Here is a 72,089-nt window from a genome sequence, read left to right on the forward strand (position 1 = left end):
CTCTAGTTACCTTCTTTAAAGAAATATTTCTAATATAAGAAGAAGACAAAAACATAAATCGGCTACACAAAAGAAAAACAAATAAAATATGTTTTTGAAAGGACTCTAGTTACCTTTTTGCAAAACCATAAAATGTCGACTTACTTGAAGTCATCATTCTCTTTACAAAGCATTAAATACCTCCTGTAACAAATCCTTGTTAATATCCTTCTCAAAGAATGTCGACCTTCTTTTGGTCCTCATTCTCTCTGGAGACTTTGAAAAACACAACATAAAGAAAACACTTGACATGACTATGTACAAATAAATATCTCAAAGCACTCATTGTACTTACACTCATTTAAAGCAAAGAAGTACTAATGTACCTCAAATCATTAATTAGAATAAAGACAAAACTACAACCCAACGTTCAATGTACTATTGTAAGAAATAGACTTTTTACATAAAATATGTATTACCTAAAATATTACAACGACTAGTGTACCCTCTATTTTACTTTTATGGAAAAAGGCATTCTCGAATTTCTCTAAAAGATATTTTTGAAATGACATAAAATTTCACATTTCAAAAAGTTACAATTCCAAAATGTAACGACTACTTTTTAAAAGCTATATAAACACACTCAAATAAACTATTCAAACAATGGAATGGAATAGACGTGTGAGCTTACAACGAGAAAAATTCCTATTCGACATTTGAAAAGAGAGCCTTGAAAAAGAAAGAGAAAAAGAAAAGAAAGAAAAGAGAAAAAGTCAAGTCCAGCTCTTTGACAAAAAGTATCCTCTGAGTGACAAACAGAACATTCTGAGAATCCTTCATTCGTGCATTCATATCATTCTGAAGGTTCTATAGGAAGTATTGTAACTCTGTTATTCATTGTATTCCTTCTTTGTTGAAAGAAGTAGACCTCTGTGAAAGAGGGTGTTGCCCTTCTCTGTTGAGAGAAGAAGACCTCCGTGAAAGAGGGTGTTGTCCTTCTCTGTTGAGAGAAGAAGACCTCTGTGGAAGAGGGTGTGCCCCTTCTCTGTTGAGAGAAGAAGACCTCTGAGGAAGAGGGTGTTGTACTATTTATCCGGTGCTCGGATGTTATAGTGGAAAGCTCAAGTGGTTTGCTTGGGGACTGGATGTAGGTCTGGATACTGACTGAACCAGTATAAATTCTGTGTTTTATGTGTTGTGCCTTATTGCCTGATTATTTTATTTTATCGATCTTTATCGAATTTCACTATTCACCCCCCCTCTAGTGGAATTTCACACTAGATACAGAGTATCCTTCAGACTTAATTGCTCGAGTCACTAGACCTTTTATTCTAATAGTTTACATATAGTCTTCCTCTCGTCATGTGCAATGTCTCTATCTCTTAGGCTTTCTATGCAGTCCATGTAACAAGCTTTCGAACCGGTGGCTCCCAAACCAGCTGGCTTTGGGGCACCAGGTGTAAAACACCCTTCAGATTCTACTTACTCGAACTACAAAGGCCACAGATATCAACTAGACAAGAAGATGATCTCCTTCGTTATCCTTTTCGTTAAGAGACTCAAACACTTCATCTCTTGTCTGAGTTCCACTACTAGGATTCACGAAGACATCAACAACTAAACGTAGCTCTATTCTGTTTAAACTCATGTTTCAAAAACATCTTTCCATTGCTTATTTTTTTCATAAAACACACTGTGCATACTTATACTAAAGTGATTCAAAATTTTCTAACAATCAAATACTATCTTTTCTTTGAATTTTCTCATAAATAACTACTCTATCTGACTCAGTTCAGAAAAAAAATATTTTATGGGGCTTAAAAATTTATAAACTGTTAGATTATGCCAAAACAATCATATATGCTACAACTTGTTCTCAAATGCCTACTTTAGTTACTAGTCATAAAAAAAAAATTTGAAATTTTTGTGTGCATGCATCTAAACCACCCCCCCATGCTTGAATGACACTGTCCCTAGTGGCATACAAAATAAGTAAAAATGTAATGCGAATGCACACTAAAAGACCCTAACAAAAATATGGGAGAAAGGATAGATACAACCTGATTTGCTCTGAGCTTCTGAAGTTGAATTTCATCTGATCTTTAAATTCTTTGAATTCTTTTATGTACCTGGTAATTGATACACTAAGTGTTAAATTCATCCTGCATACATCAAAACAAAAGTTAGCAAATATGAAATAAAATACTGAATAAAGAAAATACTGAAATGAAAAACAAACTAATGTACATATGATACATCCCTCTGGTCGAATCCTCATGCCTTCGTGAGATGCACTATCTCACACTCACCATCCTGCAAGGAATCTAAAATAAAGGGCTTCAATCTTTGCCCATTCACTTTGAATGTACCTTGGGTCATAGGATCGAATAATGTCACTGCTCCATGGGGAAATACTTCTTTCACAATGTACGGACCTGTCCATCTCGATCTCAACTTCCCTGGGAATAAATGCAAACGAGAATTGTATAGCCACACTTTATGATCTGGCTCAAACACTTTTATGACAATATGCTTATCATGAAATGCTTTCGTGCGAGCTTTGTATAATTTGGCATTCTCATACGCATCATTCCTGAGTTCCTCTAATTCTGAGAGCTGCAATGCTCCCTCTTTGCCAGCCTGGGTAAGGTCAAAATTCAATTTCTTGATAGCTCAATACGCTCTATGCTCTAGCTCGACAAGAAGATGGCATGCTTTCCCGAATACAAGGCAATACGGGGACATGCCAATGGGAGTCTTAAATGCAGTTCTATATGCCCAAAGTGCATCATCTAAGTGTTGGGACCAATCTTTGCGGTCCGGGCGAACTGTCTTTTCTAAAATTCGCTTAATCTCCCTATTGGACACTTCAACCTGTCCACTAGTCTGCGGATGATATGGAGTGGTGAATCTATGATTGACAGAATATCTTCTCAGAAGAGAAGCTATTTGTACATTCCTAAAATGCTTGCCACCATCGCTAATCATCGCACGTGGCACACCAAAACGACTGAAAATGTTGTGCTTAATGAACTTAAGCACTACTCTATGATCATTGGTCTTGGTTGCCACAGCCTCGACCCATTTGGACACATAATCAACCGCCACCAGAATGTATAAATTTTCGAATGAAGGCGGAAATGGTCCCATGAAATCAATGCCCCAAACATCAAAAATCTCGACTATCAAAATCGGAAGCAAGGGCATCATTCCCTCTTGGACATGTTCCCAATCTGCTGACATCGAAGACATCGCCTACAGAACTCATGAGCATCCCTGTGGAGTGTGGGCCAATAAAATTCTGACTGCAAAACCTTTGCAACCGTCTTCCTACTACTAAAATGCCCTCCACAGGCTAATGAATGGGAAAAATTCAAAATGGACTGGTACTCCTCCTCCGAAACAATCTCCTAATGATCTGATCTGCACAGTATTTGAACAACTCTGGTTCATCCCAATAATAGTGCCTCACCTGAGATAGGAATCTCTCACGCTCATTCTTGTTCCAATGCTCAGGTATCTGCCTCGAAACCAGATAGTTCACAATATCTGCAAACCAGGGTAACTGCGATGTCCTAACTGTCATGATCTGCTCGTCGGGGAAAGAATCACTGATCGGCCTCTGATCCTGCGTGGTCTCTACGATCAGTCTGGAAAGATGGTCTGCTACTACATTCTCGCTTTCCTTCTTATCTCGAATCTCGAGATCAAACTCTTGTAGTAGAAGAACCCAACGAATCAATCTCGGTTTGGTGTCTTTCTTATTCAACAGATATTTCAATGCAGCATGGTCAGAATAGACAACCACCTTTGAACCGAGTAAATAGGACCTAAATTTGTCCAATGCGAAAACTACCGCAAGTAGCTCCTTCTCTATCGTAGTATAATTCATTTGAGCATCAGACAGAGTTCTACTCTCATAGTAGATCACATAGGGCTTCCTATCAACGCGTTGTCCTAAAATAGCCCCCATAGCATAATCGGATGCATCACACATAATCTCAAATGGGAGAGTCCAATCTGGAGGTCTTAAAATGGGTGTAGTAATCAAGGCCTCTTTGAGAATCTCAAAGGCCTTCAAACAATCCTCGCTAAAAACAAAGGGCTGATCTTTCTCCAATAAAGTGCAAAGCGGTCGAGAGATTTTGCTGAAATCTTTTATGAACCGCCTTTAAAATCCCGCATGCCCTAAAAATGATCGAATCTGCCTCATAGAGGTGGGTGGAGTCAAACGGGAAATGGATTCCACCTTCGCTCTGTCAACCTCAATACCACGCTTGGACACAATGTGTCCAAGCACAATCCCCTCTTGGACCATAAAATGGCTCTTTTCCCAACTCAGGACAAGATTTGTCTCCGCACACCTACTCAGTACTCGAGTAAGTTTTTTGAGGCAATCTTCAAAAGAAGAGCCATAAACTGAAAAATTGTCCATGAAAACTTCCATCACATCATCAATCATGTTCGAGAAGATAGCAAGCATGCACCTCTGAAAAGTGGTCGGGGCATTGCAGAGCCCAAACGGCATACGTCTAAACGCGAAGGTGCCATAAGGACATGTAAACGTAGTCTTCTCCTGGTCGTCAAGATGGACAGCTACCTGATTGTATCCTGAGTATCCATCTAAAAAGCAGTAGTAACTCTGTCTTGCGAGTCTCTCTAAGATCTGATCAATGAATGGCAATGGGAAATGATCTTTCCTAGTTGTCACATTTAGCTTCCGATAATCGATACAGACTCGCCATCCTGTATTGGTCCTCATCAGAATTCTCTCACCCTTCTCGTTGTCAACCACAGTGAGTCCTGACTTCTTCGGCACAACCTGAATCGGCCTGACCCACTGGCTATCAGAAATAGGGTAAATGATTCCGGCATCCAACCACTTCACCACCTCGTTCTTCACTACTTCCTTCATGTTGGGATTTAGCTTTCTCTGCATATCTCTCACTGGCTTAACTTCCTCATCGCAATGAATTCTATGCATGCAGAATGAAGGATCAATCCCCTTCAGATCAGCAACTCCCCAGCCAATCGCGGCCTTGTGCTCTCGAAGAATAGTCAGCAATCTCTGCTCCTGCTCCTCAGTGAGCAGGGACGAGATGATCACAGGCAGAGTCTCATCATCTCCGAGGTATGCATACTTGAGTGAATCCGGTAAAGGTTTCAACTCAAGTTTCGGAGGTGACTCGATCGAAGATTTGGCGGGGGTCTCCGCAAGTGGGGGAAGAGTCTCAGTGATAGCTCCCCAAGGTGGTCTCTCTGACGACACTCTAGATACATCTACACTATCTACACCACTATTCTTCTCTATATGGTACAAATCTAAAGAATCCTCAGTAATATACAAATCGGGCTGCTCCTCCAATAACTCCTGCGCAATATCTACATGAAAGCAGTCCATGTCTCCTGCTGATCCCATTGCGGCATTGAAAATATTCAACTTGACCTTTCTATTGCCGAATGAGAGATCCATGGCTCCAGTCCTACAGTTGATGCACGCATTGGCAGTAGCCAAGAATGGTCTGCCTAAAATGATCGGAGTCTGGTGTTGGCTATCCACTCCTTCCATATCCAAAATAATGAAATCGACGGGAAAATAAAAGTCATCCACCTTAACTAGCACGTCCTCCAAGACACCTCTCGGTACCTTGACAGAATGATCTGCCAGTTGAAGTGTAATAGGAGTCAATCTCATCTCTCCTAGCCCGAAAGAATCAAAGAAATACCCGGGCAAAATGTTCACACTTGCTCCAAGATCGAGCAATGTGCGTTCTATCCGAATGTTTCCTATGGTACACGCAATGATCGGGGCTCCAGGGTCCTTGAGCTTTGGTGGTGTCTGATGCTGAAGTACTGAACTCACCTGCTCAGTAAGATGGACCCTGTTAGGAACTCTCTCTCTAGATTTACGCTTCTGCGTACATAGTTCCTTCAGGAATTTGGCATATGCCGGCACCTGCTGAATCACATCAAGCAAAGGTAAGTTGATCTGCACATGCTTGAAGATGTCAAGCATGTCCTGGATCTTCTCACCTTGCTTTCCTCTATATCCAGGAGACTCTAATGCTTTGAGATAGGGTGGTGGGGGAATATACTCGGGTGGTTCCTTCTCTTTGTGAGAAGGCTCACTCCTATCGTTCTTCTGCACTGAGGATGAAGATGAAGATGATGATGAGGATGGGGATGATAATGATGGCTGAGCCGACGTAGGTGAAACAATGATCTCTGGCTCCTCTATCCTCTCTCTACTCTCTCTCTCTCTCTGTGCTCTCGACATGATACTCACGTCCACTCCTCAGGGCCATAACAGATTTGGCCTGCTGCTGTGTCTCAGTATGAAACAGTCCTCCAGTCATCTGGTCCTTGCCCTTCGGGTTCATGACAGCCTGACTCGGCAATGTACCCTCGGGTCTCCTACTAATAGCCTCAGCTAACTGTCCCATTTGCGACTCTAATTTCGCAATGGACTGCATATGTGAGCTCAATATCTGGCTACACTTCTCAAAGGCATTCTGATTAGAGGTTTTCACCTCTTGGAATGCCTGAAGAAGTCTCTCCTCGAAAGATGTCTGCGGGGCAGACTCCTGCTGAATCGGGGGAGTGACTGAAGAAGAAGACTGAGAATAGCTCAGCCTCTGGAATGATTGAGTAAAAGATGGCTGCCGAACTAGCTGAGAGGAAGTAGGCATCTGTATGGAAGACTGTGGATTCTTCCATGAAAAATTGGGATGGTTACGCCAACCCGGATTATATGTCGATGAAAATGGGTTATTCGGCGGTCTGACGTAACCCTGAGCTGCCTGAAATTGTTCTTGAACAAATTCAGGGTACTGAGCTGCCGAAGGGCACTTAGTGATATCGTGTGCCGGACTAGCACAAAGAGTACACACCTGATGTGTAGTGGCCGGTCCTGAGAGAAGCTGGTCCAGCTTCTGAGCAATCATGTCTACCTTGCACTGTAGTGCAGTAGATGGACCAATCTCAAGAACACCAGCTTTCTTCTGAATGCTGGGTGTGGCTCTATCCAAATGAGAACTCGAAGCATGGTGTAGGGAATTCTCGACCAATGTATCAAATAACCTCCATGCTTCGTCCTCGCTCTTCACCATGAATGTCCCTCCACATGAAGAGTCGATCATCTGACGATTCTTGTCAGACAATCCATCGTAGAAGCTCTGCACCAGTTGCCATTTCGGCACCTGATGATGGGGACATTTCCTGAGAAGATCCTTCATTCTCTCCCAGGTCTCATGGAAGTGCTCACCATCTAGTTCCGCAAAACTAGTGATGGCTCGACGATACTGATTCGTATGACCAATGGGAAAGTATTTTCGAAGAAACTCCTGTTGTAACTTCTCCCAAGACTCTATTTCTACAGAATCTAAGGACTTTAGCCAATACTTGGCTTTGTCCTTCAATGTAAAAGGGAATAGAGTCAACCTCAAAGCGTCATCATCGAAATTCTGTATCTTTACCGTAGAACAGATTTTGAGGAATTCATCTAAATGGTGGTAGGGATCCTCGTGACTAAGGCCATAAAAAGATGGGAGCATTTGAATAATGCTGGCCTTAATCTCATAATGAGGCGCTCCTACTTCGGGTCTCCGAATGCAGGATGCCTGGACATAATCTGTGGGAATGAAGTATTCCTGCGGAGGACGTGGATGAGCTGGGGGTGGAGGATCCATATAAGCCATTGTTGGCGAACTTCGATGAGAATGTAAAATTCTCTCTGGGTTGTCAACAAATGGATGCAATGGCGTTCCTAGACCTCGTCGCCCCTGCATACACTGGTATTAAGACCAGATGTAAGCAAACGACCTAAATCTAAATCTAAACTAACATAGGTACTGAAACGTAAATAAAACAAATAACATCAACTAAGAAACAACTATACTATCTATCTATGTCAGAATTCTATAACTGAATAAATAAATAACAAAGTAACTATTCTAAAATACTAAAACAAATAAATACAGGAAATCACAAACTAAGTTTTTCTAAAACCCACCTGTCTAATCGCTCCTTGCAGAATGAAAATTAAGTGAATCCTAGAAAGAACAGTACGTGAATCCTATATTTACTAACTATGTTAATTCTATATTCACTTACTAATCCTACTAACTAAAAAGAAAACAACTAATTAACTAACTAAAACAAATTAATAAATCAAACTTTAAGAAATAAGGTAATTAATTCGCCGTTCCCCGGCAACGGCACCAAAATTTGGTTGATATTTTGAAATGATATTTTTAAAACAATTATTTGTAATAAAACTTTGGAAAAATCGTCAACCAAAAGTATAAAAACCGACTTTCCACAAAGTGGTAAGTACGGGTCGAATCCTCAGGGAATAGGAATTAATCAAGATATTTCTGTAAAATTTAATTTACTAATTGCAAATATCAATCTACACTTACAAGGCTAGTACAACTACAATTAATCACTAAAATGAAAATGAAAAAGCAACTAAGTCTTCTGCTCCACGCCAAGGGTATTTCCGTCTTTTCACCAATTATTCACTCTTCGCATTTGGACAATAACCCTGGATAATGATTATGCTTTTTACCCTAAAATGCAGAAAAATACAAAGTTAGTATTCTATTCTAACAATGAAAACGATAAATAAAACTAAGTCTAATTTCACGAAATTAATAAAACAAATGCTAATTATCAGAGAATAATTAAATAAAATACTAACTAATGCTAAAATTAGCTAAATTAATTCTACTAATACTGTATTATGATTATGCAGCTCCTAAAATGCAGAAACTACTGAAAACAAGCCGAAAATGCTGAAACTAATTAAATTACAAAAATGCCCCTAACTAGTGTAAAATAGATTTCTGACAGGTTCTCGGAAAAACACTGTTTGACAAGGCAAACGAGGTCCGATTTTCCCGAAACGTGTTCTGTTCTGTAACTAACAGATTAAATAATCTGACAGTTTTTACAGAATGAAAAAACAATATCTGAAACTCCAAATATAAGCGTTTCAAAACTGGGAAAAATCAGGATATCGAAAGTCCTGTAATTTAAAAATCAGAAAAAGCGGTTTTCGCAAAATGCTTAAAAATCAGACCAAACCAACTCCGAAAGAGCTGAAATTTGGTCTGCAGTCAGATAACACGTCAATAAAGTGAATAAAACAAAAATTTGCTAAAAACTCAGAATTTTTGTCTATGAAATTATGACAGTGCGATTCAGCAAAAATCAGTCTTTTCTTTCAATGCACTATTCACTCTATGAATCTATTTTACACACTAAGAATGTAATCTAAATGTAATGCAGACTTAAATGATCCTATACGACTGATTATATGCTGATATTAACTACGATGAAGCTAAATGAAATCTAAATGAAGTAGGATATGCATTTTATGACTAATAGCTAAATGAAATAATAATGCAATTACAACTAAGGCACTAAATCATGCAATTAACTATATGACTAAGTACTGCACCAAATATAAACTAAATTCACTATACTAACTAAATTATTAACATACGACAAACCAACAAGCATGCATCAAATCAACAAATATAAAATTTGACTAAAACAATTAACTAAATAACTACACTAGCTATTCTAAGATCACTATGGATTAAATCTAAAAAGAATGAGACTAATAGGGAACAATAAGATACGGAGTTGAAATAGGACTAGGGTCGACTCGACTAGACTCGGTTGACTTAGGTGGACTCGGTTTTGACTTAGCTAAGGTGGGGTTAACTTGGCTAAGGTCGGTTTGGTTTAGGTGGGATCGGTTTGGGGTAAGTACACGACTCCTGTGCTTAGTCAAGGGAATTGACTATGTTAGGTTGGGTGAGGTAGACTCGAACTAAGGTTGACTCGAGCTAGGTTTGACTTAGATTAGGTTAGGCTAGGTTAGTTAGACTCGGTTGACCTAAGCTTAGGGTAGGTTTGACTTGACTAGGCTTAACCTAGGGTTTGACTTGGGCTAGGCTCGATTTTGACTAGACTCAAGTGGATTTAGACTAGGGTTTGACTTACTTAACTAGGTCGACTAAATTAGTAACTTAGTAATTATACTAAAATTAATTCAAAGCTAATGATTTTAATGGAGAAGGTTGGAAAAAAATAAGGTAATAATTATCAATGCTCAAAATTGGCAATCATTTGGATTCTCAAAAATCGTTCCACTTAATGAGGGAGTTACACTCCTTAATTGTCTTTAAAGCTCACTTTGGAAAAATGAAAAGTCCAATCTAGAAACCCACGATTTTTGCTTTTCAAGATGGAATTAAATTGCTTTTATTTCTTTATGGAAATCGTGGAGCCTAGATTGGAGGTTTAATTAAATTTCAAAAACACTTTCCAAAGCTAAATAGTAACTCCTTTTTTTAATGCACACTCCAAATTTAATGCTCCTTTGAATGCTCCACACGATTTTTAAAGAATCTACTATTTCCAAACACTTTTCAAATTCAATTACCTTAATTACCTTCCTTCTCAAAAATTGTCAACCCTAATGGTGCTACTTTCTAAACTAATGCAATTAAAACTACCTAGGAAATAAAAGGACTTAAATAGAAAATTGATTTTCTAGGATTAAATGCTACCCTAATTCCCAAAACTTACTTAAATGACCCCTAAAAACGGCTAAGGCAATAACCCTAATACATTGAATCTAGACAACCTAATTAAACCTACCTACTTTGCAATTAATGATTACCAAAAACAGCCGTGGAGCTCAAGGGGAGCTCTAATGGCTGCCGCCCCTCCTTGGGGAAGAAGAAGAAGATGAACTAACTAAAAAAAAAATTGGATTTAACCTAAATAACAAGCAAATTGCGAAATTTAAAGTATTACCTAATCAAAAATCCTAATGACATGAATGAAACATGAACAAACTATGCATCATGAATATAGCACTGAAGTAAACATCAAACAATGATCTAAGTTAAAATCATAAAACACCCAAAACTACAAATTAGCTAAACGACTATTCTAAGGACAAAACATAAAAAAGAAAATTCCAACTACTTAACCTCTTTCAACAATAAGCTCGAACTAACATCATATAACACACCAAAATAATCAAAATTTCTGACATAACAAACTATCTAAGACTCTACAGCCGGCTGGACAATGCTATAAAACAAAGACACTAAGAAAAATCGATTTTGATAATTTTTCCAATATGCTTAAAATACACAAACAATAAAACAATAAAACAATCCTTAGAAATATCCTAAACTACTGAATTTACCCCCACACAACTGTACAAGACTGTAAAACTATCAACCACACAAACAAATCACAAATTGAAATAAAAAATCACACGCACTTAACAAAAAGACACTTCTAAACCAAAGATGATTTAAAAAAAAAATTCAAACGACAATATAGACTCAAACCAAAATAGATCTGCATTAAACTCACTGGAATCTGATCTATGTAGGGTCAACTAACCCAACTTTGCTGCCAAAATCCGAACTAAGGCTAAAATTGAAAATAAACCAAAATCGGCTAGAATGGATCTAGCCGATTTATGGATTTTTAATCAAAAATGCCTTTGGATCTAGACCTAACGCCCAAAATAACTCAAACTAATCTTTGTATAGGCTTTTTCTATTGAAATAACACAGACACACACGTTGGATAAGACAACCCAAATCGGCTAGAAGAACCTCTAGCCGATTTACACATTTTTCTTGAAAAATAATGGAAATCAATACTCGACATGCAAACAATGAAACAAACCTAGATCTAACGTGCTGGTCTATGCACGAATACTATTCTAAGGTTGAAACAATAAAAAAATAAGAAACACACCGAAAATAAAAAATATAAAATCAAACACACAATTTCGGTTTTAGCTAGAAGAAAAGGAAGAAGAAGACCTACCTCTTGGAAGATCCGACGACCGGGGGGATGAAGAAGAGCGGACCGTGGCTTGACCTTGACGTCCCAAACGGTTCGAGAATGCTGGACTTCACCAAAGAACAAAACTTTTGCAGCTGCTACACGTTGGAGATCCACCGAAGATGGAGTATGCGCCGATTCTCGATCGGAGGGTGTAGAAAACCGGATGGAGGTAGGGCCGGCTCACCTTGTTGGTGTGTTTCGCACTCCCACACAAGGTTAGTAGTCTCCACCTCTGCTACACCTGCAAAAACACAGCAAAATGGTGAAAACACAGCAAGGAAGAAGGAAGAAATGGATAGAAATCACAAGAGAGGTTGAAATATGCTTGGAAACCAAGCATGAACCGATCTTCAATGGCCAAAACGTGGGAGAATGGAGGGGAAGGAGATGCTGGAGCTAGAGGCACTGCAGGGGGCGTTCAATCAAAGACAAAGACATCTAGGGCATCTCTAAAAATTATATTTATAATTTTTACATTTTTCAGAAAGAAGGTTAAAAAATAAAATTTTGCTAGGCGCCACTTTCTAGGGGGTTTTCTGCAAAACTTTTGGAATTGGATATGGATAGGCATGTGGGTTGGGTTTTGGGCTTTCTAAGGGTTTATCCAAAGTCCAAATAACCTAATTGGGTCGGATATGGATCCAATCCAACTTGAAATCCGTGCCCAAACACTGAAATCGCCATAACTCTCTCATTTTAACTCTGATTTTTCTGAAATTCGAACCATAACCCCTTACTATCAAAATACATCTAAACATGGGTTTAAAACCTTAAACTTGTTACAAAATGCATGAAAAACTTATTAACATGATGTGCATTTCATGCATCATCAATCTTCATCATAGTAACCGCAGTAGAAAATAACTGAACAGTAGTCAGCAACAACAAAGGAGCTGAAAATCCTCTACTTCTGAACACACAAAAATGTGATCCATGAAACTTGAAACAAAATTACCAGATCTAATGAACTTATCAAAACAAACCATGATGAACAAGGATATTTCTATCCAAAGAAAAAATATAAAATAACAAACTGCTAATTTCTTTAAGCACACCTACGATCTATGTAAAGTTGGCAAAAAGTCCTTTATGTCCAGTAAAAGAAATCACAGCACACATGGTTTACTTTCGTTGGTGAGCATTATGGTTTACCCATGTGCTTCATGGGATATGCTTACATGTTTCTCACCTGTCGCAATAGCGATGCTAAGACAAACTCTTGATCATGTAATCATCTAAAGATGACATTAACAAAGATATATGCTACTTCAACAAAGAAACTAATCGGTTCGTGATAGATTCTGAGTATCACGATTTCACATCAATGTGTTCATATCCAGTAGCAAAACATAATGGTAGATTAGCAAATTTGCAACTTGCAGTCATTTGCATGATAATGAACCTTAACACTAAGTCTGAGTTGCTGAAATTTAGATTGCAAACTGTCAGTCAAGGGTGCATCTCATTTAGAATGATAAATAACATTAACGCTAAGTCTGAGTTCAATAGAACTCAAGCTTCAACTGTTAATGAAGGTTTGCATCATATTTGTATTGAAACTTAGCGTTAATATGAAGTCTGAGTGCACTGAAACTCAGATTGTAAATTGTCCAGCTACATACATATATATATATATATATATATATATATATATATATATATATATATATATATATATATATATTCTATTTAAAAGTGTGTGTAATCGTTCCTTTCTCATATCACTCATTTGGGTGTTAAATGCCACAAAAATTTGACAAAACATTCAGCATTTAGACGGCCTATGCATCCAGAATTTTTTTTTTTTTTAAAAACCCACCATGACTAATACCTACGATTGAGTGTATATGCACGGGAAACAGGAACTACGGTGGGTGGCAGATTGTTTAGTGGAGGGTATAGGTCGATTGGTCTGACCTATGCCTTCTGAGGATAGCGAGCAACCCGCTTGCATGTAAATACCCTGGTTCTTACGGGTATGCATCAATGAAAATAATGACGACGCAACAAGGATATGCACGCTGCATAGATTGAAATCATTGGTACACTCATGGAAACAGGAACAAGAAAGGGAAATATTTTTATAATATAATATTGATAGGTATTCTAATATTCAATCTGATATAGGTACCCCATGGCGTCGTGCATATACATAAAGAGAATATGCTCTTACCTAGTTCAGAGGTTCGAGCCGGTGGAGATGGCATCACCTCTTCTCGGTTGGAGCTCCACGTAAGGCAAGGAGGAGGGCTCCCCCACGTCAACAATGGTGGCTTAGGGAATAGAGAGAGAGAATGGTGGTAAGGACTGGGATAGATAAAACATGGAGAGAGGAAGACGTTGAAAAGAGAAAGGGTCGGATGGAGTGGGAAGGACTTGCTCTTTACCCATTTTTTTTTTGTTCAAAGCCTTCATTGCCACCTTCCCAAATGGCTGCTCAACATTTATTATTTTTCTTGAAACTGACCTCCCCCTTGAAGACCTTGTAATTGCTCCTCCCAATTTGAAAATCGTGAGGCCTTTCACCTTCCCATCCTTGAAACCCCCCCCCTTCCCAAAAGAGGTGGTTGGATTCCCATTTTGGACCACCCGTTCAACTCTCCAAAACATTTAATGAAGGAAAATATATTAGTCTAGTTTCTATGTGTGGTAACTCACCTTGATTGCCTCTTTTTTTTTTCATTTACTTCCTTAAAAAAAAAACGTCTAGCCTCCTTAATTGAATTCCAAGAGCCCAATTCAATGCTCTTGGTTGGGCTTCCCATTTGGGAAAAACGCCCATCCCATCTTACCTTGAAAACGTTTTTTCCTATTAAAGTCACTTTAATGAGATGTTACTAAAAAAAACGTTGGTTAAAGTATTTCCAAAAAAAATATCCTTGGTACACCAAGGGATTTGAACTGGGATCCTCTTTTGCAAAGGGTAACGAGCCCCACCAGTACACCATACTCAATTTCGTTGCATATCTTTGCAACGAAATTTTACTTAACCTATATTAACGTTTTTGACATGTTTGGCCAAAATAATGTTTTTTTTGGCAAAACCATTTGGCGCACAGGGGGATTTGAACATGGGTTGCCTCATAACTGGACAAGACCTCTTGCCTTTACACCACATCACCTTTTGTTGCATGATAGGTCTTTATTAATTCATATGTATACGAATTTGGTTCATGATGAATCTCAAATACGAGTTGGATAGAAATTATATTTTAGATCTTCTGAACCTTCTAACTAGATTTTTGGATCTTGTTCGCAATTTAACCTTATTTGGATCCATTAAGATCCAATTGGATTCTAATTGGGTTTCGAATCCATCCAGGATCCAAATCCGTTCGTCGTACCTGAATCTAGATACTGGATCTAGTTGATCCAGTTTGGATTTCAAGATCCATTTGGATCAACTCTATATCATTTTATCGTATCCATTTCCAAGAATTATAACATTTATTTATTCTAATAATTATTAAAATTTTACGGGTTTTACACCAGTCAAGAAGCAGGACCAGACAAGTGAAGATGGCATTGATCCAGTCATGTACATGATGTTTCAAAGGATGATGACAAATATGTTATTGGAGCTACCAAAATCAAGCACCAGAAAAAGAGTCAACCGAAAAGATGACACCAGTCACATTCCCCGTGAACATCGAGGGCAACAACAATGGCAAAAGCAAAAGGGGTGGCAGAAAAAATCATAATGGCAGATCAGGAAACCCAAATCCAAGCAAAGAGGACCAAACAGGTCAAAAGGATAAAATGGACAAGCAGAATGACCGACCTCTCCAGTCCAGTCCCCAGCATAAAGAGAAAGGTCAGGAAAAACCAAAACACAAAGACTGGAGCACTGATCGAAAGTTCACCCCACTGGATCAGAAGCTTGAGAGTGTTCTAAAAAATTTGCTCACAAAAGGCATGGTTCATTTACCAAAAGTTGTCGATCCCCTGACAACCATGGGTAGATTCAAAGAACAATTTTGTAAGTTTCACCATGTAATAGGACACGATACAAAAAATTGTTTTGTCCTCAAGAATATCATCTAGGATCACATTGATAAGAATATTCTGGGGGAAAACAAAATAGCAGACTAGCCGGCTGTCCTAGCCAAACCTCTTCAATCTTGCTCCCAGCAGAAAACAAGCATTTAAAAGAAGCCAAAGCATGAAGGTTGGGAGCGTGACCGCAAGCTCACTCCTCTAGATAATCCCCTCGAAAAGGTCCCTAAATACATGCTGAGCAAAGGAATGGTTAAGCTTCCAAGAATTGCTAATCTTCTGATCGCCCTAGGAAAATGAAAAGATCGTTTATGCAAATTCCACCGAGCTACGGGGCATGATATTGAGCGATGCTTCGTCTTCAAAAATATTGTTCCAAACTGTGTTGACAAGAATCTTCCTGTTAAAGAAGAAGATCAGTCGGCTGGTCTGACCGAGCCTTTCTCTGATTATTCATGAAGATGACAAATGCCAATGCTTTCTCATTTCTATCATTTCTACTTTTGCTTCTTTGAATAAATATAGTCCCGAGTTGCTTTCTTTAAATTTGTCATCCTTCCTCCAAGACATCAATAACATCATCAATTTTCCTTATATTTGGATGTCATTTTCTGAACTCTCATGCAATATGCTCTTTGTGATGAATGCTTTTCCCTGAAAAATTCTTCTTGCCTTCCTTCTCAGATAATCTCCCAAGTTCACAGGGAAGCTCATTACCAATTATGCATTACTTTGTTATATTCCTTCAAAATGTCTTTTTCTTCGTAGTTAACGACCTCGCCTAGGTAACAAGGCATATCTTGGTTGTTTATTTCCTCTCATGGAATAACAACACAATTGTCACAATCCCAACAATAATCCAATCCTTGGTAAAGGGATATCCTTCAAATTGTCAACCTAATTTCAGATCTTCATCCATTATTTTCCTTCTATTCTCCAAGTCATTGCCTTCAAGAATTTTCCCTCATTCTAATCATCTCATTTGTCTTACAGAGAGTTTCAGCATCGTGGAATGGTTCAGACCAGATCCGGAAAGAAAACTACGTCGCATCAGTACCCTAATAATAGCAGCGAGCAAGAGATGGATTCTCCGCGATCTGCTAGGAACTAGAGTCAACACACCAATAATGATGTTGATCCCCAGATGTACGCTTTGTTTCAGAAAATGATGAAGAAAATGTTGAATGAGCAAGCAGGGGCCAGTTCAAAAAAGATTTCTACCAAGAAAAAGATAAAGGAACGCACAGTCAAGAAGCAGGTGAAGATATCCAAAAAGCGTATTCAACACAAGGATACATCTGATGAAACAAAGTTAGTAGATGACACCGATGAAGAGTGTGAGGCTCAGCAAGCTTTTCAGAAGATGACTCAGGGGCAGGGGTTAGCCAATAAGCTAAAAGATCAGTCTGCTAATGACTTTGACCAATCACAACTCAAAGACGTGGTCAAGATGGTTAGAGATCTACAAGTTCACGATAAAGGAAAGAAGGTCTTCACGAGTGAGGATTTCTACGATGGTTTAGAAGGGGATGATAGTCTGGAAGATCTTCCCCCATAAATTTGTCAAATTTGATGGGATTGGCGATCCTAAGGCCCACCTGGCTATGTTCTTTCTAGAATGCAATCGATTCAAGTGAGAGAATCGATCTCTCTTTCTTTGTTTCCCTCACAGTTTGGAGGGAACGACCATTAAGTGGTACTCTGAGCATATCAATCCAATCGAGCTAAAAGAGTTCAACAAGGTGGTCAATCTGTTCATTGAACGATTCCTTTTCAACACCGAAGCGCTGCCAACGTTGAACCATCTCTACAATACAAAGCAAAGAGATAATGAGAAAGCTAAAAACTTCATCCGCAGATGGAGAGGCACTTGCAATAAAATGAGAAATCCCTTTGAGAGGTTTTATCTCCACCTCACCTTCCAAATCTTTCATTGAGCTTACTGAACGGGCCGAATGGCTTGAGATGGGAATAGAGAATGGGGTCTATGATGGCACCACCCTCGTCAAGAATAATCAAGATTCAAAAAAGAAGGCAAATTTCACCTTCTCTGCCAATGTTGGCCGCAGTGACAGCAAAGACAGCAAGAGCAATCATACAGGTCAACAGAAAGAAAAGTCTTCAAAAAAGAATGAAAAATTGAGTCAGCAGAAAGAAAAAATAAAGCGGGATGGTTGGGGTGACGATCGCCAGTTTACTCTTCTTGAGCAGCCTCTCGATGAAATCCTTGAATATATGTTGATCAAAGAAATGGTAAAGCTCCCAAGAGCCACAGATCCTCCCACAATCATGGAAAGATTCATGGAACAGTTCTGCAAATTTTATCGGGCAGTAGGACACGATATTGACCATTGTTTCGTCTATAAGAACATCGTTCATGATTGCACTGATAAGAATCTCCTCGTTAAAGATGAAAAGAAGGACCAGTCATCTTGACTGAGCTTTTTTCTCAAAAAGCTGACAACACCAACATTTTCCCATTTCTCATCTTGCGTTATCATCTTAAAAAGATGATGTAATCACAACTGTCTTTCCTTAATTTGTCATCTTTCCTTCAATGCATCAATAAAATTATCATTTTTTCTCATAAGCTTGATGTCACCCTTTATTCTCCTTCTCTGCAAATATTCTTTCATGAGAAGTGATCCTCTTCAGAGTCCCTCATGAATCGATCAAAAGTCAGTTGCTTTGTCATCTTCGGAGAGCATTCTTCGAACGTCAATTATCTTCCTTTTATCCAAATTTGCTTCCCCTATTACACTAGGGCATTTTGATTTTGAAAATCGTCTTCAAAACATCCTGTATGCAGGCAGGATCAAACAAATCTCTCATTTTACACGCATGTGCATTCATTTACATCATTTTGCATACATTTGCATTCATTTGCATTTGCATGCATTCATTCACATTCATTTGCATTCATATGCATCAAATTCATTTCTCCTTCAGGTTAAAGGATAAACTTGAACTCCCAATTCAGGATAAGGGGTTAATCCTTAAAATTAGGCCACATACAATTAACTATGATGGTCTATTGAAATTCAAAACTTTCATCAAATTTCTATCAATCTTTATCCATTCTATCAATTCCTCTCAATTTTTATTCATTTCCCCTTCAGGTTAAGGGATAAGCCTGAGTTGCCCATTCAGGATAAGAGATAAATCTTGAGACCCCGATAGTTGTCCAAGTTATCGTGAGGGTGAAGATTGAAAATCTTCCATCAAAATCAATTGGTAATTCTCCAAAATCCAGTGTTCGTGTTGGTAATTTTTCAAAATCCAGTGTTCGTGCTGGTAATTTTTTAAAACCCAATGTTCATGCTGGTAATTTTCGAAAACCCAGTGTTTGTGATGGTAATTTTTCAAAACCTAGTGTTCGTGCTGGTAATTTTCCCAAATCCAGTGTTCATGCTGATAAATTTTCAAAGTCCAGTATTCGTGCTGGTAATTTTTCAAAATCAAGTGCTTGTGCTGGTAAATTTTCAAAATCCAGTGTTTATGCTGGTAAATTTTCAAAATCCAGTATTTGTGCTGGTAATTTTTCAAAACCCAGTGTTCGTACTGGTAATTTTCTAAAACCAAGTGTTCGTACTGGTAATTTTTCAAAACACAGTGCTTGTACTGGTTCATTTTCAAAATTCGATGTTCACACTGGTACACTTTAAAATTCAGTGTTCACATTGGTCTAGTTTTCCTTTAAAGATTCAAGTTTCGACTCAAATTTTCTTTCCTTCTAATCGATCTAGTTTTTCTTCAGGATTCGAGTTCCAACTCGAATTTCCTTTCCTTCTAATCGATCTAGTTTTTCTTTGAGATTCGAGTTCTGACTCGAATTTCCTTTCCTTCTAATTGATCTAGTTTTTCTTTAGGATTCGAGTTCCGACTCGATTTTTCTTTCCTTCTAATAGATCTAGTTTTCTTTCAAGATTCGAGTTCCGACTCGAATTTCTTTTCCTTCCAAATTGATCTAATTTTCCTTCAGTATTCGAGTTCCGACTCGAATTTATTTTCCTTCCAAATAAATCTATTTTTCTTCAGGATTTGAGTTCCGACTCAAATTTCTTTTCCTTAAAACCAAATTAGTCTAAATTTTTCCTTTAGGATTCGAGTTCCGACTCGAATTTCCTTTCTTTCTAAACTTTCTAGTTTTTCTTTTAGGATTCGAGTTTCAACTCAAATTTCCTTTCCTTTAAATCCAAATGGGTCTAGTTTCCCTTTAAAGATTCGAGTTTTGACTCAAATTTTCTTTCCTTCAAAACCAAACTTTCTAGTTTTCCTTTAAAGACTCGGGTTCCTACTCAAATTTTCCAGTTTTATAGGATTTGAGTTTTGACTCGGTCATTCTTTCAAAACCAACCTCTGAGTTGGACTTACCTTCAAAATCCAGCATTATGCTAGGACTTACCTTCAGAATTCCAATTTCATATTGGATTTACCTTTAGAGTTCAGGTTCGTGTTGGACTTTCATCCCGAATCCCAATGATGTGTCAACTCGGATATCAAGCAATTTCTTTCACCAAAAAATCCAAGAATATTTTGCCAATAGTTGTTGATCTCAAAACCTTTATTGCACAAAGAATTACCTCAAAATTACCTTGAGTGTTACTTCTAAAAGGACAGCTTTTGCGAAAAAGGATTCAAAATTCAAAATCTTTCTATGGGCCAACCAAAAGGATGAAGAATAGATCTTCGATATGGCCAGCAAAGAAAATTCAATGTTGTTGCAAAGTCGAAGTGATTGATATTGATCGCAATCAATGGCACATTTTTAAAGAACATTCTTGTGGGAAATAAGGTAGTGAAAATATCCTGGGTAAGAAAGAAAATCCACTCAATTTCCATATCTCCTCAATCATCTAAGCTGCAATTAAATATCTACAAAAGGGATCTCTCAATTGTCATCAAGTTGAAGATGAATTATGCGAGTTAGACCCCGGGGCCAAAGAAGATTTGTATCATCTCCAAGATGAAGCAGTTTGTGAGGGATCCTTCCAGAGAAAGTTCAGATCATCGCCAAGTTGAAGGCAAATGCGATGGACCTCCTGACAAAACCTAAAAGATATTTAATTTCTACTATCATCAAGAGATTTTCAACCAATGAGCCAATATCGTCAAGATAATCCCTGAGGCAAAGAAGGATCAGAACATCTCCAAGTTGAAGGAGTTTATGACGTACCCTTCCAAAAAAAAAAGAGAGAGAAAAGTCAGGTCATCTTCAAAATGAAGGATGATGTAATAAATTCCCCAAAACCCAAGAAAGCTCAATGTCTCAAAAAGAGAGTGCAAAAAGAAAGATCATCATGAGAACAGAATCTCAGGATATCAAACTGCCAAATCTGCCAAGAATCTTCTTTAATTTTATGAAATTCTTTTATCAATGTCCTTTCACCAATCACTTTCACAATATCAAGAATACTCGTTTTTCTGTTCATATCAAGGAAATTGATAGCTTCCTTGAAAAAAAGCCAATCGCAAGTAATTTGAATTTGAATCTTGATTTTACGGAGTTAGCCCAATTTGAGGTAATACTTTGGGTAGAAAAGAGGAAATATTTTCGTACCGATATACATCATTTTTGAATATTTTGAATCAACAAACAATTTTTAACATTTTGGCAATATTTTCTTACTATCTTGACATGAAGTGAAGAGCTCAATGTCCATCTTGACACATTTTGGCATCACTTTTTGCCTTCTTGAGAGAATAGCCTTTGTCGTCTTTCACGTTGTTGAAAGATTAGCCTTCTCTCTGAAAGGATAGCCTTTGTCGTCTTTCACGTTGTTGAAAGATTAACCTTCTCTTCGAAAGGATAGCCTTTGTTGTCTTTCACGTTGTTGAAATATTAGCCTTCTCTCCAAAAGGATAGCCTTTGTTGTCTCTCGCGTTGTTGAAAGATGAGCCTTCTCTCCGAAAGGATAGTCTTTGTCATCTTTCGTGTTGTCAAAGAATTCATCTTTCATATTGTCGAAAGAATCGCCCTGCTCCTTTAGTTCACCTTGTTCATCTTCCGCATTGTCGAAAGAATCGCCTTGTTTCTTTGGATCGCCTTGTTCATCTTTTGCGTTGTCGAAAGAATTCATCTTTCGCATTGTCAAAAGAATCGCCTTGCTTCTTTGGATCACCTTTGTTATTTTTCACGTTGTCGAAAGAATCACCTTGCTCCTTTGGATCACCTTGTTCATCTTTTGCGTTGTCGAAAGAATCACCCTGCTTTTGTGGATCGCCTTTGTCACCTTTCGCGTTGTCGAAAGAATCGCCCTGCTCTTTTGGATCACCTTATTCATCTTTCGCGTTGTTGAAAGAATCGCCTTGTTCCTTTGGATCACCTTATTCATCTTTTGCGTTGTCGAAAAAATTGCCTTGCTCCTTCGGATCGCCTTGTTCATCTTTCACGTTGTCGAAAGAATCGCCTTGCTCCTTTGGATCGCCTTGTTCATCTTTCGCGTTGTCGAAAGAATCACCTTGTTCCTTTGGATCACCTTTGACATCTTTCGCATTGTCAAAAGAATTTGTCTTTCGCGTTGTTGAAAGAATTGCCCTGCTTTTGTGGATCGCTTTTCTCATCTTTCGCGTTGTCGAAAGATTTCATCTTTCGCATTGTCGAAAGAATCGCCTTGCTCCTTTGGATCGCCTTTGCCATCTTTCGCGTTGTCAAAAGAATCACTTTGCTGCTTTGGATCGCCTTATTCATCTTTCACGTTGTCGAAAGAGTTGCCTTATTTCTCTTCAAGAAAGTGTTCTTATTCGCCATTCAACTTACCATTTCTATTTCCCGATCAGGTTAACCGTTAAACCTGAGCCTCATTCTGATGAAGAATTTTATCTCTCAGTCAGGTTTAAGGTCAAGCCTGAGCCTTGTTTCTACATGAGGTATTTTTCATCCCATCCAGGTTAAGGGCAAAACCTAAATCTCACTTTTTTGAAGTAAATCTTCCTTCAGCCCTTTCTTCACCTTGGCAACCTTCCTCCCTTGGCTACATCCACCATCTCTAGCATCTCCACCTGGCAGCCTCCAACTCCCCTTGTACAACAGCACCTTCAAGATCTCTAGCAGCTCCCTCTACTTCTCTCACACTCCTTCACGCCCAGCAGGGTCTTCAAGTGTCAGCCTTCACCCACACCATGGTTCAACCACCAGCTTCACAGCACCTTCAGCCTTCCTTGAAGCAGCCTCCTCCACTTTGTTGCAGTTACCATCACCAACAAACCTTCATCAGCAGTAGCTTCCACATTAAGGTAGCAGTCAACTTCCAAGGACATCTCCAACCATTGCTTTCAACCTTGTTGCCGCCCCTTACTTACTCTATCCCAACCAGTACCACCCAAGGTAAGTCATCCATTTTTCAAAGACAACCTCCATTGTCGGTGGAATTTTCAAGCATGGCCTCCATAAAAAAAATATAGTAGAACCAGATCAAAGTCTGGATCCACAGTGATGAAAGAGGCCCCTTTACAGTATGAAATGGGGAAAAATTAGAAAACACATATTGCATGTGTGTGGGCTAAATGAATGGCGAGATCCATCCCTTCGATGGACTGGATCTCCCATTTATGATAGTTAGGTTTACTTCTCTGTGATATCCTGCCAAAATTTTGAATCCATTCGGGTTTTATAACCCCATCAAAAAAATCAAACACTAAACTGAATTTTTAACCCCCTGGAATTTCTAGATCTCATTTTAGCAAGGTTGTTTGTCTGAGATCTCCTCCATGGGAGATCCAAATTCTCCTCTAAAAAATGCTTTAGATTGCTTTTAAAACCTAGTATTTTTCTAAAAATATCCAGTCTCTGCTAAAAATTGAATTTTCCAGACCCTTGTGAAAATCTTGATTTCTGCTTGTCTAGACCGACCCTAATCGGCTGTGATGCTTCAATCTGTAGGTCGGATGTCAAAACCTCCAACAGTGAACTCCTTTGTCATTTCACAGAATTTCAGAATTTTTAGGGTTCGTATTCCTAGTTTTCCAGATTTTACAAATTCACTAGCTAAATCCCTGTTAATTAGATTTTATCATAATTAGAGGTCTGATAAACCTCTATGCCCATCCAATCCGTAAGTCTAATGTAGAAATTGTCAAAAGAGGAACTGTTCCTATGTTTGTCAGGGCCATTCTCCTAAAAGTTCAATCATTTTATGCACTGTTTGATATTTTTCCCATAATTTTTTCTGAAACCTGTCAGTCTGCCCTAAGCTCTAGAGTCGTCGGATTTTGATCGGACCTGCCGGAGCTGTCAAGCTCCGACCATAGATCAAAACCAAAATTTGTAAAAGGCAAAAATCTTTGTCTAACTGTCCTCTACACCCCATAAAATTTAGGGAATTTCTATGGTAGGTTAGTACCCGAAATTCAGTTTTCATTAGGTTAAATTTAGAATTTTAGGCAAAAATCTTGATTTTTAGGATTTTTAGTTAATTTCCATATTAAAAAAATATCAAAAAAATAAATTTTCGAGTTTCATTCTGTTTTTAGGGTTATTCTAGGTGTCCATGCCAAATTTGAGCCAATTTCAAGCTTATTTGCCTTTTGGGTTAGTTCATTTTTAAAATCAAAGGCGAAAATCAAGTTAAATTCAGTAATTTGTGATATTTTCATAATTTTAGGGTTTTTATCATGTGAATAAGCATATAGTATCATATTAGGGCTAGTTTTAATCTCATTTGCATTTTAATTTCCCATTTTTGCAAAAATTATTTCAAAAAACCCTGATTTCAAGGCCATAGTCTTGCTATCAAGGGCATTTTGGTCATTTAACCTCAATTTCGAAATTCTAAACTTTGATTTTCATATTTTCGATCATATCATATCATATTGTGTTTGATTTATTTTTATTTATATTTCAAAATCCCATTTTTACAAAATATCTTTCTGAAAAACCTTGATTTCAAGGCCATAGTCTTATTATCAGGGGCATTTTGGTCATTTTGACCCTAATTTTGAATTTCTAAATATCATTTTCGTATTTCCAATCCAATTTCATCATTTATGTATATATCAAGGAGGTATGAATTGGGTTTATATTTGAATAATATCCGATAATTTCCAATATTTTCAGATAAATCTAGATAAACCTATATTTTTGTGCTAACATGTTTTCTAGTTTTACAGGAATATTCAAGAAGAAGACTTTCATTTATTTTCTTTATTCAATTTAATGTAATATCAAAATTGTAATATTAGGAATAAGATTTACATTTTCTGCATAGAATAGGACTACATTGCATATAGTTTAATTCTGCAAATTTCAATATTTGATGTATCATTCATACACATTTTTTCAAATCTACTATGGTTGACATGAATGACACGTGCACAAGCTCTTAGGGAGTTCACAAACTTGGTAAAATTCGTATTTTTAGCCATAGTCAGAATACGAAGGAAATCCAGATTTGTGATCTTCATATTAGCCACATTCAGCCTACACTCTTAGGCTAACTTCAAAAATGCACTGCATTTCTCAAAATTTCAAAAGGATTTTCTTAATTCCTCAAAGAATTCTCTTTCAAATTCATATTCATTCATTCAATTTGCATCATTTTCAAACTCATTTCCCAATTAAATTCAGAGAAATCAATTTTCTTAGAATTTTCTAAGTCTTTCTCAGAAATTGCATTTCTCAAAAACTCTGAGTTTTCATATGGTATTTCAAGTATTTCACAAGTTTAAATTATGATTTCCCAATATTTTAATATTCTCAATTTCAAGTTTCAAAGCTTCAAAATTGATTTTCTCAAAAACTTTGAATTACTTCTGAAATTGGTTTCTCAAAATTCTTAAATCCTCTTCAGAAATTGATTTTCATTTCAAATCCAAATTTCAAAAATCGATTTTCTCAAAGTTCCAGCTTTCCTAAGAATCAATTTTCCTTTCAAGATTCATTTTCCAATGCAAATTCCTGATTTTCAATTAAATTCAATGATTTTCCCAGAATCATCACTTTTCCCAAGTATTTTTCAAGCATTTTTCCAAGTATATTTCCAATATTCCAAGCAAACATCATATTTCTCAAACTTGCATCTTTTTCAAAATTCCATAGCACATGCCTGATTCTCTATGCATTTTAGAAAAATAGAGAATAATTTGGATATTTGAACTTAGTTAAAGCACACTTTTGATCCTTGGATCAATTACCTCTGGTAAAGGCATCAGAAACGGTTGAACCTCATACCGACAGATGGATCTCATTCCACAGAATTTTCTCACAAATTTTCAAAACAGAGGTGAGTAATTTTCAAAACCAATTTTCACAACTTTGGTCCAATATGACTCGTAGAATCGTTTCTCTCTCTCTCGCAGAGGGGGGGGGGGGAAATTTTGTGATGATAATAGTGTTCTAATGCTCTAAAAAAAATTCATAGAGATTCAATCATGTATATACGTGTTCTAAGGCTGTCCAAATTTTTTTATAGTGATCCAATCATGCATATATGTGTTCCAAGTCTGTCAAAAAAAATTCAAATTCAATCATGAATATATGTGTTCTAAGGTTGTCAAAAAATTTCCATTGTGATTCAATTATGCATATATGTGTTCTAATGCTGTCGAAAAAGTTTTATAACGATTCAATCATTCAAATATGTGTTCCAAGGGTGTGAAAAAACTTTCATAGTGATTCAATCATTCACATATGTGTTCTAAGGCTATCAAAAAAAATTCATAGTGATTCAATCATGCATATATGTGTTCTAGGCTCTCAAAAAATATTCATAGTCATTCAAAGATGTATATATGTGTTCTAAGGCTGTCAAAAAAAATTCATGGGGATTCAATCATTCATATATGTATGTGTTCTAAGGCTGTCAAAAAATTTCATAGGGATTCAATCATGCATATGTGTGAACTAAGGTGGTCAAAAAAAATTCTAGTGATTCAATGATGCATATACGTGTTCAACGGTTGTCAAAAAAAAATCATAGTGATTCAATCAAGCATAGATGTGTTCTAATGCTGTCAAAAATGTTTTATAGCGATTCAATCATTCAAATATGTGTTCTAAGGCTGTGAAAAAACTTTCATAGTGATTCAATCATCCATATATGTGTTCTAAAGCTATAAAAAAAATTCATAGTGATTCAATCATGCATATATGTGTTCTAGGCTCTCAAAAAAATTTCAAAGGTATTCAATGATGCATATATGTGTTCTAAGGCTGTCAAAAAAAATTCATGGTGATTCAATCATTCATATATGTGTTCTAAGGCTATCAAAAAAAATTCATAGGGATTCAATCATGCATATGTGGGAACTAAGGTTGTCAAAAAAATTTCCTAGTGATTCAATGATGCATATACATGTTCTATGGTTGTCAAAAAAAATTCATAGTGATTCAATCAATCATATATGCAGAATACGAAAGAATAGCTCTTAGGGAGTTCACAAACTTGGTAAAATTCGTATTTTTAGCCATAGTCAGAATACGAAGGAAATCCAGATTTGTGATCTTCATATTAGCCACATTCAGCCTACACTCTTAGGCTAACTTCAAAAATGCACTGCATTTCTCAAAATTTCAAAAGGATTTTCTTAATTCCTCAAAGAATTCTCTTTCAAATTCATATTCATTCATTCAATTTGCATCATTTTCAAACTCATTTCCCAATTAAATTCAGAGAAATCAATTTTCTTAGAATTTTCTAAGTCTTTCTCAGAAATTGCATTTCTCAAAAACTCTGAGTTTTCATATGGTATTTCAAGTATTTCACAAGTTTAAATTATGATTTCCCAATATTTTAATATTCTCAATTTCAAGTTTCAAAGCTTCAAAATTGATTTTCTCAAAAACTTTGAATTACTTCTGAAATTGGTTTCTCAAAATTCTTAAATCCTCTTCAGAAATTGATTTTCATTTCAAATCCAAATTTCAAAAATCGATTTTCTCAAAGTTCCAGCTTTCCTAAGAATCAATTTTCCTTTCAAGATTCATTTTCCAATGCAAATTCCTGATTTTCAATTAAATTCAATGATTTTCCCAGAATCATCACTTTTCCCAAGTATTTTTCAAGCATTTTTCCAAGTATATTTCCAATATTCCAAGCAAACATCATATTTCTCAAACTTGCATCTTTTTCAAAATTCCATAGCACATGCCTGATTCTCTATGCATTTTAGAAAAATAGAGAATAATTTGGATATTTGAACTTAGTTAAAGCACACTTTTGATCCTTGGATCAATTACCTCTGGTAAAGGCATCAGAAACGGTTGAACCTCATACCGACAGATGGATCTCATTCCACAGAATTTTCTCACAAATTTTCAAAACAGAGGTGAGTAATTTTCAAAACCAATTTTCACAACTTTGGTCCAATATGACTCGTAGAATCGTTTCTCTCTCTTTCGCAGAGGGGGGGGGGGGAAATTTTGTGATGATAATAGTGTTCTAATGCTCTAAAAAAAATTCATAGAGATTCAATCATGTATATACGTGTTCTAAGGCTGTCCAAATTTTTTTATAGTGATCCAATCATGCATATATGTGTTCCAAGTCTGTCAAAAAAAATTCAAATTCAATCATGAATATATGTGTTCTAAGGTTGTCAAAAAATTTCCATTGTGATTCAATTATGCATATATGTGTTCTAATGCTGTCGAAAAAGTTTTATAACGATTCAATCATTCAAATATGTGTTCCAAGGGTGTGAAAAAACTTTCATAGTGATTCAATCATTCACATATGTGTTCTAAGGCTATCAAAAAAAATTCATAGTGATTCAATCATGCATATATGTGTTCTAGGCTCTCAAAAAATATTCATAGTCATTCAAAGATGTATATATGTGTTCTAAGGCTGTCAAAAAAAATTCATGGGGATTCAATCATTCATATATGTATGTGTTCTAAGGCTGTCAAAAAATTTCATAGGGATTCAATCATGCATATGTGTGAACTAAGGTGGTCAAAAAAAATTCTAGTGATTCAATGATGCATATACGTGTTCAACGGTTGTCAAAAAAAAATCATAGTGATTCAATCAAGCATAGATGTGTTCTAATGCTGTCAAAAATGTTTTATAGCGATTCAATCATTCAAATATGTGTTCTAAGGCTGTGAAAAAACTTTCATAGTGATTCAATCATCCATATATGTGTTCTAAAGCTATAAAAAAAATTCATAGTGATTCAATCATGCATATATGTGTTCTAGGCTCTCAAAAAAATTTCAAAGGTATTCAATGATGCATATATGTGTTCTAAGGCTGTCAAAAAAAATTCATGGTGATTCAATCATTCATATATGTGTTCTAAGGCTATCAAAAAAAATTCATAGGGATTCAATCATGCATATGTGGGAACTAAGGTTGTCAAAAAAATTTCCTAGTGATTCAATGATGCATATACATGTTCTATGGTTGTCAAAAAAAATTCATAGTGATTCAATCAATCATATATGTGTCCTAAGGTTATCAAAAAAAAATATTTTGATTCAATCATGCATATTTATGTTCTAAGGCTGTCAAAAAATTTTCATAGTGATTCAATCAAGCATATATGTGTCCTAAGGTTGTAAAAAAAAAATCATAGTGATTTAATAATGCATATATGTGTTCTACGGTTGTCAAAAAAATTTCACAATGATTCAATCATGCATATATGTGTTCTAGGCTCTCAAAAAAAAATTATAGTGATATAATGCTGCATATATGTGTTGTAAGGCTGTAAAAAAAAAATCATAGTTATTCAATCATTCATATATGTGTTCTAAGGATGTAAAAAAAAATCATAGTGATTCAATCATGCATATACAGGTCCTAAGGTTGTCAAAAAAAATCCTTGTGATTTAATAACGCATATATGTGTTCTACGGATGTCAAAAGAATTTATAGTGATTTAATCAAGCATATATGTGTGCTAAGGCTGTCAAAAAAATTTCAATGTGATTCAATTAAGCATATATGTGTACTAAGTCTTTCAAAGAAAAATCATAATAATTCAATCATGCATATATGTGTTCTAAGGCTGTCAAAAAAATTATATAGTGATTCAATCATGCATATATGTGTTCTACAGCTGTCAAAAAAATTATATAGTGATTCAATCTTGCATATATGTGTTCTAAGGCTGTCAAAAAAATTTCATAGGCTTTCAATCATGCATATATGTGTTCGAAGGCTGTCAAAAAAAATTCATAGTGATTCAATCATGGATATATGTGTTCTAAGGTTGTCAAAAAAAATTCAAAGTGATTCAATCATACATATGTGCTCTAAGGATGTCAAAAAAAATTCATAGTGATTCAATCATGCATATATTTGTACTAAGTCTGTGAAAATAAATTCACAGTGATTCAATCATGCATGTATGTGTTCCAAGGCTGTAAAAAAAAATCATTGTGATTCAATCACGCATGTATGTGTTCTATGGCTATCAAAAAAAATTATATAGTGATTCAATCTTACATGTATGTGTTCTAACACTATCAAAAAAACTTCATAGTGATTCAATCATGCATATATATGTCCTAATGCAATAAAAAAATTTGATAAAGATTCAATCATGCATATATGTGTTCTAAGGTTGTCAAAAAAAATTCATAGTAATTCAATCAAGCATATATGTGTTCTAGGTTGACAAAAAAATTTCATAGTGATTCAATCATGCATATATGTGTTCTAGGCTGACAAAAAAATTTCATAGTGATTCAATCATGCATATATGTATTCTAAGGTTGTCAAAAAAAATTCATAGTTATTCAATCTTTCATATATGTGTTCTCAGGCTGTGAAAAAACTTTCACAGTGATTCAATCATTCATGTACTAAGGCTATCAAAAATATTAGATAGTTATTCAATCATGCATATATGTGTTATAAGGCAATCAAAAAAATTTCATGGTCATTCAATCATGCTTATATGTGTTCTAATGCTGTAAAAAAAGTTCATAGAGATCCAATAATGCATATACGTTGTAAGGCTGTCAAGAAAATTTCATAGTGATTCAATCATGCATTTATGTGTTCTAAGGCTGTCAAAAAAATTTCAAATTCATTCATGCATATTTGTGTTATAAGGCTGTCAAAAAAAATTCATAGGGATTCAATCACGAATATATGTGTTCTAGTGATGTCAAAAGTTTTTTGTAGAGATTCAAGCATGCATATTTGTATTCTATGGCTATCAAAAAAATTTCATAGTGATTCAGTCATGCATATATGTGTTTTATGGCTATCAAAAAAAATTATATAGTGATTCAATCTTATATGTATGTGTTCTAACGCTCTCAAAAAAATTTCATAGTGAATCAATCATGTATATATATTTCCTAATGCAATAAAAAAAATTTGATAAAGATTCAATCATGCATATATGTGTTCTAAGGCTGTCAAAAAAAATTCATAGTAATTCAATCAAGCATATATGTGTTCTAGATTGACAAAAAAAATTCATAGTAGTTCAATCATGCATATATGTGTTCTAAGGTTGTCAAAAAAATTTCATAGTTATTCAATCCTTTATATATGTGTTCTAAGGCTGTGAAAAAACTTTCACTTCATAGAGATCCAATAATGCATATACGTGTTGTAAGGCTGTCAAGAAAATTTCATAGTGATTCAATCATGCATTTATGTGTTCTTAGGATGTAAAAAAAAAATCAAATTCATTCATGCATATTTGTGTTAAAAGGCTGTCAAAAAAAATTCGTAGTGATTCAATCACACATATAGGTGTTCTAATGATGTCAAAAGTTTTTTGTAGAGACTCAAGCATGCATATATGTATTCTAAGGCTATTAAAAAAATTTCATAGTGATTCCATCATGCGTATTTGTGTTCTAAGTCTGTCAAAAAAATATCATAGTGATTCAATCATGCATATATGTGGTCTAAGGCTGTCAAAAAAAATTCATGGTGATTCAATAATGTATATATGTGTTCTAAGCCTGTCAAAAAAATATCATAGTGAATCAATCATGCATATATGTGTTCTAAGTCTGTAAAAAAATATCATAGTGATTCAATCATGCATATATGTGTTGTAAGGCTGTCAAAAAAAATTCATAGTGATTCAATCATTCATATATGTGTTCTAAGGTTGTCAAAAAAAAATCATAGTGATTCAACCATGCATATATGTGTCCTAACATTGTAAAAAAAAATTCCTAGTGATTCAATAATACATATATGTGTTCTAGGGTTGTCAAAAAAATTTATAGTGATTCAATCAAGCATATATGTGTTCTAAGGTTGTCAAAAAAATTTCATAGTGATTCAACCAAGTATATATGTGTCATAAGGTTGTGAAAAAAAAAATCATATTCATTCATGCATATATGTGTTCTATAGCTGTCAAAAAAAATTCATAGTGATTCAATCACGCATATATGTATTCTATAGTTGTAAAAAAAAAATTGTAGTGATTCAAGCATGCATATATGTATTCTAAGGCTATCAAAAAAATATCATAGTGATTCAATCATGCATATATGTATTCTAAGTCTATCAAAAAAATATCATAGTGATTAAATCATGCATATATGTGTTCTAAGGCTGTCAAAAAAATTGCATAGTGATTAAATCATGCATATATGTGTTCTAAGTCTGTCACAAAAAAATCATAATGATTCAATCTTGCATATTTGTCTTCTAAGGCTGACAAAAAACATTCATAATGATTCAATCTTGCATTAATGTGTTCTAAGGCTGTCAAAAAAAAATCATAGTGATTCAGTCATGCATATATGTTCTAAGGCTATCAAAAAAAATTCATAGTGATTCAATCTTGCATATATGTGTTTTATGGCTGTCAACAAAATTTCATATTGATTCAATCATGCATATATGTGTCCTAAGTCTCTCAAAAAAAATCTAAGTGATTCAATAATACATATACGTGTTCTACGCTTGTAAAAAAAAAATCAAAGTGATTCAATCAAGCATATATGTGTTCTAACACTGTCAAAAAAAAATTCAAGTGATTCAATCAAGCATAATGTGTTCTAAGTCAGTCAAACAAATTTCATAATGATTCAATCATGCATATATGTGTTCCAAGGCTGTCAAAAAAAATATATGGTGATTCAACCATGCATATATGTTCTAAGGCTCTAAAAAAAATGCATAGTGATTCAATCATGCATATAAGTTTTAAGGCTATAAAAAAAATGCATAGATATTGAATCATGTATATATGTGTTCTAAGGCTATAAAAAAGATTTCATGGTGATTCAATCATGCATATATGTGTTCTAATGCTATAAAAAAAATCATAGAGATTCAATCATGCATATACGTGTTCTAATGCTATCAAGAAAATTTTATAGTGATTCAATCATGCATATATGTGTTTGAAGGTTGTAAAAAAAATTCATAGTGATTCAATCACGCATATATGTGTTCTAATGCTGTTAAAATTTTATTATAGTGATTCAAGCATATATGTATTCTAAGGATGTAAAAAAAAGTCCTACTGATTCAATCATTCATATATGTGTTCTAAGTCTGTCAAAAAAATATCGTAGTGATTCAATCATGCATATATGTTTTCTAAGGCATTAAAAAAAAATTCATAGTGATTCAATAATGCATATATGTGTCGTAAGGCTATAAAAAAAAATTCATAGTGATTCAATCATGCATATATGTGTCCTAACATTGTAAAAAAAAAATTCTAGAGATTCAATAATGCATATATGTGTTCTAGGGTTGTCAAAAGAAATTATAGTTATTCAATCAAGCATATATGTGTTCTAAGGCTGTCAAAAAAATTTCATAGTGATTCAATCTAATATATATGTGTCCTATGTTTGTCAAAAAAAATTCAAATTCAATCATGCATATATGTGTTCCATGGCTGTAAAAAAAAATCATAGTGATTCAATCATGCCTATATGTGTTCTAATGCTTTAAATTTTTTTTTTAGTGATTCAAGCATGCATATATGTATTCTAAGCCTGTCAAAAAAATATCATAGTGATTCAATCATGCATATATGTATTCTAAGTCTGTCAAAAAACTATCACAGTGATTCAATCATACACACAAGTGTTCGAAGGCTGTCAAAAAAAATTCATAGTGTTTCAATCATGAATATATTTGTTCTAAGTCTATCAAAAAAATTTCATAATGATTCAATCATGGATATATCTGTTTTAAGGCTCCCAAATAAATTTTATAGTGATTCAATGATGCATATATGTGTTCTAAGTATGTCAAAAAAAATTCATAGTGATTCAATCTTGCATACATAAGTTGTAGGGCTGTCAAAATTTTTTTATAGTGATTCAATCATGCATATATGTGTTCTAAGGCCGTCAAACAAAATTCATAGTGATTCAATCTTGCATATATGTGTTCTAAGGCAGTAAAATTTTTTTAAAAAAAAATTCAATCATGCATATATGTGTTCTAAAGCAGTTCAAAAAATGTCATAGTGATTCAATCATGCAAGGCTGACAAAAAAATTTCGTAGTGATTCAATCATGCACATATTTGTTCTAAGGCTGTGAAAAAAATTTCACAGCGATTCAATCATGAATATATGTGTTCTAAGGCTGTAAAAAAAAATCATAGTGATTAAATCATGCATATATATGTTCCAAGGGTGTCAAACAATTTTATAGTGATTCAATTTCCCATATAAATGTTCTAAGGCTGTCAAAAAATTTTTATAGTGATTCAATCATGCAAATATGTGTCATAAGGTTGTCAAAAACAATTGATGGTGATTCAATAATGCATATATTTGTTCTACAGTTGTCAAAAAAAATTAATAGTGATTCAATCATGCATATATATGTTCTATGGCTATCAAAAAAAATTCATAGTGATTCAATCATGCATATACGTTTTTTAAGGTTTTCAAAAAAAATTCAAAATGATTCAATCAAAGATATATGTGTTCTAATGCTGTCAAAATAATGCATATATTTGTTCTACGATTGTCAAAAAAAATTCATAGAGATTCAATCATGCATATTTGTGTTCTAAAGCAGTAAAAAAAAACTCATAGTGATTCAATCATGCATATATGTGTTCTAAGGCTGTCAAAAAAATTTCATAGTGATTCAATTAAGCATATATGTGTTTTAAGGCTGTCAAAAAAAATTCATATTGATTCCATCATGCATATAAGTGATCTAAGACTGTAAAAAAAAATTCATAGTGATTCAATCATGCATATATTTGTGCTATGATTGTCAAAAAAAATTCATAGTGACTTAATCATGCATATATGTGTTCTAAGGCTATCAAAAAAATTCCATAGTGATTCAATCATGTATATATGTGTTCTATTGCTGTAAAAAAAATTCACAGAAATTCAATAACGCATATATGTGTTCTAAGGCTCTCAAAAAAAAATCATAGTGATTCAATCATGCCTATATGTGTTCTAATGCTTTAAATTTTTTTTTTAGTGATTCAAGCATGCATATATGTATTCTAAGCCTGTCAAAAAAATATCATAGTGATTCAATCATGCATATATGTATTCTAAGTCTGTCAAAAAACTATCACAGTGATTCAATCATACACACAAGTGTTCGAAGGCTGTCAAAAAAAATTCATAGTGTTTCAATCATGAATATATTTGTTCTAAGTCTATCAAAAAAATTTCATAATGATTCAATCATGGATATATCTGTTTTAAGGCTCCCAAATAAATTTTATAGTGATTCAATGATGCATATATGTGTTCTAAGTATGTCAAAAAAAATTCATAGTGATTCAATCTTGCATACATAAGTTGTAGGGCTGTCAAAATTTTTTTATAGTGATTCAATCATGCATATATGTGTTCTAAGGCCGTCAAACAAAATTCATAGTGATTCAATCTTGCATATATGTGTTCTAAGGCAGTAAAATTTTTTAAAAAAAAAATTCAATCATGCATATATGTGTTCTAAAGCAGTTCAAAAAATGTCATAGTGATTCAATCATGCAAGGCTGACAAAAAAATTTCGTAGTGATTCAATCATGCACATATTTGTTCTAAGGCTGTGAAAAAAATTTCACAGCGATTCAATCATGAATATATGTGTTCTAAGGCTGTAAAAAAAAATCATAGTGATTAAATCATGCATATATATGTTCCAAGGGTGTCAAACAATTTTATAGTGATTCAATTTCCCATATAAATGTTCTAAGGCTGTCAAAAAATTTTTATAGTGATTCAATCATGCAAATATGTGTCATAAGGTTGTCAAAAACAATTGATGGTGATTCAATAATGCATATATTTGTTCTACAGTTGTCAAAAAAAATTAATAGTGATTCAATCATGCATATATATGTTCTATGGCTATCAAAAAAAATTCATAGTGATTCAATCATGCATATACGTTTTTTAAGGTTTTCAAAAAAAATTCAAAATGATTCAATCAAAGATATATGTGTTCTAATGCTGTCAAAAAAAATTCATAGAGATTCAATCCTTCATGTATGTGTTCTAAGGCCGTAAAAAAAAATTCATAGTGATTCAATCATTCATGTATGTGTTGTAAGGCCGTAAAAAAAAATTCATAGTGATTCAATCATGCGTAGATGTGTTCTAAGGTTGTGAATTTTTTTATAGTGATTGAATCATGCATATATGTATTCTAATGGGGTCAGTTTTTTTTATAGAGATTCAATCATGCATATATATGTTCTAAGACTGTAAAAAAAATATAAAAGTGATTCAATCATGCATATGTGTGTTCTAAGGCTATCAAAAAAAATCATAGTGATTCAATCATGGATATATGTGTTCTATGACTATAGAAAAGAATTCATAGTGATTCAATCATGCATATGTGTGTTCTAAGGCTATCAAAAAAATTCCATAGTGATTCAATCATGTATATATGTGTTCTATTGCTGTAAAAAAAATTCACAGAAATTCAATAACGCATATATGTGTTCTAAGGCTCTCAAAAAGCATTCATAGTGATTCAATCATGCGTATATGTGTTCTAAGGCTGTCAAAAACTTTCATAGTGATTCAATCAAGCAAATATGTGTTCTAAGTCTGTCAAAAAAAATCATAATGATTCAATCATGCATATATGTGTTCTAATAATGTCAAAATTTTGTTATAGTGATTCAATCTAAAATATTTTGTCGTGATTCAATCATGCATATATGTGATATAATGCTGTCAAAAAAGTTTTGTAGTGATTCAAGCATGCATATATGTTTTCTAAGGCTGTCAAAAAAATATCATAATGATTCAATCATGCGGATATGTGTTCTAAGTCTGTCAAAAAAATTCATAGAGATTCAATGATGCATATATGTTTCCTAAGGCTGTCAAAAAAAATTCAAAGTCATTTAATTATGCATATATGTGTTCTAAGGCTGTAAAAAAAAATTCATAGAGCTTTAATCATGCATAATTATGTTCTAAGGCTGTAAAAAACATTTCATAGTGATTTAATCATGCAAATATGTGTTCTAGGCAATAAAAAATTTTTATAGTGATTCAATCATGCATATATATGTTCTAAAGCTGTGAAAATTGTTTTATAGTGATTCAATCATTCATATGTGTTCTAAGGCGATCAAAAAGAAATTCATGGTGATTCAATCATGCATATATGTCTTCTAAGTCTGTCAAAAAAAAATCATACTGATGAAATCATGCATATATGTGTTCTAAGTCTGTCAAAAAAAATTCATACTGATGCAATCATGCATATATGTGTTCCAAGGCTATCAAAAAAAATTCATAGTGATTCAATACTGTATATATGTGTTCTAAGGCTGTCAAAAAAATTATATAGTGACTCAATCTTGCATAAATATGTTTTCTAACACTGTAAAAAAAAAAATCATAGTGATTCAATCATGCATATACTGGGTTCTAAGGTTGTCAACAAAAATTTATAGTGATTAAATCATGCATATATGTGTTCTAAAGTTGTCAAAAAAATTTCATAGAGATTCAATCATGCAAAAATGTGTTCTAAGGCTGTCAAAAAAATTTTATAGTGATTCAATCATGCATATATGTGTTCTAAGGCTGTCAAAAAAATTTCATAATGATTCAATCATGCATATATGTGTTCTAAGGCTGTCAAAAAACTTTCATAGTGATTCAATCATTCATATATGTGTACTAAGGCTAACAAAAAAAATTCATAATGATGCAATCATGCATATATGTGTTTTAGGCTCTAAAAAAAAATCATAATGATTCAATGCTGCATATATGTGTTGTAAGGCTGTCAAAAAAAATTCATACTGATTCAATCTTGCATATATGTGCCCTAAGGTTGTCAAAAAAAATTCATACGGATACAAACATGCATATATGTGTTCTAACTTGCTCCAAATAAATTCTTAGTGTTTCAATCAACCATATATGTGTTCTAAGGTGATAAAACAAATTCGTAGTGATTCAATCTTACTTACATGTGTTATAAGGCTGTCAAAAAAATTTCATAGTGATTCAATCTTGCATATATCTATTTTAAGGCTGTCAAAAGAATTTCATAGTGATTTTATCATGCATATATATGTTCTAAGGCTGTCCAAAAAAAGTTATAGTGATTCAATCAAGCATATATGTGTTCTAAGGCTGTAAAAAAAAAATTCATAGTGATTTAATCATGCATATATGTGTTCAAAGGCTATCAAAAAATTTATATTGATTCAATCATACATATATGTGTTCTAAGGCTGTCAAAAAAAATTATAGTGATTTAACCATGCATATATATGTGCTAAGGCAGTCAAAAAAAATTCTTAGTGATTCAATCTTGCATATATTTGTTTTAAGGCTCTCAAAAAAAATTCATAGTGCTTCAATCATGCATGTTTGCGTTCTAAGGCTATTAAAAAAAATCATAGTGATTCAATAATGCATATATGTGTTAAACGATTGTCAAAAAAATTTCATAGAGATTCAATCATGCATATATGTGTTCTAAAGCAGTCAAAAAAATTTCATAGTGATTTAATCATGCATATATGCGTTCTAAAGCTGTCAAAAAAAAATCATAGTGATTCAATTAAGCATATATGTTTTTTAAGGCTGTCAAAAAAAAATCATAGTGATTCAATCATGAATATATGTGATCTAAGGCTGTCAAAAAAAGTTCATACTGATTCAATCATGCATATATGTGTCCTAAGGTTTTATAAAATTTCACAATGATTCAATAATGCATATATTTGTTCTACGATTGTCAAAAAAAGTTGACAGTGATTTAATCATGCATATATGTGTTCTAAGGCTGTCATAAAAAATTCATACTGATTCAATCATGCATATATGTGTCCTAAGGTTTTATAAAATTTCACAGTGATTCAATAATGCATATATTTGTTCTACGATTGTCAAAAAAAGTTGACAGTGATTTAAGCATGCTTATATGTGTTCAAAAAAAAAATCATAGTGATTCAATAATGCATATATATGTTAAACGATTGTCAAAAAAAATTCATAGAGATTCAATCATGCATATATGTGTTCTAAAGCAGTCGAAAAAAATTTATAGTGATTCAATCATGCATATATGCGTTCTACGGCTGTCAAAAAAATTCACAGTGATTTAATTAAGCATACATGTTTTTTAAGGCTTTCAAAAAAATTTCATAGTGATTCAATTAAGCATACATATTTTTTAAGGCTTTCAAAAAAATTTCATAGTGATTCATTCATGCATATATATGTTCTAAGGCTGTCAAAAAAATCTTATAGTGATTCAATCAGGCATATATGTATTTTAAGGTTATAAAAAAAAATTAATAGTGATTCAATCATGCATATATGAGTTCTAAGGTTGTCAAACAAATTTCAAAGTGATTCAATAACTCATATATATGTTCTACAGTTGTCCAAATTTTTTTATAGTGATTCAATGATGCAAATATGTGTTTTAAGGCTATCAAAAGAATTTCATAGTGATTCAATCTTGCATATTTGTGTTCTAAGGCAGTCAAAAAAAATTCATAGTGATTCAGTCATGAGTATCTGCGGTCTAAGGCTGTCAAAAAAAAATTATATTGATTCAATCATGCATATATGTATTCTAAGGCAGTCAAAAAAATTATGTAGTGATATAATCATGCATATATATGAGCTAAGGCAGTAAAAAAAAAATCGTTATGATTCAATCTTGCATATATATGTTGTAAGGCTCTAAAAAAAATCATAGTGATTCAATCATGCATATATGCATTCTAAGGCTATCAAAAAAAAATCATAGAGATTCAATAATGCATATATTTGTTCTACGATTGTCAAAAAAAATTCATAGAGATTCAATCATGCATATTTGTGTTCTAAAGCAGTAAAAAAAAACTCATAGTGATTCAATCATGCATATATGTGTTCTAAGGCTGTCAAAAAAATTTCATAGTGATTCAATTAAGCATATATGTGTTTTAAGGCTGTCAAAAAAATTTCATATTGATTCCATCATGCATATAAGTGATCTAAGACTGTAAAAAAAAATTCATAGTGATTCAATCATGCATATATTTGTGCTATGATTGTCAAAAAAAATTCATAGTGACTTAATCATGCATATATGTGTTCTAAGGCTGTTAAAAAAATTTCATAGTGATTTAAACATGCATATATGTGTTTTAAGGTTGTCAAAAAAATTTCATAGTAATTCAATCATACATATATGTGTTCTAATGCTATCAAAAAAAAAATCATAGTGATTCATTCATTAACAGATTTTTTCTAAGGCTGTCAAAAAAATTTCACAGTGATTCAATGATGCATATATATGTTCTAAGGCTGTCAAAAAAAATTCATAGCGATTCAATCATTCATATATGTGTCCTAAGGTTGTCAAAAAAAAATCATAGTGATTCAATAATGCATATATGTGTTCTACGGTTGTCAAAAAAATTTCATAGTGATTCAATCATGCATATATGTGTTCTAAGGCTGCAAATTTTTTTTATAGGTATTCAATCTCGCATATATGTGTTCTAAGGATGTCAAAAAAAATTCTTCGTGATTCAATCATGCATATATGTGTTCTAAGAATGTCAAAAAAAATTCATAGTGATTCAATCATGCATACATGTGTTCTAAGGCTGTCAAAAAAATTTTAGAGTGATTCAATCATGCATATATGTGTCCTAAGGTTGTCAAAAAAAAATCATAGTTATTCAAACAAGCATATATGTGTTCTAAGTTTCTCAAAAAAAATCATAGTGATTCAATGATGCATATATGTGTTCTAAGGCTGTCAAAATAAGTTCATAGTGATTCAATCTTGCATATATGGGTTCTAAGGTTGTCAAAAAAAAATTATAGTGATTCAATCATGCATATATGTGTTCTAACAATGTCAAAAAAAATTTTATAGTAATTTAATCATGCATATATTTGTTCTAAGGCTGTCAAAAAAATTTAATAGTGATTCAATCATGCATATTTGTATTCTAAGGACATCAAACAAATTTCATAGTGATTTAATCAGACATATATATTTCGTAAGGTTGTCAAAAAAATTTCGTAGTGATTCAATAATGCATACATGTGTTCTAGGATTGTCAAAAAAAATTAGTAGTGATTTAATCATGTATATAAGTGTACTAAGGCTGTCAAAAAAAATTCATAGTGATTTATTCTTGCATATATGTGTTCTACGGATGTCAAAAAAAATTCTTAATGATTTAATTCTGCATATATGTGTTCTAAGGCTCTCAAAAAAAACTCATAGTGATTCAATCATGCATTTATGTGTCCTAAGTTTGTCAAAAAAAATTCATAGTGATTCAAGCATGCATATATGTGTTCTAAGTTTCTCAAAAAAAAATCTTAGTGATTCAATCACGCATATATGTGTTCCAAGGTGATAAAACAATTTCATACTGATTCAATCTTGCATACATGTGTTCTAAGTCTGTCAAAAAAATTCTATAGTGACTCAATCATGCATATATGTTTTAAGGCTGTCAAAAAAATTCCATAGTGATTCAATCTCGCATATATGTGTTCTAAGGCTGTCAAAAAAAATTATATTGATTCAATCATCCATATATGTGTTCTAAGGCTGTCAAAAAAATTTCATAGTGATTCAATCATGCATATAAGTCAGCTAGAGCAGTCAAAAAAAAATTATAGTGATTCAATCTTTCATATATATGTTCTAAGGCTGTCAAAAAAAATTCATACTAATTCGATCATGCATATGTGCGTTCTAAGGCTATAAAAAAAATCATAGTGATTTAATAATGCATATATTTGTTCTACGATTGTCAAAAAAAATCATAGACATTCCATCATGCGCATATGTGTTGTAAAGCAGTCAAAAAAATGTCATAGTGATTCAATCACGCATATATGTGTTCTAAGGCTCTCAAAAAAATTTCATAGTGATACAATCATGCATACATTTGTTCTAAGGCTGTGAAAAAATTTTCACAGCAATTCAATCATGAATATATGTATTCTAAGGCTGTCAGAAAATATTCATAGTGATTCAATCATGCATATATATATGTTCTAAGGCTGTCAAAAAAAATTCATAGTGATTCAATCATGAGTATATGTGCTCTAAGGCGGTCAAAAAAATTTCATAGTGATTCAATCATTCATATACGTGTCCCAAAGTTGTTAAAAAAATTTCATAGCGATTCAATAATGCATATATCTATTCTACAGTTGTCAAAAAAAATTCATAGTGATTCAATAATACATATATATGTTTTAAGGATATAAAAAAAAGTTCATAGTGATTCAATCATTCATATATGTGTCCCAAAGTTGTTAAAAAAAAATCATAGTGATTCAATAATGCATATATTTGTTTTACAGTTGTCAAAAAAAATTCATAGTGATTCAATCATGCATATATATGTTCTAAGGATATCAAACAAATTTTATAGTGATTCAATAATGCATATGTTTTGTTTAAGGGTTTCAAAAGAATTTAATAGTGATTCAAACTTGCATATATGTGTTCTAATGCAGTAAAAAAAAATTCATAGAGATTCAATCATTCATACAAGTGTTCTTAGGCCGTCAAAAAAAATTCATAGTGATTCAATCATTTGTAGATATGTTCTAAGGTTGTAAATTTTTTTATAGAGATTCAGTCATGCATATATGTGTTCTAATGGTGTCAATTTTTTTTATAGAGAGTCAATCTTGCATATATATGTTCTAACGCTGTAAAAAAAAATAATAGTGATTCAATCATGCATATATGTGTTCTAAGGCTATAAAAAAACTTTCATAGTGATTTCATCATGCATATATTTGTTCTATGGTAGCAAAAAAAAGTTCATTGTGATTCAATCATGCATATGTGTTCTAAGGGTATCAAAAAAAATTCTTAGTGGTTCAATCAAGCATATATGTGTTCTATTTCTGTCAAAAAAATTTCATAGAAATTCAATAATGCATATATGTGTTCTAAGTCTGTCAAAAAAATTTCATAGTGATTCAATCATGCATATATGTGTTCTAAGGCTGTCAAAAACTTTCATAGTGATTTAATCATGCATATATGAGTTATAAGGCTATCAAATTTCGTTTATAGTGATTCAATCATAAATATCTTTGTTCTAATGCTGTCAAAAAAAATTCGTCTTGATTCAATCATGCAAATATGTGTTATAATGTTGTCGAAAAAAGTTTATAGTGATTGAATCTCGCATATGTGTTCTAAGGCTGTCAAAAAAAATTCATAGTGATTGAATCATGCATATATGAGTTCTAGCGCAGTCAAAAAAATTTCATAATGATTTAATCATGCAAATATGTGTTCAGGCTATCAAAAATATTTCAAATTCAATCATGCATATATGTGTTCTATGGCTGTCAAAATCTTTTTTTTAGTGAGTCAATCATGCATATATCTGTTCTAATGCTGTCAAAAAACTTTTGTCGTGATTCAATCAAGCATATATGTGTTCTAAGGCTGGAAAAAAAAATCATAGTGATTCAATCTCGCATATATATGTTCTAAGGCTATCAAAAAAATTTCATAGTGATTTAATCATGCATATATGTGTTCTAAGGCTGTCAAAAAAATTTCAAGTTCAATCATGCATATCTTGTTCTAAGGCTATTAAAAAAATTTCATAGTGATTCAATCAAGCATATATGTGTTCTAAGGCTGTCAAAAAAAATTCATTGTGATTCAATCATGCATATTTGTGTTTAAAAGCTGTCAAATAAATTTCATAGGGATTCAATCATGCATATATATGTTCTAAGGGTATCAAAAAAATTTCATAGTGTTTCAATCATCCATATATATGTTCTAAGGCTGTCAAAAAAATGGAATAGTGATTCAATCATGCATATATGTGTTCTAAGGCTGTCAAAAAAAATTCAATCATGCATGTATGAGTTATAAGGCTGTCAAATAAAAAAATCATAGTGATCCAATCATGCAGATATGTGTTCTAAGGTTGTCAAAAAAATTTTATAGTGATTCAATCATGCGTATATGTGTTCTAAAGCTTTTAAAAAGATTTCATTGTGATTCAATCATGCATATATGTGTTCTAATGCTGTCAAAATTTTTTTATAGTGATTCAATCATGCACATATGTGTTCTATGGCTATCAAAAAAAATCATCGTAATTCAATCATGAATATATGTGTTTTACAATTGTCAAAAAAATTTCATAGTGATTCAATCATGCATATGATTGTTCTAAGGCTGTCAAAAAAATTTCAAGGCTATTAAAAAAAGTTTATAGTGATTCAATCATGCATGTATGTGTTCTAAGAATGTCAAAAAAAAATCATAGTGATCCATTCGTGCAGATATGAGTTCTAACGCTGTCAAAAATATTTCATAGTGATTCAAGCATGTATATATTTGATCTAAAGCTGTAAAAAAAAATCATAGTGATTCAATCTTACATATATGTGTTCTAATGTTGTGAAACAAATTTTTTAGTGATTCAATCTTGCATATATGTGTTTTAATGTTGTCAAACAAATTGTATAGTGAATCAATCATCCAGATTTGTGTTTTAAGGTTTTCAAAAAAAAATTCATACAGATTCAATCATATAGATATGTGGCATAAAGTTGTACAAAAAATTTATAGTGATTCAATCATGCATATATGTGTTTTAAGGCTGTAAAAAAAAATTCAAAGTAAATCATGCATAAATGCATTGTAAGCTGTCAAAAAAAAATCATAATGAATCAATTAGGCAGATATTTATTCTAAGGCTGTCCAAAATTTTTTGTAGTGTTTCAATCAAGCATATATGGGTTCTAAGGCAGTAAAAAAAAATTATATTTACTCAATCATGCATATTTGAGTTCTAATCCTATAAAAAAAATTCATAGTTATTCAATCTTGTATATATGTGTTCTAAGGCTGTCAAAAAAAAATTATAAAGATTCAATGATGCATATATGTGTTATAAGGTTATCAAAAAAAATTCATAGTGATTCAATCATGCAAATATGTGTTCTAAGGCTGTCAAAAAAAATTTATAGTGATTGAATCATGCATATATGTGTTCTAAGGCTGTCAAAAAAATTTCATAGTGATTCAATCTTGCATATCAGTGTTCTAAGGCTCCCAAAAAAAATTCATAGTGATTCAATCATGCATATGCGTTCTAAGGCTGTTAAAAAAAATCCATAGTGATTCAATCTTGCAAATATGTGTTCTAAGGATGTCAAAAAAAAATCATAGTGATTTAATCATGTATATATGTGTTCTAAGGCTATCAAAAAAAATTTATAGTGATTCAATCATGCAGATATGTGTAATAAGATTGTCAAAAAAAACTTATAGTGATTAAATAAAGCATATATGTTTTCTAAAGCTGTCAAAAAAAATTATAGTGATTTAATCATGCATATTTGTTTTCTAATACTGCCAGAAAACTTTGTAGTGTTTCAATCATGCGTATATGTGTTTGAAGTCTTTCAAAAAAAAATCAGAGTTTTTCAATCATGCATATATGTGTTCTAAGGGTCTCAAAAAAATTTCTTAGTGATTCAATCATGCATATATGTGTTCTAATACTGTCAAACAAATTTTATAGTGATTAAATCATGCATATATGTGTTCTACGACTGTCAAAAAAATTTCATAGTGATTCAATCATGCATATATGCATTCTACGGTTGTAAAAAAAATGATAGTGATTCCATCTTGCATATTTGTGTTCTAAGGATGTCAAAAAATATCCATAGTGATTCAATCATGCATATATATGGTCTAAGGCTGTCAAAAAAAATTCACAATGATTCAATCTTGGATATATGTGTTCTAATGCCGTCAAAAAAAAATTTATAGTGATTCAATCATGCATATATTTGTTCTAATGCTGTCAAACAAATTTTATAATGATTCAACCATGCATGTATGTGTTTTAAGGCTGTCAAAAAAATTCATAGTGATTCAATCAAGGATATATATGTTCTAAGGCTGTTAAAAAAAATTTATAGTGGTTCAATCATGCATGTACGTGTTGTAAGGATGTCAAAAAAATCCATAGTGATCCAATCATGCAAATATGTGTTCTAAGGCTGTCAAAAAAATTTCATAGCGATTCAATCAAGCTTATATGTGTTCTAAGGCAGTAAAAAAAAATCATAGTGATTCAATCATTCATATATATGTTCTAAGGCTATCAAAAACTTTTTATAATGATTCAAGCATCTATGTATATGTTCTAAGGCTATAAAAAAAATTCATATTGATTCACTCATTCATATATGTGTTCTAAGGCTGTCAAAAAAATTCATAGTGATTCTATAATGCATATATGCGTTCTAAAGCTCTCAAAAAAAAATCATAGTGATTCAATCTTGCATATATATATTCTAATGCTCTCAAAAAAAAATTCTAGTGATTCAATCCTGCATATATGTGTTGTAAGGCTGTCAAACCACTTTCATAGTGATTCAAGCATGCATATAAGTGTTCTAAGGCTGTAAAAAAAAATTATAGTGATTCCATCATCCATATGTGTCCTATGGCTGTAAAAATACTTTCATAGTGATTCAATCATGGAGATATGTGTTCTAAGCCTGTCAAAAAAAAATTTTAGTGATTTAATCATCCTTATAAATGTTCTAAGGGTGTCCAAAAAATTTTATAGTGATTCAATAATGCAGATATATGTTCTTGGATTGTCAAAAAAAAATTATAATGATTCAATCAAGCATATGAGTGTTCTAATGCTCTCAAAAATAGTTTGTAGTGATTCAATCATGCATCTATGTGTTCTAAGGCTCTAAAAAAAAATCATAGTGATTCAATAATGCATATATGTGTTCTAAGGCTGCAAAAAAAAATCATAGTGTTTCAATCATGCATATATGTGTTTTAGGCTTGTCAAAAAAACATTATAGTGATTAAATCATGAGCATAAGTGTTTTATGAGTGTCAAAATTAATTCACAGTGATTCAATCAAGCATATATGTGTTCTAAGGGTGTCAAAAAAAATTTATAGTGATCCAATAATGCAGATATGTGTTCTAAGGTTGTCAAAAAAATTGTATAGTGATTCAGTCAAGCATATAAGTGTTTTGATGCTCTAAAAAATAAATTGTAGTGATTCAATCATCCATATATTTGTTCTAAGGCTGACAAAAAAATTTAATAATTATTCAATTATGGATATATGTGTTTTAAGGCTGCAAAAAAAATCATAGTGATTCAATCATGCTTATATGCGTTCTGAGGCTGTCAAAAAAATTTCAAAGTGGTTCAATCATGCATATATGTATTCTAAGGTTTTCAAAAAAAATTTGTAGTGATTCCATCATGCATATTAGTGTTCAAATTCTCTCAAAAAAAATTTGTAGTGATTCAATCATGCATATATGTGTTCTAACTCTGTCAAAAAATTTTGTATTGAATCAATCATGCATATATGTCCTCTAAGGCTGTCAAAAAAAATTTATAGTGATTCAATCATTCATATATGTGTTCTAAGCCAGTCAAAAAAATTCCATAGTGATTCAATCATGAATATATGCATTCTAAGGCTATCAAAAAAAATCCATAGTGATTTAATCATGTGTATATGTTTTCTAAGGCTCCCAAAAAAAATTCATAGTGATTCAAACATGCATATATGCGTTCTAAGGCTGTCAAAAAAATTCTATAGTGATTTAATCATGCATATTTGTTTTCTAAGGTTCTAAAAAAAAATTCATAGTGATTCAAACATGCATATATGTGTTCTAAGGCTATCAAAAAAAATTCATAGTGATTCAATCATGCATATAAGTGTTCTAAGGATGTTAAAAAAAAATCATGATGATTCAATCATGCATATTTGTTTTCTAAGGCTGTCAAAAAAATTTGATAGTGATTCACTCATGCAGATATGTGGTCTAAGGTTGTCAAAAAAAAATTATAGTGATTCAATCATGCATATATGTGTTCTAAGGCTGTCAAAATAATTTCATAGTGATTCAATCATGCATACATGCGTTCTAAGTCTGTCAAAAAATTTTCATAGTGATTAAATCGTCCTCATAAGTGTTCTATGGGTGTCAAAAAAGTTTCATAGTGATTCAATCATGCATATATGTGTTCTAAGGCAGTCAAAAGAATTTCATAGTGATTCAATAATGCAGATATGTGTTGTAAGGTTGTCAGGAAAAAATTATAGTGATTCAATCATGCAAATATGTGTTCTAAGGCTATTAAAAAAATTGTGTTGATTCAATCAAACATATATATGTTCTAAAGCTGTCAAAAAAATCTTATAGTGATTCAATCATGCATATATGTGTTCTATGGTTGTCAAAAAAAAATCATAGTAATTCAATCATTCATATATGTGTTCCACGACTATCATAAAAATTTTCGACTGATTCAAGCATGCATATATTTGTTCTAAGGGTCTCAAACAAATTTCATAGTGATTCAATCAAGCATATATGTGATCTTAGGTTGTCAATAAAATTCCATTGTGATTCAATCATGCATATATGTGTTCATAAGCTGTCAACAAAAAATCATAGTGATTCACTCATGTATATATGTGTTCTAAGGCTGTAAAAAAAAATTCAAAGTGATTCAATCGTTAATATATGTGTTGAAAGGCTGTGAAAAAAATTTCATAGTGATTCAATCATGCATATATGTGTTCTAAGGCTGTCAAAAAAATTTCATAGTGATTCAATCATGCAGATATGTCTTCCAAGATTGTCAAAAAGTTTTATAGTGATTCATTCATGCATATATGTGTTCTAATGCTCTAAAAAAAAGTTTCTAGTGATTCAATCATGCATATATGTGTTCTAAGGCAATCAAAACATATTCATAGTGATTCAATCGTGCATATATGTTTTCTAAGGATGCAAACAAATTTCATAGTGATTCAATCATACATATATGTGTTCTAAGGCTGTCAAAAAAATTTCATAGTGATTCAATCATGCGTATATGCGTTCTATGCGTTCTAAGGCTGTCAAAAAAATTTCATAGTGATTCAATAATGCAAATATGTGTTCTAAGATTGTAAAAAAAAATTGATAGTGATTCAATCATGCATATAAGTTTTCTAATGCTCTAAAAAATAATTTATAGTGATTCAATCATGCATATATGTTTTCTAAGGCTGTCAAAAAAATTTCATAATGATTCAATGATGCATATAAGTCTTCTATGGTTGTTAAACAAATTTTATAGTGATGCAATCATGCATATATGTGTTCTAAGGCTGTCAAAAAAAATTATAGTCGTTCAAATACGCATATATGTGTTCTAAGACTGTCAAAAAAAATTCATAGTGATTCAATTAATGCATATATGTGTTCTAAGGTTGCAAAAAAGTTTCATAGTGATTCTATGATGCATATATGTGTTCTAAGGATGTCAAAACAAAAATTATAGTGGTTCAATCATGCATATATGTGTTGTAAGGCTGTCTAAAAATTTTCAGTGTTTAAATCGTGCATACATATGTTCTAAGGCTGCCAAAAAAAACTCATAGTGATTGAATCATGCATATATGTGTTCTAAGGCGGCAAAAAAATTTCATAGTGAATCAATCATTCATAAATGTGTTCTAAGGTTGTCAAAAAAACTTTTTATTAATTCATTCATGCATTTATGTGTTCTAAGTCTGTCAAAAAAATCTCATAGTGATTCAATCATGCATATATGTATTCTGAGGCTATAAAAAAACGTTTATAGCGATTCAACCATGCATATATGTGTTCTAAGGTTGTAAAAAAAAACTTGTAGTGATTCAATCATGCATATATGTGTTCTAAGGCTGTGAAAAAAAAATTGTATTGATTCAATGAAGCATATATATGTTCTAAGTCTGTCAAAAAAATCTCATAGTGCTTCAATCATGCTTATATGTGTTCTATGGTTGTCAAAAAAATTCCATAGTGATTCAATCATGCATATATATGTTCTGATGCTTTAAATAAAAATCATAGTGATTAAATCCTGCATTTGTATTCTAAGGCAGTCAAAAAAAAATTCATAGTTATTCAATCATGCATATTTGTTTTCTACGACTACCAAAAAAAATTCATAGTGATTCAATAATGCAGATATGTGTTATAAGGTTGTCAAAAATAAATTATAGTTATTCAATCATGCATATAAGTGTTCTCATGCTGTCAAAAACTTTTTATAAAGATTCAATTCTGCATATATGTGTTCCAAGACTATTAAAAAAAATTTATAGTGATTCAATCATGTATATAAGTGTTCTAAGGCTGTCAAAAAATTTTCATAGTGAATCAATCATGCAGTTATGTGTTCTAAGGTTGTCAAAAAAAATTTATAGTGCTTCAATCATACATATATATGTTCTAATGCTCTAAAAAAAAATTTGTAATGATTCAATCACGCATATATATATTCTAAGGTTGTCAAAAAAAAATCATATTGATTCAATCATGCATATATGTGTTCTAAGGCTGCAAAAAAATATCTTAGTGATTCAATCAAGCCTATATGTGTTCTAAGACTGTCAAAAAAAAATTTATTGATTCAATCTTGCATATATGTGTTCTAAGGCTGTTAAAAAATCTTCAGAGTGATTAAATCATGCTTATATGTGTTCTATGGCTGGAAAAAAAAATTCATAGTGATTCAATCAAGCATATATGTGTTTTAAGGTTGTCAAAGATATTTTATAGTGATTCAATCTTGTATTTATGTGTTCTACGACTGTCAAAAAAAACTTATAGTGATTCAATCATGAAGATATGTATTCTAACATTCTCAAAAAAAAATTACGGTAATTCAATCATGCATATACATGTTCTGATGTTGGCCAAATATTTTATAGACATTCAACCCTGCACATATACCCCCTAAGACTGTCAAATTTTTTTTATAGTGATTCAATCATGCATATATGTGTTTCAAGGCTGTCAAAAAAATTTCATAGTGATCAATCACGCATATATGTTATCTTAGGCTGCAAAAAAACTCATAGTGATTCAATCATGCATATGTGTTCTAAGGCTGTAAAAAAAAATTCATAGTGACTCAATCATGCAAATATGTTCATGCATATATGTGTTCTAAGCCTGTCAAAAAAATTTCATAGCTATTCAATTATGCTTATATGCATTCTAAGGCTGTCAAAAAAAATTCATAGTGATTCAATCATGCATATATGTGTTATAAGGCAGTCAAAAAATTTGTGTAGTGACTCAATCATGCATATATGTGTTCTAAGGCTGTCAAAAAAATTTTGTATTGATTCATTCATGCATATATGTGTTCCTTGGCTGTCAAAAAAATCTCATAGTGTTTCAATCATACATATATCAGTTCTATGGTCGTCAAAAAAAATTCATAGTGAGTCAATCTTTAATATATGTGTTCTGAGGCTGTCAAAAAAAATTCACAGTTATTCAATCATGAATATATGTGTTCTAAGGCTGTCAAAAAAAATCTAGTGATTCAATCAGGCATATATGTCTTCTAAGGATGTCAAAAAAATTTCATAGTGATTCAAACATGCAGATATGTCTTCTAAGGCTGTCAAAAAAAATTCACAGTGATTCAATCTTGCATATTTGTGTTCTAAGGCTGTCAAAAAATATTCACAGTGATTCACTCATGCATATATGTGTTCAAAGGCTGTCAAAAAAAATTTATAGTGATTCAATCATGCATATATGTGTTCTACAACTATCAAAAAAGTTTTATAGTGATCCAATCATGCTTATAATGTTATAAGGCTATCAAAAAAATTTATAGTGATTCAATCATGCATACATGTGTTCTACGGCTGTCAAAAAATTTTCTAGTGATTCAATCATGAAGATATGTGTTCTAAGGATGTCAAAAAAAATTAAAGTGATTCAACCATGAATATATGTGTTCTAAGGATGTCCAATTTTTTTTATAGGGACTCAACCATGCATATATGTGCTCTAAGACTGTAAAAAAAATTCATAGTGATTCAATCATGCATATATGTGTTCTAAGGCTATCAAAAAAAATTCATAGTGATTCAATCATGCATATATGTGTTCTTAGGCTGCAAAAAAATTTCATAGTGATTCAATCATGCATATGTGTTCTAAGGTTGTCAAAAGCATTTCATAGTTATTCAATCATGCATATATGTGTTCTAAGGCTGTCAAAAAAACTTCATCGCGATTAATTTATGCTTATATGTGTTCTATGGCTGCCAAGAATATCTTAGTGATTCAATCATGCAAATATGCGTTCTAAGAAAGGCAAAAAAAAATTGTATTCATTCAATCATGCATATATGTGTTCTAAGGCTGTCAAAAAAAATTTGTATTGCTTTATTCAGGCATATATGTGTTCTAAGGTTGTCAAAAAAATATCATAGTGATTCAATCATGCATATATGTATTCTATGGTTGTCAAAAAAAAATTATAGTGATTCAATCATTCATATGTGTTCTAAGGCTGTAAAAAAAAACACATAGTGATTCAATCATTCATATATGTGTTCTAAGGTTGTCAAAAAAATCAATAGTGATTCAATCATTCATATGTGTTCTAAGGCTGTAAAAAAAATCATATTGATTCAATCATTCATATATATGTTCTAATGCTGTCAAAAAAAATTCCTAGTGATTCAATCATGAATATTTGTGTTCTAAGGCTTTCAAAAAATTTCTATAGTCATTTAATCAAGCATATATGTGTTCTAAGGCTATCAGAAATATTTCATTGTGATTCAATCATGCATATATGTGTTCTAAGGCTGTAAAAAAAAAATCATAGTGATTCAAGCATGCATGTATGTGTTTTAAGGCTGTTAAAAAAATTTCATAGTGATTCAATTATGTATATATGTGTTCTAAGGCTGTCAAAAAAATTCAGTGTGATTCAATCAAGCATATATGTGTTCTAAGGCTGTCAAAAAAATTTCACAATCATTCAATCATGCATATAATGTTCTGAGGCTATCAAAAAAATTTCATAGTGATTCAATCATGCATGTATGTGTTCTACGGCTGTCAAAAAAATTCATAGTCATTCAATCATGAAGATAGGTGTTCTAAGGATGTCAAAAAAAATTTATAGTGATTCAACCATGAATATATGTGTTCCAAGGATGTCAAAAAAATTTTATAGAGATTCAACCATGCATATATGTGCTCTAAGACTGTTAAAAAAAATTCATAGTAATTCAATCGTGCATATATGTGTTCTAAGGCTGTCAAAAGAAATTGATAGTGATTCAATCATGCATATATGTGTTCTTAGGCTGCTAAAAAATTTCATAGTGATTCAATCATACATATGTGTTCTAAGGTTGTCAAAAACATTTCATAGTTATTCAATCATGCATATATGTGCTCTAAGGCTGTCAAAAAAAGTTTCACAGCGATTAATTCATGCTTATATGTGTTCTAAGGCTGTCAAAAATTTCTTAGTGATTAAATCATGCAAATATGTGTTCTAAGGCGGTCAAAAAAAATTTTAGTCATTCAATCATGCAAATTTGTGTTCTTAGGCTGTCAAAAAATAATTGTATTGCTTTATTCAGGCATATACGTGTTCTAAGGTTGTCAAAAAAATCTCATAGTGATTCAATCATGCATATATGTGTTCTATGGATGTCATAAAAAAATTATAGTGATTCAATCATTCATATGTGTTCTAAGGCTGTCAAAAAAAATTCATAGTGATTCATGAATATTTGTGTTCTAAGGTTCTCAAAAAAATTCTATAGTGATTCAATCAAGCATATATGTGTTTTAAGGCTATCAAAAATATTTCATAGTGATTCAATCATGTATATATGTGTTCTAAGGCTGTCAAAAAAATCTCATAGTGATTCAAGCATGCATATATGTGTTCTAAGGCTATTAAAAAAAAATCATAGTGATTCAATCATGTATATATGTGTTCTAAGGCTGTCAAAAAAATTTCATAGTCATTCAATCATGCGTATATATGTTCTAAGGCTGTCAAAAAAATCTCATAGTGATTCAATCATGCGTATATGTGCTTTATGTTTGTCAAAAAAATTTCATAGTGATTCAATCATTCATATATGTGTTCTAAGGCTGTCAAAAAAATTTCATAGTGACTCAATCATTCATGTATGTGTCTAATGCTCTAAAAAAATCTCATTGTGATTCAATCATGCATATATGTGTTCTAATGCTCTAAAAAAATCTCATAGTGATTCAATCATGCATATATATGTTCTAAGGCTATCAAAAAACTTTCATAGTGATTCAATCATGCATATATGTGTTCTACGGCTGTCAAAAAATTCAATCATGCATATATATGTTCTACGGCTGTCAAAAAAAAATCATAGTTTTTCAATCATGCAGATATATGGTATAACAACAAAAACTATGCCTTCTTGCCAAACAATTGGGGTCGGCGATATGAACCAAAAAAGAAAATTATTCTGGGTCTTCCACATGAATCCTTCTCTTCCAATCATTTCTATCCAATGCCATGTCCTCGGTGAGGTTCAAAGCATTCATATCCTTTCCTATCATCTCCATCCAAGTCTTCTTAGGCCTACCCCGGCCTCTTTTAACTAATATATTTTGTCATTTCTCTATCCTTCTAACTGGAGCATCATTAGGCCTTCACCGAATATGTCCAAACCACCGTAAACAATTCTCTCTCATCTTATTTTTAATGGATGCAATGCCTACCTTCTTACGTATCTCCTCGTTTCGAATCTTATCTTTTATCTTATTTCTACACATCCATCTAAGGATATGCATCCCAGCTACACTCATTTTTTGAATATGATGTCTCTTGGCAGCCCAACATTCCATACCATATAGTAAAGCGGGCCTAATTGTCGTCCTATAAAACTTTCTCTTCAACCGCAATGGCATTCTATAATCGCACAACACTCCAGTTGCACTTTTCCATTTCATCCACCCAACCTTTATCCTATGATTTACATCTCCATCAATTTCTCCATACTTTTGAATGATAGATCCCAAATATTTGAAACACTTATACACCAGTATTTCTTGCTCACCAAGCTTCATTACTTCGGTGCTTACTAAACCGACATTCCATATATTTTGTCTTACTCTTACTCAACTTAAAACCTCTTGCTTCCAATGTCTGTCTTCATAATTCTAACTTAGCATTAACCCCATATCTAGACTCATCAATCAAAACAATATCATCAGCAAATAACATACACTATGGTACATTTTCTTGAATTGATTTCATAAGCTCATCCATCACTATAGCAAATAGGAAAGGGCGTAATGTATATCCTTGATGTAACCTAACCATTATAGGAAAATTGGTTGTCACCCCTCCATAAATGCGGACATTGGTTACTACTCCTTCATACATATCTTTAATTATACTAATGTACTTGAGAGAAACACATTTCTTCCTTATTGTCCACCAGAGAACATCCCTAGGTACTCTATCGTATGCCTTCTCTAAATCAATAAAAACCATATGCAAATCTTTGTTCCACTCTCTATATCTCTCAATAAGTTGTCCAAAAAGATGTATAGCTTCCATAGTTGATCTTCCAGGCATAAAACCAAATTGATTCTCTGATATCATGACAACCTTCCTCGACCTATACTCAATCACCCTCTCCCAAAGTTTCATAGTAAGACTCATGCGTTTTATACCACGATAGTTTGTGCAATCTTGTATATCACCCTTATTTTTATATAAAGGCACCAAACTACTCTTCCTCCACTCATTAGACATCTTATTTGTCTGCCAAATCTTGTTAAAAGAATTTGTCAACCATTCTAAATTTTTTTCACCCAAGCATTTTCAAGCCTCGATACGTATACCATCTGGGCCAACTGCCATTCTTGATTTCATTTTCTTCAAAGCCTTTGCAATTTCTTTCTTTTGAATCCTGCTCATGAAGACACGATTCATCTCATGAAAAGGAATTGAGAAGACTCCAAGATCCTGAGCATGACTTTCATTCAATCATGCATATATGTGTTGTAAGGCTGTCAAGAAATTTTGTAGTGATTCAATCATACATATATGTGTTCTAAGGCTGTCAAAAAAAAATTGTAGTGATTCGATCATGCATGGGTACTAAGGCTGTCAAAAAAATTTCATAGTGATTAAATCATGCATATATATGTTCTAAGGTTGTCAAAAATATTTCATAATGATTCAATCATGCATATGTGTGTTCTAAGGCTGTAAAAAAAAATTCATAGTAATTCAATCATGAATATATGTGTTCTAAGGCTATCAAAAAAATTTATAGTGATTCAATCACCCATATAGGTCTTCTAAGGTGGACAAAAAAAAATCATAATTATTCAATCACTCATATATGTGTTCTAAGGATGTCAAAAAAAAATCATAGTGATTCGATCATGCAAATATGTGTTATAAGGCACTCAAAAAAAATTCATAGTGTTTCAATCATGCAGATATGTGATTTAAGGAGTGACTCAATCATGCATATATGTGTTCTAAGGCTGTGAAAAAAATTCACAGTGATTCAATCACGCAAATATGTGTTCTAAGGTTGTCAAAAAAAATTATACAGATTCAATCAAGCATGTATGTGTTCTAAGGTTGTCAAAAAAAAATCATAGTCATTAAATCATGCATATATGTGTTCGAAGTTTGTCAAAAAAAAATTGTAGTGATTCAATCATACAGATATATGTTCAAAGGTTGTCAAAAAAGATGTATAGGTATTCAATCATGCATATATGTGTTCTAAGGTTGTCAAAAAAAAAATCATAGTGATTGAATCAGGCATATATGTGTTATAACGCTGCAAAAAAAAATCATAGTCATTCAATCATGCATATATGTGTTCTAAGGCTGTAAAACCAATTTCAGAGTGATTCAATCATGCTAACATGTCTTCTAAGGCTGTCAAAAAAAATCTTAGTGATTCAAACATGCATATATGTGTTCTAAGGTTGTTAAAAAAAAATCATAATGATTCAATCACGCAGATATATGTTCTAAGGCTGTCAAAAAAAAAACTATAGTAATTCAATCATGCTTATATGTGTTCTAATGCTTTAAAAAAAAAATTGTAGTGAATCAATCATCCATATATGTGTTCTAAGGCTGTCAAAAAAAATTCATAGTGACTCAATCATGCATATATGTGTTCTTAGGCTGCAAAAAAAATTCATAGTGAGTCAATCATGCATATATGTGTTGTAAGGCGGTCAAAAAAATTTCATAGTGATTAAATCATGCTTATATGTGTTCTAAGGATGTCAAAAAAAAATCATAGTGACACAATCTTGCATATATGTGTTCTAAGGGTTTCAAAAAAAAAATCTTTGGATTCAACGATGCATATATGTGTTCTATGGCTGTCAAAAAAATCACATAGCAATTCAATCATGCATATATGTATTCTATGGTTGGCAGAAAAATTCCACAGTAATTTAATCATGCATATATGTGTTCTAAGGGAGTCAAAAAAATTTGATACTAATTAAATTCTACTTATATGTGTTATACGATTGTCAAAAAAAATTATTGGGAATCAATCATGCTTATATGTGTTCTAATGCTGTCAAGAAAAATTTATAGAGATTCAATCATGTATATATATGTACTAAAGTTGTAAAAAAAAATCATAATGATTCGATCATGCATCTATGTGCTCTAAGGCTCTCAAAAAAATAATAGTCATTCAATCATGCATATATGTGTTCTAAGGTTGTCAAAAAAAAATTATATTGATTCAAACATGCATATATGTTTTCTAATGCTTTGAAAAAAAATTGTAGTGATTCAATCATGCATATATGTGTTCTAAGGTTGTCAAAAAACTTTCACAGTGATTCAATCATGCATATATCTGAAATAAGGTTGTCCATAAAAACTTTCATAGTGATTAAATCCTGGTTATATGTGGTGTAAGTGTGTCAAAAAATTTCATAGTGATTCAATCATGAATATATGTGTTCTAAGGCTGTCAAAAAAAATTCATAGTGATTCAACGATGTAGATATGTGTTCTAAAGTTGTCAAAAAAGATTATAGTGATTCGATCATGCATATTTGTGTTCTAATGCTCTAAAAAAAATTTTATTGTGATTCAACCATGCATATATGTGTTCTAAGGCTATAAAAAAATTTCATAGTGACTCAATCATGCATATATGTGTTCAAAGGCTGGAAAAAAAATCATAGTGATTCAATCATGCATAAATGTGTTCTAAAGCTGTCAAAAAAATTTCATAGTGATTCAATCATGCAGATATGTGTTCTAAGGCTATCAAAAAAAATTCAAAGTGATTCAATCATGCAGATATGTGTTCTACAGCTGTCAAAAAATTTCATAGTGATTCAATCATGGATATATATGTTCTACAGCTGTCAAAAAATTTCATAGTGACTCAATCATGCTCATATGTGTTCTAAGGTTGTCAAAAAAGTTTATAGTGATTCAATCCTGCAGATATGTGTTCTAATGCTATAAAAAAAAGTTCATAGTGATTCAATCATGCAGATATGTGTTCTAAGGTCGTCAAAAAAAATTTATAGTGATTCAATCACGCATATATGTGTTCTAATGTCATCAAAAAAATTATAGAGATTCAATCATGCATATATGTGTTTTAAGGCTGTAAAAAAAAATCATAGTGATTCAATCATACATATATGTGTTCTAAGGCTGTAAAAAAAAATGCATAATGATTCAATCATGCAGATATGTGTTCTAAGGTTGCCAAAAAAAGTTCATAGTGACTCAATCATGATTGGATGTGTTCTAAGGTTGTCAAAAAAAAATTATAGTGAATCAATCATGCATATATGTATTCTAATGTTGTCAAAAAAAAAATTAGAGATTCAATCATGTACATATGTGTTCTAAGGCTGTCAAAAAATATTCATAGAGATTCAATCAAGCATATATGCGTTCTAAGGCTGTCAAACAAATTTCATAGTGATTCAATCATGCAGATATGTGTTCTAAAGTTGTCAACAAAAAATTATATTGATTCAATCATGTATATTTGTGTTCTAATGATCTCAAAAAAAATTTATAGTGATTCAATCACGCATATATGTGTTCTAAGGTTGTCAAAAAAAAATCATAGTAATTCAATTGTCCATATATGTGTTCTAAGGTTGCAAAAAAACTTCATAGTGACTCAATCATGCATATATGTGTTCTAAGGCTGTAAAAAAAAATCATAGTGATTCAAACATGCAAATGTGTGTTCTAATGCTGTTAAAAAAACTTCATAGTGATTAAATCATGCTTAAATGTGTTCTAAGGCTGTCAAAAAAACTTTATAGTGATTCAATCATGTATATATGTGTTCTAAGGTTGTCAAAAAAATTCATAGTGATTCAATCATGCATATATGTGTTCTAAGGCTGCAAAAAAACTCCATAGTGACTCAATCATGCATATAAGTGTTCTAAGGCAGTAAAAAAAAATCATAGTGACTCAAACATGCAAATATGTGCTCTAAGGCCATCAAAAAAAAATTATAGTGATTAAATCATGCTTAAATGTGTTCTAAGGCTGTCAAAAAAATTATAGTGATTAAATCATGCATATATATTTTCTAAGGCTGTCAAAAAAATTTCATAATGATTCTATCATGCAGATATGTGTTCTAAGGTTGTCAAAAAAAATTTATAGTAAGGCACTCATGCATATATGTGTTCTAATGCTCTCAAAAAAAATTTATATTTATTCAATCATGCATATATGTCTTCTAAGGCTTTCAAAAAAAATTTATAGTGTCTCAATCATGCATATATGTGTTCTAAGGGTGCAAAAAACTTTCATAGTGAGTCAATCTTGCATATATGTGTTCTAGGGCTTTCAAAACAAATTCATAGTGATTCAGTCATACATATATGTATACTAAGGCGGTAAAAAAATGTTCATAGTGATTAGTTCATGCTTATATGTGTTTTAAGGGTGTCAAAAAAAATCTTAGTGATTCAATCTTGCATATATGTGTTCTAAGGCAGTCAAAAAAAATTTGTATGGATTCAATCATGCATATATGTGTTCTAAGCTTATCAAAAAAATCTCAAAGTGATTCAATCATGCATATATGTGTTCTATGGTCGTCAAAAAAATTTCATAGTGATTCAATAATTCATACATGTGTTCTAAGGCTGTAAAAAAAAATCATAGTGATTCAATCGTGCATATATGTGTTCTAAGGCTCTCTTAAAAAATCCATAGGGATTCAATCATGCATATATGTGTTTTAAGGCTCTCAAAAAACTTTCAAACTGATTCAATTCTGCATATATGTGTTCTAAGGCTGTCAAAAAAATTTCATAGTGACTCAATCAGGAATATATGTGTTGTAAGGTTGTCAAAAAAAAATTATTATAAATCAGTCATGCATATATGTGTTTTGATGTTGTCAAAAAAAACTTATACAGATTCAATCAAGTATATATGTGTTTCAAGGCTGTCAAAAAAAAATCATAGCGACTCAAACATGTATATATATATTCAAAGCCTATTAAAAAAATTCATAGTGATTCAATAATGCTGATATGTGTCCTAGTTTGTCCAAAAAAAATATATAGTGATTCAATCAGTAATATATGTGTTCTAATGCTCTCAAAAAAAAATTATAGTGATTCAATCATGCATATATGTGTTCTAAGGTTGTCAAAAAAAAATCAAAGTGATTCAATCACGTATATATGTGTTCTAAGGTTGCAAAAAAGCTTCATACTGATTCAATCATTCAAATTTGTGTTCTAAGTCTGCAAAAAAAAATCATAGTGATTCAATCATGCAAATTTTTGTTCTAAGACTGTCAAAAAAAATTCATTGTGATTCAATCATGCCATTATATGTTCTAAGGCTGTCAAAAAAATTCATAATGATTCAGCCGTGCAGATATGCGTTCTAAGGCTCTAAAAAAAAATTATGTTTTCTAAGGCTGTCAAAATAAATTCATAGTGATTAAATCATGCTTATATGTGTTATAAGGGTGTCAAAAAAAATTTAGAGTGATTAAATCATGTATATCTGTATTCTATGGACGTCAAAAAAAAATCATAATGATTCAATCATGCAAATATATGTTCTAAGGTTGTCAAAAAAAATTATACTTATTCAATCATGCATATATGTGTTCTAATGCTCTAAAAAAAAATTATAGTAATTCAATTATGCATATATTTGTTCTAAGGCTGTCAAAAAAAATTCATAGTGATTCAATCAAGCATATATGTGTTTTAAGGCTGTCAAAAAAAATTCATAGTGATTCAATCATGCATATATGAGTTTTAAGGCTTTCAAAAAAAATTTATAGTGATTCAATCAAGCACATATGTGTTCTTTGTCTGACAAAACAATTTTATAGTGATTAAATCATGTGTATGTGTGTTCTAAGGCTGTCAAAAAAATCTCAACATGATTCATTCACGCAGGTATGTGTCCTAAGGTTGTCAAAAAAAATTTATAGTGATTCAATCATGCATATGTGTTCTAATGCTATAAAAAAAATTATAGTGAGTCAGTCATGCATATATGTGTTCTAATGCTATCAAAAAAAATTATAGTGAGTCAATCATACATATATGTGTTCTAAGGCTGTCAAAAAAATACTAGTGATTAAATCATTGACATATGTGTTCTAAGGGTGTCAAAAAAAATTCTTAGCGATTCAATCTTGCATATATGTGTTATAAGGTTGTCAAAAAAAATTTGTATGGAATGAATAATCCGTATATGTGTTCTATGGCTGTCAAAAAAATCTCTTAGTGATTCAATCATGCATACATGTGTTCTATGTTTGTCAAAAAAATTTCATAGTGATTCAATCATTCAAATATTTGTTCTCAGGCTGTCAAAAAAATTTTATAGTGATTCAATCTTACATATATATGTTCTAAGGCTGTCAAAAAAAACCCACAGTGATTCAATCATGCATATATGTGTTCTAAGGCTGTCAAAAAAAATTGATACTGATTCAATTCTACATATATTTGTTCTAAGGCTGTCAAAAAAAATTTATAGTGATTCAATCATGCATATATTTGTTCTAATTTACTCAAAAAAATTTATAGCGATTCAATCATGCATATATGTGTTCTAAGGCTGTCAAAAAAATTTCATATTGATTTATTCAAGCATATATGTGTTTTAAGGCAATCAAAAAAAATTCATAGGGATTCAATCATGCATATATGTGTTCTATGGCTGTCAGAAAAAGTTCGTAATGAATCAATCATGCGAATATGTGTTCTAAGGTTGTCAAAAAAAATTATAGTAATTAAATCATGTATATAGGTGTTCTAATGTTCTCAAAAAAATTTTGTAGTTATTCAATAAGGCACATATGTGTTCTACGACAGTAAAAAAAATCATAGTGACTCAATCATACATATATGTGTTCTAAGGTTGCAAAAAAAATTAATAGTGATTCAATCATGCGCATATGTGCTCTAAGGCTGTCAAAAAAAAATCATAGGGATTCATTCATCAACATATGTGTTCTACGGCTGTCAAAAAAATTTATAGTGATTAAATCAAACTTATGTGTGTTCCAATGCTATCAAAAAAATTTCATAGTGATTCAATCATGCATATATGTGTTCTAAAGCCGTCAAAAAAATTTCATAGTGATTAAATCATGCTCATATTTGTTGTAAGGCGGTCAAAAAAAAATCATAGTCATTAAATCATGCTTATATGTGTTTTATGGGTGTCAAAAAAAATCATAGTGATTCAATCATGCATATATGTGTTCTAAGGCTATCAAAAAAATCTCATTGTGATTCAATCATGCATATATGTGTTCTATGGTTGTCAAAAAAAATTCATAGTGATTCAACCCTGCATATATGTGTTCTAAGTCTGTCAAAAAAAATTACAGTGATTCAATCATGCATATATGTTTTCTATTGCTTTGAAAAAAATTTGTAGTCATTCAATCATGCATATATGTGTTATAAGGCTGTCAAAAAACTTTCATAATGATTCAATCATCCATATATTTGTTCTAATGTTGTCGATAAAAAATTTCATTGTGATTAAATCATCGTTATATGTGTTCTAAGGGTGTCAAAAAAATTTCAAAGTGATTCAATCATGCATATATGTGTTTTAAAGCTGTCAAAAAAATTTCATTGTGATTCAATCAAGCAGATATGTGTTCTAAGGTTGTCAAAAAAAAATTATAGTGATTCGATCAAGCATATTTGTGTTCTAATGCTGTCAAAAAAATTTTATTGTGATTCAATCATGCTTATATGTGTTCTAAGGCTGTCAAAAAAAATTCATAGTGACTCAATCAGGCATATATGTGTTGTAATGCTGGAAAAAAAAATCATAGTGATTCAATCATGCACATATGTGTTCCAAGGCTCTTAAAAAAAAATCGTAGTGATTAAATCATCCAAATATGTGTTCTAAGACTATCAAAAAAAATTCATAGTGATTCAATCATGTAGATATGTGTTCTAAGGCTGTCAAAAAAAATTCATAGTGATTCAATCATGGATATATGTGTTCTACAGTAGTCAAAAAAATTCATAGTGACTCAATCATGCTTATATGTGTTCTAAGGTTGTCAAAAAACTTTTGTAGTGATTCAATCCTGCATATATGTGTTCTAATGGTATCAAAAAAAGTTCTTAGTGATTCAATCTTGCAGATATGTGTTCTAAGGTTTTAAAAAAAAAAATTATAGTGATTCAATCATGCATATATGTGTTCTAATGTCGTCAAAAAAAATTATAGAGATTCAATCATGCATATATAAGTTCTAAGGTTGTCAAAAAAAATCATAGTGATTCAATTATACATATATGTGTTCTAAGGCTGTCAAAAAAATTGCATAATGATTCAATCATGCAGATATGTTTCTAAGGTTGTCAAAAAAAATTTATAGTGATACAATCATACATATATGTGTTCTAATGCTCTTTAAAGAAAATTGTAGAGATTCAATCGCGCATATATGTGTTATAAGGCTGTCAAAAAAAATTCATAGTGATTCAATCATACATATATGTCTTCTAAGGCTTTCAAAAAAATTTCATAGTGATTCAAACATGTGTATATGTGTTCTAAGGCTGTCAAAAAAAATTCATACTGATTCAATCATGCATATACGTGTTCTAAGGCTGTAAAAAAAAAATCATAGTGATTAAATCATGCTTATATGTGTTCTAAGGCTGAGAAAAAAATTTCATAGTGATTCAATCTTGCATATATGTGTTCTATGGATGTCAAAAAAAAATTATAATGATTCAATCATGCAAATATACGTTATAAGGTTGTCCAAAAAAAATTATAGTAATTCAATCATGCATATATGTGTTCTAATGCTCTCAAAAAAAATTATAGTAATCCAATCATGCATATATGAGCTCTACGGCTGTAAAAAAAAATCAAACTGACTCAATCTTGCATATAAGTGTTTTAAGGCTGTAAAAAAAAATTCATAGTGATTCAATCATAAATTTATGTGTTTTAAGGCTATCAAAAAAACATTATAGTGATTGAATCATGCACATATGTGTTCTAAGGCTGTCAAAAAAAATTTATAGTGATTAAATCATGCGTAGGTGTTTTCTAAGGCTGTCAAAAAAATTTTAAAGTGATTCATTCATCCAGGTATGTGTTCTAAGGTTGTCAAAACAAATTCATAGGGATGTAATCATGCACATGTGTTCTAAGGCTATCAAAAAAAATTCATAGTGATTGAATCTTACATATATGTTTTCTAAAGCTCCAAAAAAAAAATCATAGTGATTAAATCTTGGTTATATGTGTTCTAAGGGTGTTAAAAAAATTTCATAGAAATTCAATCATGAATATATGCGTTCTAAGGCTGTCAAAAAAAAATCATAAATATTCAATCATGCAGATATGTGTTCTAAGGTTGTCCAAAAAAACTGATAGTAATTTAATCATTTCTATATGTGTTCTAATGCTCTAAAAAATTTTTGTAGTTATTGAATCATGCATATATGTGTTCTAAGGCTGTAAAAAAATATCATGGTGACTCAATCATGCATATATGTGTTCTAAGGATACAAAAAACTTTATTGTGATTCAATCATGCATATATGTGTTCTAAGGCTGTCAAAAAAAATCATAGTGATTAAATCGTTGATATATATGTTCTAAGGGTGTCCAAAAAAATTTATAGTTATTTAATCTTGCATATAAGTATTATATGGCTCTAAAAAAAAAAATTTATGGATTCAATCATGCATATATGTGTTCTATGGCTGTCAAAAAAATCTCTTAGTGATTCAATCATGCATATGTGTGTTCTATGGTTGTCAAAAAAATTTCATAGTGATTCATTCATTCATATATGTGTTCTAAGGCTGTCAAAAAAAATCCACAGTGATTCAATCATGCATATATGTGTTCTAAGGCTGTCAAAAAAAATTGATACTAATTCAATTCTACATATATTTGTTCTAAGGCTGTCAAAAAATTCTCATAGTCACTCAAACACGAATATATGTGTTCTAAGCTTGTGAAAAAAAAATTATCATGAATCAATCAGGCATATATGTGTTCTGATGCTGTAAAAAAAAATTAAAGTATTTCGATCATGCATATATGTGTTCTAATGTTCTCAAAAAAAAATTGTAGTCTTTAAATCATGTATATATGTGTTCTACGACAGTCAAAAAAAAATCATAGTGACTCAATCATGCATATATGTGTTCTAAGGTTATAAAAGAATTTCATAGTGATTTAATCATGCATATATGTGTTGTAAAGCTGTCAAAAAAAACATAGTGATTAAATCATTGATATATGCGTTCTAAGGGTGTCAAGAAAAAATCAAAGTGATTCAATCTTGCATATATGTGTCATAAGGCTGTCAAAAAAATTTGTATGGATTCAATCATGCATATATGTGCTCCTTGGCTGTCAAAAAAAACTCTTAGTGATTCAATCATGCATAGATGTGTTTTATGGCTGTCAAAAACATGGCATAGTGATTCAATCATTCATGTATGTGTTCTAAGACTGTCAACAAAATTTTATTGTGTTTCAATCATACATATATATGTTCTAAGGCTGTCAAAAAAAATCCACAGTGATTTAATCATGCATATATATGTTCTAAGGTTGTCAAAAATATTTGATACTAATTCAATTCTACATATATTTGTTCTAAGGATGTCAAAAAAATCTCATAGTGACTCAATCATGAAAATGTGTTCTAAGGTTGTCCAAAAAAATATCGTGAAAATTTATAGATATTCAATCATGTATATATGTGTTCAAAGGCTATCAAAAAAATTTCATAGTGATTCAATCATGCATATATGTGTTCTTAGGCTGTCAAAAAAATTTCATAGTGATTCAATCTTGCATATATGTGTTCTTAGGTTGTCAAAAATAATTTATAGTGATTCAATCATGCATATGTGTGTTTTAATGCTCTCAAAAAAAATTATATTGATTCAATCATGCATATATGTGTTCTAAGGTTGTCAAAAAAAAATCATAGTGATTCAATCATGCATATATGTGTTATAAGGCTGTAAAAACAATTTCACAGTGATTCGATCATGCATATATGTGTTCTAAGGCTGTTTAAAAAAAATTATAGTTATTAAATCATGCTTATATGTGTTCTAAGGCTGTAAAAAAAATCATAGTGATTCAATCATGCATATATGTGTTCTAAGGGTGTCAAAAAACTTTTATAATGATTCAATCATGCATATATGTGTTCTATGGTTGTCATAAAAGATTCATAGTGATTCAATCATTCATATATTTGTTCTAAGGCAGTAAAAAAAAATTCATAGTGATGCAATAATGCATATATGTGTTCTAAGGCTGTCAAAAAAATTCCATAGTGATTCAATCGTTCATATATGTGTTCTAAGACTGTCACAAAAATTTAATACTGATCCAATGCTCTCAAAAAAAATTTATAGTGATTCAATCATGCATATGTATGTCTTCTAAGGCTATCAAAAATAATTCATAATGACTCAATCATGCATATATGTGTTCTCAGGCAGCAAAAGAAATTCATAGTGAGTCAATCATGCATATATGTGTTCTAGGGCTCTCAAAAAAAATATATATTAATTCAATCATGCATATGTGTGTTCTAAGGCGGTAAAAAAAAATTCATAGTGATTAAATCATGCTTATTTGTGTTCTAAGGGTGTCAAAAAAAAATCATAGTGATTCCAGCTTTCATATATGTGTTCTAAGGCTGTCAAAAAATTTTGTATGGATTCAATCATGCATATATGTGTTCTAAGGCTATCAAAAAATCTAATAGTGATTCAATCATGCATATATGTGTTCTATGGTTGTCATAAAAGATTCATAGTGATTCAATCATTCATATATTTGTTCTAAGGCAGTAAAAAAAAATTCATAGTGATGCAATAATGCATATATGTGTTCTAAGGCTGTCAAAAAAATTCCATAGTGATTCAATCGTTCATATATGTGTTCTAAGACTGTCACAAAAATTTAATACTGATCCAATTCTGCAAATATGTGTTCTAAGGCTATAAAAAAAAATCATAGTGACTGAATCATGAATATATGTGTTCTAAGATTGTCAAAAAAAATTAATAGTGAATCAATTATGCATATATGTGTTGTGATGCTGTCAAAAAAAAATAATAGAGTTTCAATAACATATATATGTTATCTAAGATTGTCATAAAAAAATCGTAGTGATTCAATCATGCATATATGCGTTCTAAGGCTCTAAAAAAATTTTTATAATGATTCAATCATGCAGATATGTTTTGTAATGTTGTCAAAAAAAAATTATATTAATTCAATCAATCCCATATGTGTTCTAATGATCTCAAAAAAAAATTATAGTGATTCCATCATGCATATATATGTTCTAATGCTCTAAAAAAAAAGTATAGTGATTCAATCATGCATATATGTGTTCTAAGGCTGTCAAAAAAAAAATCATAGTGATTCAATCATGCATATATGTGTTTAAAGGCTGCAAAAAAATTTCAAAGTGATTCAATCATGCATATATGTGTTCTAAGGCTGTAAAAAAAGATCATAGTGATTCAATCATGCAAATATGTGTTCTAAGGCTGTCAAAAAAAATTCATAGTAACTAAATCATGCTTATATATATTCTAAGGCTGTCGAAAAAAATCATAGTAATTCAATCCTTCATATAAGTGTTGTAAGGTAGTCAAAAAAATTTCATAGTGATTCAATCATCCAAATATGTGCTCAGAGGTCGTCAAACAAATTTTATAGTGATTCAATCATGCATATATGTGGTCTAATGCTCTTAAAAAAAATAGAGATTCTATCATGCATATATGTCTTCTAACGCTCTAAAAAAAATTCATAGTGTATCAAACATGCGTATATGTGTTCTAAGGCAGTCAAAAAAAAATCAGAGTGAATCAATCATGCATATATGTGTTCAAAATCTCTCAAAAAAAAATCATAGTGATTAAATCTTTCATATATGTGTTTTATGGTTCTCAAAAAAAAATCATAGTGATTCAATCATGCATCTATGTGTTCTAAGGCTATCAAAAAAATCTCATAGTGATTCAATCACGCAGATATGTGTTCTAAGTTTGTCAAATAAAATTTATAGTGATTCAATCATGCATATATGTTTTCTAATGCTCTCACAAAAAAATTATAGTGATTCAATCATGCATATATGGATTCTAAGGCTGTCAAAATAATTTATAATGATAAATCACGCTTATTTGTGTTCTAAGGGTGTCGAAAAAATTTCATTGTGATTCAGTCATGCATATATGTGTTCTAAGGCTGTCAAAACAATTTTAGTGATTCAATCACGCATATATATGTTCTAATGCTCTAAAAAAAAATTTATAGTAATTCAATCATGCATATATGTGCTCTAAGGCTATAAAAAAAATTCACAGTGAATCAATCATGCAGAAATGTATTCTAAGGTTGTCAAAAAAAATTTATAGTGATTCAATCATGCAGATATGTGTTCTAATGCTCCTAAAAAAGTTTTATAGTAATTCAATCATGCATATATGTGCTCTAAGGCTATCAAAAAAAATTTCACAGTAAATCAATCATGCAGAAATGTGTTCTATGGTTGTCAAAAAAAAATTTATAGTGATTCAATAATGCAGATATATGTTCTAAGGTTGTCAAAAAAAAATTTATAGTGATTCAATCCTGCATATATGTGTTCTAATGTTGTCATAAAAAATTTATAGATATTCAACCTTGCATATATGTGTTCTAAGGCTGTCAAAAAAAATTATAGTGATTCAATCATGCATATATGTGTTCTAAGGCTGTAAAAAAAAATCATAGTGATTCAATCACATATATGTGTTCAGAGGCTGTCAAAAAAAATTCATAGAGATTCACTCACGTAGATATGTGTTCTAAGGTTGTTAAAAATAATTTATAGTAATTCAATCATTCTTATAAGTTTTATAATGCTCTCAAAAAAAAATTGTAGTGAATCAATCATGTATATATGTGTTCTATGGCTGTCAAAAAAAATTTATAGTGACTCAATCATGCATATATGTGTTCTAAGGCAGCAAAAAAAATTTATAGTGATTCAATCAAGCATATATGTGTTCTTAGGTTGTCATAAAAATTTCATAGTGATTCAGTCAATCATATATATGATCTAAGGCGGTCAAAAAAATTATAGTGATTAAATCATGCTTATATGTGTTCTAAGGTTGTCAAAAAAAATTTATAGTGATTCAATCAAGCATATATGTGTTCTAAGGCTGTCAAAAAAATTTAATAGTGGTTCAATCTTTCATATAAGGGTTCTAAGGCTGTCAATGAAAATTAACAGTGCTTAAATCATGTTTATATGTATTCTAAGGGTGTCAAAAAAAATCATAGTGATTCAATCTTCAATATATATGTTCAAAGGCTGTCAAAAAAACATTATAATGACTCAATCATGCATATAAGTGTTCTAAGATTGTGAAAAAATTTTTATAGTAACTCAATCATGCATATATGTGTTCTAATGCTCTCAAAAAATTTTGTAGTGATTCAATCATGCATATATGTGTTCTAAGATTGTGAAAAAAAATTCATAGTGACTCAATCATGCATATATGTGTTCTATGGCTATAAAAAAATTTTATAGCAATTCGATCATGCATATATGTGTTCTAATGCTCTTAAAAAAAAATTTTAGCAAATCAATCATGCATATATGTTTTCTAAGGCTGTCAAAAAAAATCATAGTGATTCAATCACGCATATATGTGTTCTAAGGCTGTAAAAAAAAATCATAGTGATTAAATCTTACTTATATGTGTTCTAAGGGTGTCAAAAAGGTTTTATAGTGATTCAATCATGCATATATGTGTTCTAATAATCGCAAAAAAAATGTATAGTAATTCAATCATGCATATATGTGTTCTAAGGCTATACAAAAAAAATCACAGTGAATCAATCATGCAGATATGTGTTCTAAGGTTGTCAAAAAAAATTCATAGTGATTAAATCATGCTTATATGTGTTCTAAGGGTGTCAAAAAAGATTCATAGTGATTCAATCATGCATATATGCATTCTAAGTCTTTCAAAAAAAAATCAACGTGATTCAATCTTGCATATATGCGTTATATGGCAACCAAAAAAAGTTTATAGTGGTTCAGTCATGCAGATATATGTTCTAAGGTTGTCAAAAAAAAATTTCTTGTGATTCAATCATGCATATATGTGTTCTAATGTTGTCAAAAAAAATTTATAGATATTGAATCTTGCATATATGTGTTCTAAGGCTGTAAAAAGAAATTATAGTGATTCAATCACGCATATATGTGTTCTAAGGCAGTCAAAAAAATTTCATAAAGATTCAATCATGTAGATATGTGTTCTAAGGTTGTCAAAAATGTTTTCAAGTAATTCAATCGTGCATATATGTGTTCTAATGCTCTTAAAAAAATTGTAGTGATTCAATCGTGCATATATATTTTCTGACGCTGTAAAAAAAAATTCATCGTGATTCAATCTTGCATATATGTGTTCTAAGGTTGTAAAAAAAATCATAGTGATTAAATCACACTTATATGTGTTCTAAGGGTGTCAAAAAAAATGTATAGTGATTCAATCATGCATATATGTGTTCTACGGCTGTCAAAAAAATTTCATAATGATTCAATCATGCAGATATGTGTTCTAAAGTTGTAAAAAAAATTTATAGTAATTCAATCATGCATATATGTGTTTGAATGTTCTCAAAAAAAATTTGTAGTCATTCAATCATGCCTATATGAGTTCTACGACAGTAAAAGAAAATCATAGTGTCTCAATGATGCATATATGTGTCTAAGGTTGCAAAAGAAAATCATAGTGATTCAATCATGCATATATATGTTCTAAGGCTGTCAAAAAAAATCATAGTGATTCAATCATGCACATATGTGTTCTAAGGCTGTCAAAAAAAAATCATATTGGTTCAATCCTGCATATATGGGATCTATGGCTGTCAAAAAAATTTATAGTGATTAAATCATGCTTATATGTGTTATAAGGGTATGAAAAAAATGTCATAGTTTTTCAATCATGCATATATGTATTCTAAGGCTTTCAAAAAGATTTCATAATGATTCAATCATGCAAATATGTGTTCAAAGGTTGTCAAAAAATTTTTATAGTAATTTAATCATGCATATATGTGTTTTAATGCTCTCAAAAATTTTTTGTAGTGATTCAATAATTCATATATGTGTTCTAAGGCTATCAAAAAAAATTCATAATGACTCAATTATGAATTTATGTGTTTTTAGGCTGCAAAAAAAATTCATAGTGATTCAATCTTGCATATATGTGTTCCAAGGATGTTAAAAAAAAATCATAGTGATTCAATCATGCATATATGTGTTTTAAGAATGTCAAAAAAATCATAGTGATTCAATCATGCATATATGTCTTCTAAGGCTGTCAAAAAAATTTCATAATGACTCAATCATGCATATATGTG

This window comes from Nuphar pumila, chromosome 12 (genome assembly GCF_984573655.1).
Source record: "Nuphar pumila chromosome 12, dmNupPumi1.hap1.1, whole genome shotgun sequence".
Taxonomy (NCBI): Eukaryota; Viridiplantae; Streptophyta; class Magnoliopsida; order Nymphaeales; family Nymphaeaceae; genus Nuphar; species Nuphar pumila.